Source organism: Ranitomeya imitator, chromosome 3 (genome assembly GCF_032444005.1).
Source record: "Ranitomeya imitator isolate aRanImi1 chromosome 3, aRanImi1.pri, whole genome shotgun sequence".
Taxonomy (NCBI): domain Eukaryota; kingdom Metazoa; phylum Chordata; class Amphibia; order Anura; family Dendrobatidae; genus Ranitomeya; species Ranitomeya imitator.
The window spans coordinates 241751627-241823715 of NC_091284.1; the positions used below are offsets into that span (position 1 = coordinate 241751627).

Genomic DNA, 72089 nt, shown 5'->3' on the forward strand with positions numbered 1-72089 from the left:
GTAAACCTGAGCCTATGCAGTGCGACAGGACTATGACTAAAGTAGAACGGCAAGAACACAGACGTCTGAACAGACTGTGTTTCTATTGTGGTGATTCTACTCATGCTATTTCTAATTGTCCTAAACGCACTAGGCGGTTCGATAGCTCTGCCGTTATTGGTACTGTACAGTCCAAATTCCTTTTGTCCATTACCTTAATGTGCTCTTTGTCATCGTATTCTGTCATGGCGTTTGTGGATTCAGGCGCTGCCCTGAATCTGATGGATTTGGATTATGCTAAACGTTGTGGATTTTTCTTGGAGCCTTTGCGGTGTCCTATTCCGTTGAGAGGAATTGATGCTACACCTTTGGCCAAGAATAAGCCTCAGTACTGGGCCCAGCTGACCATGTGCATGGCTCCTGCACATCAGGAAGTTATTCGCTTTCTGGTACTGCATAATTTGCATGATGTGGTCGTGTTGGGGTTGCCATGGCTACAAACCCATAATCCAGTATTGGATTGGAACTCTATGTCGGTAACCAGCTGGGGTTGTCAGGGAGTACATGGTGATGTTCCATTTTTGTCTATTTCGTCATCCATTCCTTCTGACATCCCAGAGTTCTTGTCGGACTTTCAGGATGTATTTGAAGAGTCCAAGTCTGATGCCCTACCTCCGCATAGGAATTGTGATTGTGCTATCGATTTGATTCCTGGTAGTAAATTCCCTAAGGGTCGTTTATTTAATTTGTCCGTACCTGAACACACCGCTATGCGCAGTTATGTGAAGGAGTCCCTGGAGAAGGGACATATTCGCCCATCGTCGTCACCATTGGGAGCAGGGTTCTTTTTTGTAGCCAAGAAGGATGGTTCGCTAAGACCGTGTATTGATTACCGCCTTCTTAATAAGATCACTGTTAAGTTTCAGTATCCCTTGCCATTGATTTCTGACTTGTTTGCTCGGATTAAGGGGGCTAGTTGGTTTACTAAGATTGATCTTCGTGGTGCGTATAATCTGGTGAGAATCAGGCAGGGAGATGAATGGAAAACGGCATTTAATACGCCCGAGGGTCATTTTGAGTATCTGGTGATGCCGTTCGGACTTGCCAATGCTCCATCTGTTTTTCAGTCTTTTATGCATGACATTTTCCGTGAGTATCTGGATAAATTCTTGATTGTTTACTTGGATGACATTTTGATCTTCTCAGATGATTGGGAGTCTCATGTGAAGCAAGTCAGAATGGTTTTCCAGGTACTGCGTGCTAATTCCTTGTTCGTGAAGGGATCAAAGTGTCTCTTCGGTGTGCAGAAAGTTTCATTTTTGGGGTTCATCTTTTCCCCTTCTACTATCGAGATGGATCCGGTTAAGGTTCAGGCCATCCAGGATTGGACTCAGCCGACATCTCTAAAAAGTCTGCAGAAATTCCTGGGCTTTGCTAATTTTTATCGTCGCTTCATCTGTAATTTTTCTAGCATTGCCAGACCATTGACCGATTTGACCAAGAAGGGTGCTGATTTGGTTAATTGGTCTTCTGCTGCCGTGGAAGCTTTTCAGGAGTTGAAGCGTCGTTTTTGCTGTGCCCCTGTGTTGTGTCAACCTGATGTTTCTCTTCCGTTCCAGGTCGAGGTTGATGCTTCTGAGATTGGTGCAGGGGCGGTTTTGTCACAGAGAGGTTCTGGTTGCTCAGTGTTCAAACCATGTGCTTTCTTTTCCAGGAAATTTTCTGCTGCTGAGCGTAATTATGATGTGGGCAACCGAGAGTTGCTGGCCATGAAGTGGGCATTCGAGGAGTGGCGTCATTGGCTTGAGGGTGCTAAGCATCGCGTGGTGGTTTTGACTGATCATAAGAACCTTACTTATCTTGAGTCTGCCAAGCGCTTGAATCCTAGACAGGCCCGTTGGTCGTTATTTTTTGCTCGTTTTGATTTTGTGATTTCATACCTTCCGGGCTCGAAAAATGTGAAGGCGGATGCTCTGTCTAAGAGTTTTGTGCCCGACTCTCCGGGGTTATCTGAGCCGGCGAGTATCCTCAAGGAAGGAGTCATTGTGTCTGCCATCTCCCCTGATTTGCGGAGAGTGTTGCAGAAATTTCAGGCTAATAAACCTGATCGTTGTCCGGCCGAGAAACTGTTCGTCCCTGATAGGTGGACTAGTAAAGTTATCTCTGAACTTCATTGTTCGGTGCTGGCCGGTCATCCAGGAATCTTTGGTACCAGGGAGTTGGTTGCTAGATCCTTCTGGTGGCCATCTCTGTCACGGGATGTGCGTGCTTCTGTGCAGTCCTGTGGAATTTGTGCTAGGGCTAAGCCCTGCTGTTCACGTGCCAGTGGGTTGCTTTTGCCCTTGCCGGTCCCGAAGAGGCCTTGGACACATATTTCGATGGATTTCATTTCTGACCTTCCCGTTTCTCAAAAAATGTCGGTCATTTGGGTGGTCTGTGATCGCTTTTCTAAAATGGTCCATCTGGTGCCCTTGGTTAAATTGCCTTCCTCCTCTGATTTGGTGCCTTTGTTCTTCCAGCATGTGGTTCGTTTACATGGCATTCCTGAGAATATTGTTTCTGACAGAGGTTCCCAGTTTGTCTCGAGGTTCTGGCGAGCCTTTTGTGGTAGGATGGGCATTGACCTATCTTTCTCCTCGGCCTTCCATCCTCAGACTAATGGCCAGACCGAACGAACCAATCAGACCTTGGAAACATATCTGAGATGTTTTGTTTCCGCTGACCAGGATGATTGGGTGTCATTTTTGCCGTTGGCTGAGTTCGCCCTTAATAATCGGGCCAGCACGGCTACCTTGGTCTCTCCATTTTTCTGCAATTCTGGGTTCCATCCTCGTTTCTCTTCAGGACAGGTTGAGTCTTCGGACTGTCCTGGTGTGGATTCTGTGGTGGACAGGTTGCAGCAGATCTGGACTCAGGTAGTGGACAATTTGACCTTGTCCCAGGAGAAGGCTCAGCTTTTCGCTAATCGCAGACGCCGTGTGGGACCCCGACTTCGTGTTGGGGATCTGGTTTGGTTATCTTCTCGTCATATTCCTATGAAGGTTTCCTCTCCTAAATTTAAACCTCGTTTTATTGGTCCGTATAGGATTTCTGAGATTCTCAATCCGGTGTCTTTTCGTCTGACCCTCCCAGACTCCTTTTCCATACATAATGTATTCCATAGGTCGTTGTTGAGGAGATACGTGGCACCTATGGTTCCATCTGTGGAGCCTCCTGCCCCTGTTTTGGTGGAGGGGGAATTGGAGTATATTGTGGAGAAGATTTTGGATTCTCGTGTCTCTAGACGGAAACTCCAGTATCTGGTCAAATGGAAGGGTTATGCTCAGGAAGATAATTCCTGGGTTTTTGCCTCTGATGTCCATGCCCCAGATCTTGTTCGTGCCTTTCATGTGGCTCATCCTGGTCGGCCTGGGGGTTCTGGTGAGGGTTCGGTGACCCCTCCTCAAGGGGGGGGTACTGTTGTGAATTCTGTGGCTGAGTTCACTTCTGTGGTCACAAGTGGTATTGCAGTCTCTGGGCTTCCTCCCTCAGGTGTTTTGGTGAGCTCGTTGGCTGCCTTGCTATTTAGCTCCACCTGAGTCTGTCTTCCTTGCTCCTTGTCAATTTTCCAGTGTTGGATCTGAGCTACTGCATCTTTCCTTGGGCCTGCTGCTCTGCTAGATAAGTGCTTCTAGTTTGTTTTCTGTTTTTTCTGTCCAGCTTGCTATTAACTTTTGCTGGAAGCTCTGAGAAGCAAAGGGGTGCACCGCCGTGCTGTTAGTTCGGCACGGTGGGTCTTTTTGCCCCTTTGCGTGGTTTTCGTTTTAGGGTTTTTTGTAGACTGCATAGTTCTCTTTGCTATCCTCGCTCTGTCTAGAATATCGGGCCTCACTTTGCTGAATCTATTTCATTCCTACGTTTGTCTTTTCATCTTGCTAACAGTCATTATATGTGGGGGGCTGCCTATTCCTTTGGGGTATTTCTCTGAGGTAAGTCAGGCTTGTATTTCTATCTTCAGGCTAGTCAGTTCCTCAGGCAGTGCCGAGTTGCATAGGTAGTGATAGGCGCAATCCACTGCTGCTTATAGTTGTGTGAGGATAGATCAGGTACTGCAGTCTACAGAGATTCCACGTCTCAGAGCTCGTCCTATTGTTTTTGGTTATTGCCAGATCTCTGTATGTGCGCTGATTACTGCACGCTGTGTTGCCTGATTGCCAGCCATAACAGGTACCCCACTGGTCACAGTGACCCAGTTAGAGACTATACCATTTATAACCACCCTCTGCTTTCTATCACTAAGCCAGTTACTAACCCATTTACACACATTTTCCCCCAGACAAACATTCTCACTTTGTGTACCAACCTCTTGTGCGGCACGGTGTCAAACGCTTTGGAAAAATCGAGATATACCACGTCCAATGACTCACCGTGGTCCAGCCTATAGCTTACCTCTTCATAAAAACTGATTAGATTGGTTTGACAGGAGCGATTTCTCATAAACCCATGCTGATATGGAGTTAAACAGTTATTCTCATTGAGATAATCCAGAATAACATCCCTCAGAAACCCTTCAAATATTTTACCAACAATAGAGGTTAGACTTACTGGCCTATAATTTCCAGGTTCACTTTTAGAGCCCTTTTTGAATATTGGCACCACATTTGCTATGCGCCAGTCCTGCGGAACAGACCCTGTCGCTATAGAGTCCCTAAAAATAAGAAATAATGGTTTATCTATTACATTACTTAGTTCTCTTATTACTCGTGGGTGTATGCCATCCGGACCCGGAGATTTATCTATTTTAATCTTATTTAGCCGATTTCGCACCTCTTCTTGGGTTAGATTGGTGACCCTTAATATAGGGTTTTCATTGTTTCTTGGGATTTTACCTAGCATTTCATTTTCCACCGTGAATACCGTGGAGAAGAAGGTGTTTAATATGTTAGCTTTTTCCTCGTCATCTACAACCATTCTTTCCTCACTATTTTTTAACGGGCCTACATTTTCAGTTTTTATTCTTTTACTATTGATATAGTTGAAGAACAGTTTGGGATTAGTTTTACTCTCCTTAGCAATGTGCTTCTCTGTTTCCTTTTTGGCAGCTTTAATTAGTTTTTTAGATAAAGTATTTTTCTCCCTATAGTTTTTTAGAGCTTCAATGGTGCCATCCTGCTTTAGTAGTGCAAATGCTTTCTTTTTACTGTTAATTGCCTGTCTTACTTCTTTGTTTAGCCACATTGGGTTTTTCCTATTTCTAGTCCTTTTATTCCCACAAGGTATAAACCGCTTACACTGCCTATTTAGGATGTTCTTAAACATTTCCCATTTATTATCTGTATTCTTATTTCTGAGGATATTGTCCCAGTCTACCAGATTAAGGGCATCTCTAAGCTGGTCAAACTTTGCCTTCCTAAAGTTCAGTGTTTTTGTGACTCCCTGGCAAGTCCCCCTAGTGAAAGACAGGTGAAACTGCACAATATTGTGGTCGCTATTTCCTAGATGCCCAACCACCTGCAGATTTGTTATTCTGTCAGGTCTATTAGATAGTATTAGGTCTAAAAGTGCTGCTCCTCTGGTTGGATTCTGCACCAATTGTGAAAAATAATTTTTCTTGGTTATTAGCAGAAACCTGTTGCCTTTATGGGTTTCACAGGTTTCTGTTTCCCAGTTAATATCCGGGTAGTTAAAGTCCCCCATAACCAGGACCTCATTATGGGTTGCAGCTTCATCTATCTGCTTTAGAAGTAGACTTTCCATGGTTTCTGTTATATTTGGGGGTTTGTAACAGACCCCAATGAGAATTTTGTTACCATTTTTCCCTCCATGAATTTCGACCCATATGGACTCGACATCCTCATTTGCTTCGCTAATATCCTCCCTTAAAGTGGACTTTAGACAAGACTTTACATAGAGACAAACCCCTCCTCCTCTCCTATTTTAACGATCCTTTCTAAACAGACTGTAACCCTGTAAGTTAACTGCCCAGTCATAGCTTTCATCTAACCATGTCTCGGTTATTCCCACTATGTCAAAGTTACCTGTAGATATTTCTGCTTCTAGTTCTTCCATCTTGTTTGTCAGGCTTCTGGCGTTTGCGAGCATGCAGTTTAGAGGATTTTGTTTTGTTCCAATCTCCTCGCTGTGGATTGTTTTAGAAATGTTCTTACCTCCCTTCTGAGTATGTTTTCCTGGGTCTTCTTTGTTCAAGTCTAATGTTTTTCTTCCCGTCCCCTCTTCTTCTAGTTTAAAATTGTCACTACACCTGAAGATAAATTCACAAAGAGGTATCATTTTCAAAATGGGGTCACTTAAGGGTGGATTCTGCTCTTGTAGAACTTAGTGGCTCTGTTTATGGAGTAGGAAAACTACTCTAGGAAAATCTGTGCTTCAGGAGGAAGTTAGTGCTCAGTCCTGGAGGAGTCTCCCTGTATGGCTAATCAGTATTGCACAGCTACATATGGGCTATATTAGTGCCATTTCTGCTCATTTTTCAGTGTGAAAATGTAAAATCTGAGGCAAAATTAAATTTTGTTTTAAAAAAAACTTGTAATTATGTTTTTTCTTCAAAGCCCAATGTTATAAAATTCTATAACCCACCTGTGGTGTCAATATGGTATCTGCACCCCTAAATTAATTCATTGAAAGGTGTACTTTGTAAAATGGACTCTTTTATGGGTGGTACTGCTGTTCTGGCACTTTAGGGGCTTTGTCAATGTGACATGGTCCCTCAAACCAGTTTAGCAAAATGTGAACTCCGATATGGAGCTTCTTCACTTCTGAGCTTTGCACTGTGCCTTAAAAGTACTTTTTGACCACATATGGGGTATCGTTGTGCTCAGGAGAAATTGCACTATAAGTTTGAGGGTTCATTTTTTCCTGTTATTCTTAAGAAACTGGAAACATTTAGATCTAAAACAACATTTTTGGGTGATAATATATATATTTCATTTTCACAGATTAATTTTGTAAAATTATGTGAATCACCTGTGGGTTAAAGGTGCTTATCATACATCTATTTAAATTATTTGAGGTATCTAGTTTCCAAAATGGGGTCACTTGTGGGGTTTTCCATTGTTTAGGCACATCACGGGGTATCAAAATGCGACATGACACTGGCAGAGTGTTCCATCAAAGTAAGCATTCCAAAAACATCACTCCTTTTCTGAACTCTGTCATTTACCCAAACAGTAGCTTACCACCCTTATTGTGTATTGGGTTTCATTTTTTCCAGTTATGTTTTTGAATTAAATATTGGAAGCCAAAATAAAAATTTAGGTTGAAAAATTTAAAAACTTCTGTTGGACGCCGGGGGTTTGAAGGTGCTCACCACACATCTAGGTACATTCCTTGAGGGTCTAGTTTCCAAAATGGGGTCATTTGTGAGAGTTTCCACTGTGTAGGCTCAACAGGAGCTCTGTAATCACGACATGGTGTCCGCTAATTATTCCAACAAATTTTGCATTTAAAAAGTCAAATGGCACTCCTTTCCTTCCAAGCCCTGCTGTGCACCCAATATGTATTTTCCACAACATATTGGGTACTGGCATACTCAGGAGAAATTGCACAGCAAATTGTATAGTGCAATTTCTCCTGTTACCCTTGTGAAAATGCAAAATTTGGGGTAAATTTACATTTTTGTGGAAAGTGTTTTTGTTTTATTTTCACAGCTCAATGTTATAAAGTTCTGAGAAGCACCTGGGAGTCCAATGTTCTCACCACATATCTAGAAAAATTCTCTGAGGGGTGTAGTTTTTAGATTAGTGTACCATTTGGGTATTTTATGTCATAAAGAAAGTCACTTCAAATGTAATGTGGTCCCTAAAAAATGGTTTTAGAAAATTATTGTTGGAAAAAAAATAAGTGTCATTATAATGTTCCTGAATAAAAATAATCACCCATCCTGTGCCCTAAATAAGCCCTATGCTGTGCCCCTAAATAAATAATTGGCCTTACTATGATTGTTTTCCATATGGTGCTTCCCCCCATGTTCTTCATACTTTGCTCCCCCTCATGTTCTTCATACCGTGTTTCCCCCCATGGTCTTCATACCATGCTTTACCCCTCATGTTCTCCATACCATGCTGCCTCTCACCATTTTTTACATACTATGCTTCCCCCAATGTTCTTCATACTATGCTCCCCCCTCATGTTCTCAATACAGAGTCCTCCACCTCATATTCTCCATACAGTGCTTCAACCCCACCAGGCTGCATCTTTAGCTCTGTGAGCGCTTACCACATACCTGTTCCAGCTTGTCTTCCTCCGCAGCACAGTGCATTGATGCCGGCAGTGTGATGACGTACCTCATCTCGCTGCCATGACATCAGCAGCATGCGCATGTCACAGCCACACGTTCACTGACCCAAAAGTGCCGACACTAGCTAAAGATAAATATAAATGAATGCGGTGCACTCCCTCCTCCAGAAAGACACCAAATTTCTTAAAGAGTGTCTGGTGGAGGGAGATTTAAAAAATATTTTTTTTTGTTTTAAATCTCGACCCCAACGCCGCCCCCTGCAACCTGCCACCCTAGGCACCTTCGGAGCCTAGTAGAAAAAAGGGGCCTGCACTGCAGCATTCACTTTTAATACAGTATAGTCTCAGAAAAACTCTCACAGTGCTAGTAGGGATGTCACGGCAGTTCAGCCTGGCTGGTAATGGAGCCTCAGTGTCCGGAGGTAAACTTGATGATGTCACTGCCAGTCACTGAGGCTGCTCTTGAAGCAGTTCAATCACCAGTGGTTCTCAGCCTGGATGGTCGCATTTTGGCACTGTCCAGGTTGAAAACTGCTTTTCCCTCAGACATGGATTATGGCGTTGGACAGAACGACGGAGAGGTAAGAGATATTGTTTGTTTTTTATTTTAGTTTTTTAACAGGAGAACAAGGGCTTCGGTGGAATAGGTGTTTGGTTTGTATAACTGTGTTTGTTATTTTTAAATGAGAAATGAAAATTGTGTTTTGTTTTATTTCTAATAAAGGATTTTATTCTGGCTGTGTATTTACAATACAACTGCAGGATTAGTAATTGATAGGTGTCTTACAGACACCTCTTCATCACTAAGCCGTGGGTTTGATGTCACCTGACAATATAAAGGCAACATTAACCCCATTTGCCACTGATACAGGGCAAGTAGGAAGAACTGGGCAAAGCACCAGAATTGGTGCATCTAACAGATGTGCCTTTTCTGGGCAGCTGCGGACTGCTATTTTTAGGCTGCGGGGCAGTATCCATGGCCTCTTTCCAGCCTGAGAATACCAGCCCTCAGCTGTCTGCTTTAGCAAGGCTGGTTGTCAAAAAATGTGGGGGACCCCATGCTGTTTTTTTAAATTATTTATTTAAATAATAAAAAAATACAGTGTGGGTACCCCTCTATTCTTGATAACTAGCCTTTCTGAAGCTGACAGCTGAGGGTTGCATCCCCCAGCTGTGAATTTTGCCTGTCTGGTTAACAAAAATATAGGGGAAGCCGTGCCATTTTATTTTAATTATTTATTTACAGCGCAGGAGCTGGCTAGCGAATACTCTCATCAGCCACTCGTGTTCTCGTTATTAGCAGCAGCAGGTGTCAGATGATGGGAGCAGTAGTCCCATCAGCTGATACCAGTAACCGGAGATAAACTTTATACCTCCAATCACAGCTGAGCGCTCACGCTGTCCTTTGACAGCGTGGGAACTGCGGCTCTCTGACCGGTGGGATGATTTCATCAGAAGCATTGTTTGCTGCACTTGTCATGCACATGACAGCATGACAAACACCCAGTGTTTGGGCAGCTGAACCTGAAAGGTAACACAGACTTCCTGGTGAACTGTGCCCAAACACAACGTGTTTGGTACGGACAACAAACTTTTTTGTTTGGGTTCGTCCATCTCTAGTTGTGATTGCACAAGACTTTATCTGACCACCCAGACATTAACACTTTTCCAAGAGTAGAGATAAAAAATGGGAACTCTAGTCCTTTACATGCAATTTGCACCCAAAACGTAGGTCCTATACAGTACAGAACAAGTGAAAAGATTGAAATTTAAAAATGTGAAGCCGACAAAGCCTCCTTCTGGACACCTCCTTTCAGTAATGCACTGGGAGAGATAGCGGACAGCAACAGCGGCAGCTGGAAGAGTGACCAGCATTGCGGGAGCAGTTGAGGACCATAGATAGCTGACCTACTACAAGTAAGTATCACTGTCAGCCATGTCACATAAGACAAGTAAAGCCGTGACCACGATGTCAAAGTTTTGACCTTCTCCATAAGTGTTTCTTTTTGGTCAGAACTGTGGGTGTTTCCTTTTTCTCTCTATGATGCTGCTTTTTTATGATTAATATAATAAAACCATCCCACAATGGCCAGCAGAGTACTTGGTCTTATACACATCCTATTAGTACTGTGTTAAAGCAACAAGACCAAGATAAGCATATAATATAGGACACTCCAAAACTACATAGAGACACTAAAGAACATACGGAGTCTAAGTCCCATTAATCCAAAATATAAGTACAAATCTTTATTAGTAAAACCGTAAATTACATAACAAAATACATGAAGACATAAATAAATTGTAAATTGTAACAGACATATAATATTCGAACAAGGAACCAAAAAGTAGCACTGAAAAGAGTCCCTGCTAGGCGGCAACCCCTATAAATCCCTGTCAATTGTAAATTCATAAAGTGCCAGTAGTGCATCAAGTCAGGGTGAAAGACACCACATGAACCCATAAGACTAGTACTCCATCCGTTAGCCTCCCCTCATGGGAACCTACGTGCCAGGTGCGGCAATTGTCATCTTGAGTCAGGCTCAGTGTCTCTTACCCATGGGACAGGAGTATACGGGTCACCGCCGCGGCCCCAACGCGCGTTTCGCGTCGGCTTCGTCAGGGGGCAGTGCAGTGCGTTGTTTGAAGCTCAGTTATATAGTGCCCAGAGTCCAGAATCAGGTGTCCCTAATGGCGGCGCATGTGCTCCGTCAGTCCTGCCGGGAGCTGCATCACGCGCGGCATCCAAAAACATGGCGCCGCGGTTCACAGTCGCGTATGTGACGCCACTGGACCGCACGTGTCATAATAGGGCGCCGCCCACAATGCCCCAAGCAGAGACCACGGAGGACATGCGCACTAGAGAACATCGAGGACATAGGGTAAATGCGTAGACGCGTTGCTCTGATCGCCATGGAGATTTTCAGCATACCGTGAGTGCGCACAGTCTAAAAGACTATACTATTATAGAGGGAGACCGAACAGTGCGCAGTGTTTACTAACGCCACAGTGAGCGTGATATAAAGACTGGGAGAGAGAGGGAAAAAGACTAAAAAACAAAAAAGGAAAATACATACATAAATCCCGGCCACAATATAATCATATTTAATACCCTAACTCCTACGGGTCATAGAAAATCACTCAACAGTGTCAATATATGATCATAATCTACCATATATCATATAAATATAAATATAACCCCACTAATCCCTGGCACAAAGAGGGTCACTACCCAAGAATATTCAGTGACACATACAAAATAAAAGTACAATATCACAGTACCATATAGATATACTTGTAGAAATATACGTGAAGACAAACAGTGAAATAATGACATAATACATGTCTACAGATTCGCGCATCCAACACGGTATCAGTCATTGGCGTGATCATGATGACAATACATGATGGTACTGCTTCAATCATCCATTGCGTCATTTTGATTTGGATATCCTCAGGACTCGGCACATAAGCATATATGTGATGGAAGGAACGATAAATAATAAATACTAAAAATGGACAAACATAAAAAATAATTATTATTAAGTAAAAATACAACACACAAACACAAAACGTAAAACACAAATTAACTACATCAGGAGATAAGTCATAAAAAGGAGCTGAAACTCAAATGTTCATTAAGCCCGAATCTGTCGACATGTATTATGTCATTATTTCGTGGACCCTGCGGAGAAGGTAGAACGTGGGTATAACTGGATGAGGAGGCAGCAACCCCCCCAACATCTTTTTAGTAATTATCCCCCTTTCGAATGCTTCCTCCAAAATACCTTGGAGTTCGCTCTGAAATTTTGGGAGGGGGTTGTGTGCCAGCTGGGTATATGTTTCCTTGTTTTTTAGTTGTCTAAAGGCCTCCTTTTCGTACCTCTCCACAGGCCAGATGACCACATTTCCCCCCTTGTCCGCAGGCTTAATTATCACATCATCCCACATTTTGATTTCGGTTAAAGCCTGCCTCTGCTCTTTATTGAGGTTGTCTCTTTTTTATAGTTATTGATCTTTTTGAAATCCTCCATTACTAATTTTGTGAAGATCTCCACCTGAGGGCATAGGGACAAGGGGGGAAAAGTAGTACATCTGGCTGCGATATTAGGTGGAGAGGTACTCACCCCAGACTGGTAAGACTCATATTCCAATTCTTGAAGGTTCTGCAATGCCTCCAGTTCAATTGGGTCACTTATTTCCGAGGAAAGTGTCGACCGTAGATGCAGTTTCTTAAGGATAATCTTCCGTGCAAAGAGCTGTAAGTCTTTTAGGGCTATAAAAAAGTCAAAGTTGTTAGTAGGGGAGAATGACAAACCAAGTTCCAAAATTTCTCGTTGTGGTTTAGAGAGATCATGTGAGGACAGGTTAATTACCTCTAAGTTACTGGTTTTAGATTTTTTCTCCATTTGCGGGGAGGTGGTCATCTTTCGCTTATTATTAGATCTTCCACTCTTCCAATCATTATTTCTCACATGATCTCTCTTGTTCCAATAGGATTTGGAGGTATCAATACTGGGTGTCCTGTCCTCAGCTGAGGATACTGATGACACTGATGTAGATCGGCCCCTTGTGAATTTTTTATTATATAGGGTTCGTTTGTGCCATCTGTATACCCGATCTTGTTGTGCCAAATAAGGGAACATATCACATGTAGCTCCACTTATGTGGTATACTACGCTGTGTGCACATGTAACAAGATTTATGTGGGATTAACCTCCCGCGAACTTCGGGTGCGTGTCCGCGAGCATGTGCGTGACATCATGGGTGCCCGTGACGTGGACGATGTGGATAGTTTGAAACCAATACCTAGGCACTTCCGCCTACACCATCAATGTAATCCGAAACATCTTAAAATATGGGAGATTGATAGGGTACGTGCTGGCATTAGAGGAGGTGATTTAAAGCGCAGATTGGCACAATGTGAATGCCGATGGATTACTTTATTAAACACGATTTCCCCACGAGGGCTTAATGAACATTTGAGTTTCAGCTCCTTTTTATGACTTATCTCCTGATGTAGTTAATTTGTGTTTTACGTTTTGTGTTTGTGTGTTGTATTTTTACTTAACCCTGCTGTTCTGTTCGGTCTGGGGAGACCTATTTTGAACTTTGGTATTTTTTGGGGTGTTCAAGATGCGGTTCTGAAACTTGTGGTTGATTGACTTAAATGAGGATGGGTCGGTCGGCCACGGGTTTCAGAGCCGCATCTTGAATATTTTAAAGAATATTGAAGTTCAAAGTCGGTCATTTTTGACCAACAGAACAGCAGGGTTTTTAATAATAATTCTTTTTTATGTTTGTCCATTTTTAGTATTTATTATTTATCGTTCCTTTCATCACATATATGCTTATGTGCCGAGTCCTGAGGATATCCAAATCAAAATGACGCAATGGATGATTGAAGCAGTACCATCATGTATTGTCATCATGATCACGCCAATGATTGATACCGTGTTGGATGCGCGAATCTGTAGACATGTATTATGTCATTATTTCACTGTTTGTCTTCACGTATATTTCTACAAGTATATCTATATGGTACTGTGATATTGTACTTTTATTTTGTATGTGTCACTGAATATTCTTGGGTAGTGACCCTCTTTGTGCCAGGGATTAGTGGGGTTATATTTATATTTATATGATATATGGTAGATTATGATCATATATTGACACTGTTGAGTGATTTTCTATGACCCGTAGGAGTTAGGGTATTAAATATGATTATATTGTGGCCGGGATTTATGTATGTATTTTCCTTTTTTGTTTTTTAGTCTTTTTCCCTCTCTCTCCCAGTCTTTATATCACGCTCACTGTGGCGTTAGTAAACACTGCGCACTGTTCGGTCTCCCTCTATAATAGTATAGTCTTTTAGATTGTGCGCACTCACGGTATGCTGAAAATCTCCATGGCGATCAGAGCAACGCGTCTACGGCCGCATTTACCCTATGTCCTCGATGTTCTCTAGTGCGCATGTCCTCCGTGGTCTCTGCTTGGGGCATTGTGGGCGGCGCCCTATTATGACGCGTGCGGTGCAGTGGCATCACATACAGTGGCGACTGTGAACCGCGGCGCCATGTTTTTGGATGCCGCGCGTGATGCAGCTCCCGGCGGGACTGATGGAGCACATGCGCCGCCATTAGGGACACCTGATTCTGGACTCTGGGCACTATATAACTGAGCTTCAAACAATGCACTGCACTGCCCCCTGACGAAGCCGACGCAAAACGCGCGTTGGGGCCGCGGCGGTGACCCGTATACTCCTGTCCCATGGGTAAGAGACACTGAGCCTGACTCAAGATGACAATTGCCGCACCTGGCATGTAGTTTCCCATGAGGGGAGGCTAACGGATGGAGTACTAGTCTTATGGGTTCATGTGGTGTCTTTCACCCTGACTTGATGCACTACTGGCACTTTATGAATTTACAATTGACAGGGATTTATAGGGGTTGCCGCCTAGCAGGGACTCTTTTCAGTGCTACTTTTTGGTTCTTTGTTCGAATATTATATGTCTGTTACAATTTACAATTTATTTATGTCTTCATGTATTTTGTTATGTAATTTACGGTTTTACTAATAAAGATTTGTACTTATATTTTGGATTAATGGGACTTAGACTCCGCATGTTCTTTTTTATGATTGTACAGCGTGATAGCATGTTGAAAGTACAAGCCCTCAGAGCTGAACAAAATGAAACACCCAGTTGAATGAGAAAATTAGCATATTTGGCTCCAGTAATTTTGTGCCCTGCATCTTTATAATAAAGTGGAGAAAAAAAAAAAAAAGAAATCCAGTGTTACCTACATTTTTGCTACTATGTACAAGAGAATTTGTTAGGTCGCAATTTGTCAAAATCCTCTTTAAGTGAACCCATAGGCTTTAGTGATTGGTAAGATTCTGCAAATCTGACATTACGCAAGTAGAAAGTAATTTTACAAAAGCCTTGCATCTCCTTAGGGTACATGAGAACATGAGATGATTATTAGAGTAAATGAGTGCTGGGTGGATCTCTGACCTCTAAATGTATTCTGTTCACTCTTGCTCTAAAGCTAATCACAATAGACAAGTATAATGTGCATAATGACCAAAAATTTGGCCTAAAGCAAAAAAAAATACAGTGCGGGTTTGGGAAAGAGTTAACCAGTGGACTCTATTATTACAGATAAAAAATTATGGGAGCCTAGGGCTGTGGCTTGATCATAGACATCTCAAGCATGTTGCATCCTGTGTGCATTCCTGAGCTAGAAGCAAGCCTGTACAACATAGAGAAAATTCCAACATCAGTACATCCCCAGGAGGCAGTGTGCAGACACATAGCAGATTTGAAGGTGCTCGTTCAGGTATCCATCATGCTGTGAGTTCATAGGGCCTCCCTACAAAAATGAATACGGTATAGTGACTGTTCGCACTCTGACGTTGAAGAGGTTACAATGTTGAACATTACACAATATTGCAATATTCATTTGTAAGGCATTTTCAACTGTCTTGCTCAAATATTTAAAAGTGATTTTTTTTTTAATAATATTTTTATATGTACATTTTATTTGTACAGTGTGCTTGAGTAGTGTAAAGAAATACATTGCTCTCAAAATTAACATTTTCATCTATCATAGTTTAAGTATTTCTATTGCAGAATGCCAGTCTTGGCTGGTAGCCCGTGTGCAATAGTAAAACACTGTGCGACAGCAGGAGCTTCAACACTCTGTCTGTCATATTACAAAGCATGACTTGGCCTCCATATAACTACACAAACGGATAATTTTATTTGACTGTACTTGGAAAATTCTTAAATATGCCCTTGCCAAATGGCACTTAATTCTACTATATGGATTAGGAAATGCTCAGAAGCCTGCCATATTGCTGCTGAGAAGATGGAAAACCTGCAAGGCAGGACATTATATTAGCACTTTCAACATGTGCCAAATTGACATATTGTGCATGCAAATTTAGAACCTGGGGTCTACATCTGAAATGTCAGGCATTTTGCAAAGGGTGTTTCATGCACGTTGCATCAGAAATGGTAAAACCTTTTGCTACATCCATCTGCTCAGATAGGGTAGAAAGAGAATTAGCTAGTATTCACAGGTTTGTTCTTATCTGTCTTACACAGGATTCTCAGGATCTGTATTATACTAATTATTTTAAATTACAGCTGTTCACTATTGGACAGTCCACTATTAACACTCAAGGTGCAGCATATATTGCCTCCCAGACTGACACCATTCCTCCAATCTCAGCTGTGTCTCTGGGTGTTCACCTGATAAAATGCTTCACAATTGTATAACATTTCCATATATATTTATTCTTTTTTTTTTACATACTAAATCATTTTCTCATCTTTTGAAAACTAATGAGAAGTATCTGTTGCGTGGATACTGCGACAGAGGGGCCAGAAGGCCGCTTTTTATGGTTTCTCACACACCTGCATTGGATAGAAGTACTTCAACATCGAATTTAACAGTGCAGGTTCTTTCCTCATTAGCAGTGTAAAAGTTAATCTGTTGAGTTGAAGCTTCTGGAGCTTTCCAACTCAGATTGTCTCAACTGTTCAGTGTTGGCCACTTGCTTCTGGCACTTATGGATTGCCATTGTTAGTTTTTACTGCCTGGTTTGGAGTTGGAGGTGAAGTTTATGTTTGGAGGTGACGTATGGAAATTTTTCAGGAGATTGTTGCTTGGAGTTTTGTCTGTGTGCACATCCTCTTCCTCTCCTATTTGTTTCTCCTACCTTTAACTCCCCTGTGTCCCATTCAGTTGTTTGGTGTGCATATTTTGTATGGTTGGTATTTTCATTAATCCCTGTTTGTATTCCCTTGTTTGTCTGGTTAGTGTGTTCCTATACACTTCAGCTTCTCACTACCCTGAATGGTTGATGGGACAGATCAGGCTAGATATAGGAGCATAGCAAGGCATGACAACCTGCTGTCTCCACCTTCAGGAGTAGTCCGGGGAACAGGAATAGACCTGGGCCCCCCTAGCTCTAGGGACCTGGTAAGCGCCCAAAGTCCCAACACGTGCATAACAGTGCCTATATGTTTCTGAATGCAAAACTAGGGATGCTACCATAATTCAGAAGTAGAGATTATTATATAAATCTATAGTGTTGGTGATTAGAAAATTATAAGAAAACTAGATGGTGGCCCGATTCTAACGCATCGGGTATTCTAGAATATGCATGTCCACGTAGTATATTGCACAGCCCACATAGTATATTGCCTAGCCACGTAGTATATTGCCCAGCCAAGTAGTATATTGCCCAGCCACGTAGTATATTGCACAGCCACATAGTATATTGCCCAGTTACGTAGTATATTGCCCAGCCACGTAGTATATTGCCCAGCCACATGGTATATTGCCCAGCCACGTAGTATATTGCCCAGCCACGTAGTATATTGCCCAGCCATGTAGTATATTGCCCAGCCACGTAGTATATTGCCCAGCGACGTAGTATATTGCCCAGTGACATAGTATATTGTCCAGCCACGTAGTATATTGCCCAGACACGTAGTATATTGCCCAGAGATATAGTATATTGCCCAGTGACATAGTATATTGCCCAGTGACGTAGTATATTGCCCAGCCACGTAGTATATTGCCCAGCCATATAGTATATTGCCCAGCCACGTAGTAAATTGCCCAGACACGTAGTATATTGCCCAGTCACATAGTACATTGCCTAGTGACGTAGTATATTGCGCAGCTACATAGTATATTGCCCAGTTACGTAGTATATTGCCCAGCCACGTATTATACTGCCCAGCCACGTAGTATATTGCCCAGCCATGTAGTATATTGCCCAGCCACGTAGTATATTGCCCAGCGACGTAGTATATTGCCCAGTGACATAGTATATTGCCCAGTGACGTAGTATATTGTCCAGCCACGTAGTTTATTGCCCAGACACGTAGTATATTGCCCAGTGACGTAGTACATTGCCCAGTGACATAGTATATTGCCCAGTGACATAGTATATTGCCCAGCCACGTAGTATATTGCCCAGCCACGTAGTATATTGCCCAGCCACGTAGTATATTGCCCAGTCACATAGTATATTGCCCAGTGACGTAGTATATTGCGCAGCCATGTAGTATATTGGACAGTTACGTAGTATATTGCCCAGTCACATAGTATATTGCCTAGTGACGTAGTATATTGCGCAGCTACGTAGTATATTGGCCAGTTACGTAGTATATTGCCCAGTCACATAGTATATTGTGCAGCCACGTAGTATATTGCCCAGTTACGTAGTATATTGCCCAGTGACGTAGTATACAGCACAGAGCCACGTAGTATATTGGCCAGTAACGTAGTATATTGCCCAGTGACATAGTATATTGCTGAGTGACCTAGTATACAGCACAAAGCCACGTAGTATATTGCACAGTAAAGTAGTATACAGCACAGAGCCACGTAGTATATTGGCTAGTCACGTAGTATATTGCCCAGCTACGTAGTATATTGCCCAGCCAGGTTTATCACAGGTGAAAAAATAAAAAATAAACATATACTCACCTTTTCGAAGGCCCCTTGTAGTCCACGGCAGCTTCCGGTCCCAGAGTTGGTATAGGCGCAGGACCTGTGATGACTTCGCGGTCACATGACCGTGACGTCATGGCAGGTCTTTCTAGCGCAGGCGCACAGGGCCTGTGATGACGTCACGGTCACATGACCGTGATGTCATGGCAGGTCCCCTTGCCATACCATCTTTGCCACCGGAAAGTGCAGCGGAAGATGGCGCCCGGCGGGAGCGGCTCAGCGGACTACGGAGGGTGAGTATAGCAGGTTTATTTTTTTTTATTTTTTTTTTAACATTACATTTTTTACTATTGATGCCGCATAGGCAGCGTCAATAGTAAAAAGTTTGGGACACACAGGGTTAATAGTGGCGGTAACGGAGTGCGTTACCCGCGGCATAACGCGGTCCGTTACCGTCAGCATTAACCCTGTTTTAGCGGTGACCGAAGGGGACTATGTGAGCGGCAGTCACTGACTGCAGGGAGTAAGGAGCGGCCATTTTCTTCCGGACTGTGCCCGTCGCTGATTGGTCCCGGCAGCCATGACAGGCAGCTGGCGAGACCAATCAGCGAATGAATAACCGTGACAGAAGGACAGACAGAAAGACGGAAGTGACCCTCAGACAATTATATAGTAGATTTGTAATATATAACCAGAGAAAAAGGTTTCTTTCTCCACTTCTGCTCTTCTTTTTACCTCCTGAATTCATTATTCACTGTGAAGTACAGCTCAATTCCATCTTGTTTAAGCCAAGAAGGACAGCCATCTCACTGAGAGATCAGATTACAGCTGCTTATTGAAGTTTATATAGGAGTAAGGAGGGGCAGAGTAAGAGAAGCAGAAAGACAGAGTGTACTGTTACTTTCAAGCATATGCTGTCTCAACCTAGAGATAGATTCACAGCTACAATGCTGCTTAGTACAGCTACAATGTGCCCTCCATACTGCTTCTTCCTACTGTGTTCTAATTTTCATAGAAAGGACAGCAAGAATCATAAGTTTCTCAGTATACTGAGTACAGCAGACATCATAACTTCTAGCTTCCAGTCATCAGCTTGATTCTAACTGAAATTATATCCATCAGGAGTCAAAGGTTTTAAGAAATGAAGGGTGCAAGGTTGTATACATATATATACAAGCATAAAATAAAAGAAAACTAATACCTGACTGTTCACTTATCCAGCCACCCCTTCTATACACTACCTGCCGTCTGGTTCTTTCCACTGTCGCAATCCGCATCTCCAGCTTCTTCACTCTAGTCAGGGACTTCTGGTTGTAACTCTGCTGACACAGTGAACATGAAATATATATATATATATATATATATATATATATATATATATATATATATATATGTATTATACCAGTAATAGAGATACTTTTCATGTTCTAGACTACTGACAGCTTACAAAAAGCCTCCAGAAATGACAGCTATACTTTACGGTATCAAATATGATGGTGCGTTACTGCCTTCTGTTTATTTGTGTTCTTTATTCTATAACACACGACATGAAGGAGCGAAGCTTTTGGCATTTTTTTTGCTATTATATAGTAATTATTACTTCATATGCATTTTAATAGTTACCTGCTCATTCTTCCAGGTAATATCCTCTACAAATGTCATCTTTTCTTCTTAATAAAAAAAAGAAAATCAACAAACCTAGTGCTCTCTCTTCTGGATGAGATGAAGCACTGATGCGTATCCTTTAGTATTTTATCCGAAAAAGGTTTGTTGGAAGTGTAAATTGAATGGGATCAGAGTAGATTGGATTGCAGACCGGATGCAGCACAAGTCATTCAGAGATGGTTTTATAAAGAAAGGATTAAAGACAAAATTGCACCAGGCAGCAAAGATATTGAAATGAACAGCGTTGGGAACAATATCTACTTTCTCTTTTGTTGTGGCAACGGCCTACAGCACATATCTCAAAGTAATGGCCAGTCCTATGTCTGTAGATATTAGCAGGAAGAAGTTTTCTATCACAATCACTGAATAACAGACGGACTACAGCCATTAGCTCTATCAAGCAGATCAGAAGCATACTAGATTCTACTGCCTTTATGATTGTACAGGATATAATGCAACAACAGATTTATTGAAGTACGATATCAAGATTGAAGCCGTGCAATAAAGGAACAAAACTGCCTTAGAATAGACAGAGATCAGTAAAATTGTTTTTATATATATAAAATCAATCATGTAGGGGTTAGTCCTACTGGCAGAAGAAAAATTCTATTTAATTCTATATAGCCAAGCACTGAAGAAAGTGTCTGCAATATAATAACACATTGGGGTAAGTAGTCTTATCAACTGAAAATCGTGTATTTAAAAAGCAAGGTTACAGTTAAAGGTTTCTCTTTAAAGACACTTTTGTAGAGAAAGTTGTTTAAACAAAAAGATTTTACTTTATTTTCTTTAAAGAACAATGCTGTCATGAGGTGAATGACTTTAGCTCATAATTTTGAGTACAGAAACCTGATGACTACAATACATGATGGGCTAGCACCGTTACACTTGGTTTTGGTTCCTACTAAACTTACATAAATTAAATAAACCATTCTCCTCTTCTCAAGGTCGACAACAGGAACTGAACTCATAACCTTTATTTTTGCATGCAGTAGCTACAGTAATGCTATGAGGCATAGCTTACATTGAACAGTGTACAAGAATTTTGTATACTTGAAGCTGCATTACAGGCAGTGAATATAGAAACAGATTACACTGGTACATAGGGCTACATATGTATTTAGCAGTGTATTTCTATGAATCTGTATTCTAGAGGTAAAGAAAAAGTCTTTTTTTTTCTCAGAAAACTGCTAAAAAATAAAGAAAAAAATTATAATTTCTTATTTACGAGGCTCCCTGGGAATTGAATCCACAACCTAAATCACTGCAGGCAGCAGCTAAAGATAGTCTCCTATGACATCAGTGGGAGAATTGTGAATAATTGAAGCTGTAGTGCAGCCTCTGAACTCACAAACAGATCTTATTGGAACACTAAGTTAAAACTATTAAATTGGAGATATATCTGTATATAGTAGTACTAGCTATTGAACCCGTTCTACGCCCGGGTGGCGAGCATTTATATTGGTATATGGTCTCCATCCTGGTATGTGCTGCTCAATCCTGCGCCCCCATCCTGTCATGTGCTGCTCCATCCTGCGTCCCCATCCTGTCATGTGCTGCTCCCATCCTGCGTCCCCATCCTGTCATGTGCTGCTCCCATCCTGCGTCCCCATCCTGTCATGCGCTGCTCCCATCCTGCATCCCCATCCTGTCATGTGCTGCACCCATCCTGCGTCCCCATCCTGTCATGTGCTGCTCCCATCCTGCATCCCCATCCTGTCATGTGCTGCTCCCATCCTGCGTCCCCATGCTGTCATGTGCTGCTCCCATCCTGCGTCCCCATCCTGTCATGCGCTGCTCCCATCCTGCGTCCCCATCCTGTCATGTGCTGCTCCATCCTGCGTCCCCATGCTGTCATGCGCTGCTCCCATCCTGTGTCCCCATCCTGTCATGTGCTGCTCCATCCTGCGGCCCCATCCTGTCATGTGCTGCTCCCATCCTGCGTCCCCATCCTGTCATGTGCTGCTGCCATCCTGCGTCCCCATCCTGTCATGTGCTGCTCCCATCCTGCGTCCCCATCCTGTCATGCGCTGCTCCCATCCTGCGTCCCCATCCTGCCATGTGCTGCTCCATCCTGCGTCCCCATCCTGTCATGCGCTGCTCCCATCCTGCATCCCCATCCTGTCATGCGCTGCTCCATCCTGCGTCCCCATCCTGTCATGTGCTGCTCCCATCCTGCGTCCCCATCCTGTCATGTGCTGCTCCCATCCTGCGTCCCCATCCTGTCATGTGCTGCTCCCATCCTGCCTCCCCATCCTGTCATGTGCTGCTCCATCCTGCGTCCCCATCCTGTCATGCGCTGCTCCCATCCTGCCTCCCCATCCTGTCATGTGCTGCTCCCATCCTGCGCCCCCATTCTGACATGGGCTGCTCCCATCCTGCCACACTCAGCTCTGCTACATCTGCCACATTCTGCTCTGCTACATCTGCCACACTCTGCTCTGCTACGTTTGCCACACTCTGCTCTGCTACATCTGCCACACTCTGCTCTGCTACATCTGCCACACTCTGCTATGCTACATCTGCCACAGTCTGCTCTGCTACATCTGCCACACTCTGCTCTGACCCGCTCGGCCCCACTGCCTCTGACCCGCTCGGCCCCGCTGCCTCTGACCTGCTCGGCCCCGCTGCCTCTGACCCGCCCGGCGCCGAGTGCTGGGGGGCCTGAGCAGGCAGAGACACCGGCGCGCTGTGGGGGTCAGGTGCCGGTATCGCCGCCAGCTCAGGCCCCCCAGCACTTACTATATTCACCTGTCCTCCGTTCCACCGCTGCGCGCCGCCATCTTACCGGTCCTCTGGCTGTGACTGGTCAGTCAGAGGGCGGCGCCGGCGCGCATTTAGCACGTCATCGCACCCTCTGAACTGAAGGTCACAGGCCGAGGATCGGGAAGATGGCGGCGCGCAGCGGTGGAACGGGACAGGTGAATATAGCTCATACTTACCCTCCTGGCGGTCCCTGACTCTCCGGTGGAGATCGCGGTGTGCGTTCAGTGCTTACACATACCGCGATCTCCCGGGAGCGTCACTCTGTGAGGCCCAAACTGCGCCGGCACTTGCGCTTGCGCAGTCTTTAAAGGCTTCGGACAGAGTGACGCTCCCAGCGTTATATTATAGATATTTCAATGTCCCTGGATTCTAGAGGGAAAATAAAAGAAAGACTTTTTCTCCTATAAAATTACTAAAAAACAATGGAAAGCAATTGTAACAATGTAATTTTTAATACGTTTTTTTTAAATAACTAACATCACAAACAATCAAATAACAGACATATTTGGTGTCCCTGTCACTGTAGTGACCCACAGAACACAGCCATCAGATTATTTATAGCAGAGGTCCCCAACGTTTCTGACCTTGAGAGCCACATTCAGCTCTGAGAGAGGGTCGCGAGCCACATCCAGACTTGAGAAAGGGTCGTGAGCCACATTCAGCTCCCGCCCCCTCACAATAATGGTAACCAAAGCTTTTCCACAAAAATCAATCACCCCAAAGCAGTATACAAAGATCCAAGGGTTCCCACAATACCCCCATTCAGTATTCTCCTATAAAGCACTCCCAAGACACTGTCACATCCAGCTTCAAACACTTCCTCTGACAGGTGGTGTCATCTTGTCTCCAGCGTACCATACTTAAATCATCTCAAAACCCCTAAGACCAGTATATGTGCATCCAGATCTGCTCTTCTGTGCAGGGCTGCTCACAAAATTCACCATATTCAGATGTGCTCTTCATAACTGTTTGTTACAACTGGAGCTAATGCACCAAGCATACAGACAGCCGCGAGCCACAGTTCATGGGACCGCGAGCCACATGTGCCTCCCGAGCTACAGGTTGGGGACTCCTGATTTATAGTGATAGGTAAATAGAGTAAAAATATGGCGATTGATTGTTTTTCTCTGTTAAACCCATAAAGAAATGTAATAAACATGTAATGCTGAGGCCATGTTTACACTGCGTTTTTTCTACTGCTTTTTTTGCCGTTTTTCTGCAGGTGTCTGCACCACACAATGCTATAACAGTCTCTAATTATTGTGTGTTCGCTATATTTATTTCAATCATTTCCCCCTTATTTGATGTTTTTTATTCTGTGCTTAAAAATGCAACTATGCTTTTTTTTACATGTGCTTTTTCAAGCAACACATAGAAGCCTATATAGAAAAAAAACATCAAGACTGCAAGGTACAAAAGCGTGTTTAGACACATCAAGTGCAGGAGATTTAATGAAATCACATCCACTTTACCTTGGAGATGCAGGAAGGTAAGAGATTCGCTGTCCTCCTATCCAGCCGCCAGGTATTACTGGTCTGGAAGCTGGACTACAGTGGCGTGATTCAATCTGCTCATCTCTAGTTCTATACATCCTGTATGCAGCCGGACAGCCCCAGATTTCTGTCTATGCCTTGCAGTTTTGACAATCTTCCAATTGCCCCTCACTGCCTACCAGGGTAGAAAGAAATGGTAAATTGGTGGGGCTTGGAATGTGGCTATTGAAGCTACCAAAATATACCACAGTACGCTACATGCACCACATGATCTACCTCTCTTTCTATTCTTCAAAAGTCGGAGGTATGTTGTGGCACAGACCACTTGAAGATTCAGTTAAGTTTACCTTACATCAGGCAAATGTTGACTTTATTGAAGCCTCCAGGACAGTGTTACCTTCATACGACTTTCACTCACTAACCCTAACAACTTAAGGGGAGCTTCCTTTACTCACCTTTTTGCAATTTAACAGGATGAGCACTTCTCCACCAGGCATTAAGCCCAACTGGCTTTCCTTAATCGATCCCTCCTTATTATGCAGTTGGCTTCTTAACAGTACTGGGCAATTTAGGGTAGCTTATCTTGTACTACACGCAAGTCATAAAGGTCTCCCAACTTGGCCTCTTAAAGAAGAACCCTCAGCTAGAGTTGTATTCCATTACAATCTCTTCTAATGTAAGTGCATGAAAATGCATACCAAATATAATAGGTGAGATTGAATTATAATAGGGGAGATCTCTAATTAGAGATGAGCATATTTATTCAAGTGGAATTAAATTCTAATTGAAAATACAAAAAAACTGCTGCACAGTCAACATTTTGCTGAAGAGTAAATGTCTGGTAAAAGTTTAGAAAGTAAAAAAAAACGTGTTCTTACCTCACCGGTCTGGCCCCTTGCGGCTTGTTGCCCATCTTCAGAGCCACCTCTTCATTCCCTTATCATGAGCTTAATTTCTCAGCCTATTTTCTCTAGGCTCTAGGCCAAATTAACCCTTGTCCATATTAAACCCAGGTATAGTTTGGCCCTGGCCTGAGTATACCCATGAGATAAACTGTCCTAGGCCAAACTATACTCGGGGGTGTAAAATAGTCTAGGCCAAACTATACCCCTCCAAGCTACAATCTACCCCTCTATTTTAAGAACCCTTGTAAATTAGATAGATTTCATATGCTACGTTTTAATAATTAAAACTGACTTACACATAGTGGGAACATATTTGTGTTGTTAATCACAGTATGAAGATTTATCTTACAATACAATGTGACTGGTAACGGACAATAGTAATTACATCTGAGATCTGTGCATTAAGATAAGTATTTTTATCTTAGGATGCAAATGCAACTTGATCTTATTACTTCACTACTTTTCCAAACCTGTCTCTAATTGGTTGAAAGGTGTGTAGATCTCTTTCTATCATACTCAGACACACAGCTGCTTTAATGTGTAACTACAGAGAAGTGCAGTAGGTTTCTTTACCTCATAAAATTTTAGTTGTAGTCTAATATTTTTACTGATTGCAGTTTTTCTAGTTCAAGTAATAAAAGTCTATGTGTTCAGAACTTTAATTTTTACGTCAGATATCTTCTCACATAACTTACCTGACAAACCTGAACCCCCAATAACATGTAAAAAATTAAGTCATTCTTGTGTATATCACTCAATGCTGCTGATGTCAAGTCGGTTATAATCTGGCATGAGGGGGTATGAAATGGCATAGGCCAATTTTTTCCCTCAGTATAAATTGGCCTAGACCATAATAAACCCTTGGTATAATCAAGCTTAGGCTGCTATAACCCTGGGTATAGTCTGCACTCAGGGCATACCATGGCATGTTTCACCGGCACTTCTGACCATGAAAAAGCCTCTGAGGTTACTGCATGCCCTATTTCCTGAAATCATGGATGTGCAATATGGAATGACTTCTATGACCTACTCGCAGTCAGAATATCCTGCCTATAGTGAACAAAGTCAAACATGCGACAGCTGAAAGCATAGAACCAGATGTTGGATACAGCTATTCACTTCCCACCATCAGGTTATCAGGACCTTTCTTACTACCATCATAGCTCAAGCCTGTTCATTTGTGACCAGGGCTAGGAGTCTAGACCAGCGCTTAGAGGTCACTGCACGATGCACATCTGTGATGTCACTACATGCAACACCCAGTGATATCTGAGGCCTCTTCACAACCAGAGTTCCCGGCCTAGAGCAAACAGGCCATAATTAAAAATGGCTCTGAGGACTGAATGACAGGCAGGTAGAAGCAGTGGAGAAGGACAGAAGAATATTAAAGTGAGCATATACTGTATTTTGTTGTTGTTTCTTACATCTCTTGTTTAAAATTCTCTGGGGTCTGGTGATACCCAATCAATTCACCGAGAATAACTTTACTGTAAGCCGAATTTCCAGTGAAAATACGCACAATTTTGTGAATTCTTATTTTGGTTGATCTGCTCATCTCTAATAGAGATGAGCAAACTTTTCAAGGTTTGGTCCGGTTCAAAATCGGCGAGTGGACCAATGTTCACCAAACAGGTCGTTGAACATATCCGATCCTCATTGAATTCAATAAGAGGCAAAATCAAACACATAGATACATAGACAACACCTTTGGGGGGGGAGCTCAAATTAGGGACAGACATCATGAAAGTGGCATCAATTGACCGAAAGTAGAAATTTTTAAATGAAGTCAGGCATGGGACATGCATGAGACAGGGTCTGAGCCAGCATTCAAAGCTTGGAATTTAAGTTTTAATGAAGACCAGATGGTTAAGGGAGTGGTGTAAGCCTTCTTGGCTGGGAGACCTGATACCTCATGCAACACCTTCATTTTTTTATTTCAGCCACACTCAGATGGTACAAACATCAGTTTTATAGACTACAGGTAGAAACAAGTAAGGAAAGTAGCACAAGTTGTTGACTGATCAATTGACCCACAAGAGATCCTTTTATAATGGCACTGAGGCAGGTAGCCATGGCCCATGCATGAGAAATCAAGGTCTGGCCCAGCATTTACAGTTTGAAATTGAGGTTTTAATGAGGACCTGGTAGTTAAGGGAGCAGTGTATGACTTCTCAGCTAAGAGACCTGATACCTCATGCAACACCTCTAATTTCTACATTTTTTTTAATTTTTATTCCAGCCACACTCAGATGGCACAAATAGCAATTTCGTACAGTACTAGTGGTAGACAAATGTTAGGAAAGTAACAGGTAGTCGACTGAAAGTGAGTGAAGGCTTGCCTGTGTGGGAGCCCTACATACACAGACAACCAACCAGATGGAGACCCAACTAGGAGTCTCCACATTTAAAAAAGAATAATTGTCACACACCACTAAAATAGCTTCAATTTCCACAGAGTAGAAACAGTATAATAGGCCTCTGACACACCTTTCTACTACAGGCAACCAACCAAATGGAAAATCAACTTGGAGACTCCACATTTCAAAAAAAGTTTGTAACATCAGCAACAGTAGCAATAGCAGGCACATAAGAAACAACAATGATGGCACAGACTGCAATAATGTGAGATCAATATATGACACTAAAAAATACATTATCTAGTCTTCCCAATCTGTGACTGGGAGGCAAAAGTCATTGGAGATCCATGACTTATTCATTTTGATGAAAGTTAGGCATTCTACACTTCCAAGGGAGAGCCAAATGCTCTTATCTATCTGAGAGAACGCTTGCTGCCGGGCATGACAAAACCTCCAAAACATGATAGATGAGTTCAGGCCTCTCTTCTATTTTTTGAAGACCAAAATGCAAAAGGGTCCAAACCCCTTGAATGCATTGATATTGAGCTCCAGATACTCCAGCACCAACCTCTCCAAGTCATTCACAACGTGTTAGACTTTGTACTCTGTTCTTCTGGGGCACTGGCTGGTCTAAAAAATGTGTTACATGCCTCACAGAAATGATTAAGTGATGATGCCTTAATGTTCCTGGGGTTGGACATCTAGAACTGAGATGCACACTGTTAGGGTTGGCGGAACGCACCAAATATATAGTTTATTAGATGGAATTGGTGCGTTCGCAACCCGGGATCCACCGTGCAGGAAAGTACCTGCTGCTAAGTAAGACGGACTATATGGCGGTACTATAAGTATACATACAAGGGTTAACTTCACCCTGCGTGAAGGAAGCGATCCTGTTGCGTCACAGGACCGCGGTACCGCACATAGAGCGCGAGCAATAAGTCAGCGAACACAACCCCATCTAGGATTGAAGTCCGATTAGACCACTGCTGGCACAACACCGCAACTGGGTGTGTAAGGAAACTATCGAAATAGTAAATAAAGGCACGAGAGTGCGTGCGGTGCCGCACAAACGGACGCCGCTAACCACCCAGGCTTGGGTAAGGAAAGCGCACGGCGCCGTACAGGCGGTCACAGCAACTAGACGCTGTTATGTGTGTTTTGTGCTGATGGCTAGTCGGGCGCTAGATAGCTACCATCATCCGCAAACAGTCAACAACACTAGTGAGGGATATTTAGGAGCTTTCATCCTTCGACATACATCCATCTACACACACACATATTTTCAAGACAATACTAGCGCATGGCCGTGCGGTCATGCGCAGTTTATATAGTTGCAGCACAGGAAGCTGCTACTGAAGTTTTTGCCCTTTCAGGACCTTCCAGAAGGACCAATGGAAAGTGCTGCAGTACCTGAGCATGTTTTGCCCTTTCAGGACCTTCCAGGAGGACCAATGGAATGGACTGCAGCACCTGAGCATGTGAGCGAACATGTGACCCTCGACCTCCAATGGGAGACCCTGCCCTGGGCATGCTCAGTGTGAGTAAACAAGGACTTAGTCCCAGAGAGGCTCGCTCGCCGCAGATCAGTGCAGGTTACCATAGGAAAGCCAGAAAAGGCAGTAGTGACCCTATGCACCGAATCAGCCTCAGCGAGACGCTGGGAGCGACGTCTCCGCTGAGCAGAGCCCACTGCGGCCGATACCGAATGGGAGACCACAGCAGACACGGATCGAGATTCCCCCTGTGCAGCAGAGGAAACTCGACTCCTAACACACACTGTGTGCCTCACTGCTGTCTTGGGGAAACCCACTCTTAAGATTCTCTACAAGGGTGTTTCGATATTCCAGCATGCTCACATCCCTTTCTGAGGGTGAAGCATCTGGCTAAATGTACTCTTGTACCATGGATCTAACAGAGTGGCAACCTGGTAGTCAGCACTATTTCAAACCCTGAGAATACGGGCATCGTGTTGAGTATAGTGTAGCCTGAAGGCGTTGATGTGTAGGGCGCTTCCATGAGTTCCAAGTCCATGGTGTTTTGGTAGCGGGTTAACAATGAATCATCCTCTGGGACTATCACCTCCTCACGAAGACTATTCAAAGTGTGCTCCACCATGTAGATGACTGGAATAGTTATGCTGATGACACCATCATTAGCGCTAAGCCGCTAACCATCTTAGTAGCCATTTCAAAACTTTGCAGAAGGCTGTAGAGGTCCTTCACCTGTGCCCACTCCCCAAGCATGATTTTCACCACATCTAGAACGCATTGGCCCAGGCGATACAAAAAGACATACTACACCAGGGCTCGTTGCTGCTGCCACATCCGCTGCAACATGTGCAGAGTGAAAATTCACCATGTCGGAACATCGCTACTGGTTATTAGCCAGCAATTAAAGTTGATGATCTGCAGGGTGCGATCATCAGAAGTGAGCACACAGCAACTATGCTTTCTGCAGCAGCATATCCAGGTGGGAAAGTGGCAGAGAAATTTCTGTACCACCAGGTTGAGGACATGAGCCATGCAAGGCACGTGTGTGAGTTTGCCATCATGGCGTAGGGCTGCCACCAGGTTTGTGCCATTATCACAAACAGTCCTCCCTCCAGGTTTAGTGGAGAAAGCCATTTCTCTAAGGCTGCCGTCACACTAGCAGTATTTGGTCAGTATTTTACATCAGTATTTGTAAGCCAAAAACAGGAGTGGGTGATAAATGCACAAGTGGTGCATATGTTTCTAATACACTTTTCCTCTATTTGTTTCACTCCTGGTTTTGGCTTACAAATACTGATGTAAAATAACAAAAGCACAAGAAACAAGAGCCATCAAAATATCTGCACACCACCAAAGTTATGATAAAAATAATATAAGCTTTATTGGGAACATAATTAAAAACATCTAAAATCACACATAACCTCCGTGCAGACGCCCCTGTGAACACTGTATGCCAAAATATACATAGATATATAAACGTATGAAATCTTCCAGACGTGTCCCTGCCCTCTGCACTTAATATTATTAATGTAACTATATATAGTCAAAATTTGAAATGAACACGCTGTATACAACCATATAACAACAATTATGCACACAGTCAAGTATAATACAAGCCACACAGCATGCAAATAGCATGCAACACCCCACCACAATATGCAGCTTCCAGCAAAAAACCCCTATGGACCCAGAGGAGCAGATAAAATAAACTGCCCTAGATATCCAAAGAAAGGGACAGGGGAAGATGTCCAAATATAAACACTGAAATACCCTGCATAGTCTGATCCTAGGAGTGGTCAAAAGGTGAAAATAGTGCTGGAGAAAGCACCATAGGATAAATCCTGCTGCAGGAGGCTGTGAGGCTGAATAGTCACAGGGCAAATGCGACCGGAGGAGAAGCCCAACGCGTGTCGCTGTTCTAGGACAGCTTCGTCAGGGGAAGTAGTGCAAATACCCCCAATAGCGCTTAAATACCTTATAATCAATTGTGTGGTCAGGTCTGGTGTGTGGCTGGCAGAGCATGGGGGCCGGAAAACCGGAAGTGACTCACCAGGAAGAAGGGAAAATGAAAGTGTCCTGAATAACACACTGCACATGTGCCAATGGAAGGTCAAAACAGCTGAATGGATACAGGCAAAAAGCCTGAAGAAACGTAAGTGTTTATGACAGCGCAGCTCCCGGGAGCAGATGTGGTGACAGTCCTGCGATGCATGACTGTCAGCACATCTATGGGCACAAGAGAGGAAGCATACTTGTACAGTCCATAGAGAGAGGCAGCAAGTACACAGCAAGGAAGAGAAAGCAGAACAAATCCTATAAGATTAATATAGAACCAGAAGATTAAATCCTGAAAAAAGATTTTATGATTATGTACATATATATACCAATAAATAAGCACATATATAGATCATAGTGTTATAACATGAAATAAATATATATATATATGTATTCCGGTGTGCAGACTTCATTAGAACATACAGTACATTGAAGACAGAATTAAATACTATCAAACTATGCTGAATCAGATTATTTCATCAATATATATACAGCATCCTCACAATATATATGGATAACACTTCCATGATATGATATTACACAGGATTACAGGCGGATACTTCAATTGTCCTGTTATGTAGTATATGGTCCAATGGGGAGGAGAAGAATTGGATCCCTCTCCCTTTCCCCCATATAATGTTCCATTTAGGTCCAGAGTCTTTTCCTCTTCTCCGAAGTTTTGTAAAAAAAAAAAAAAAAAAAAAAAACATATAAATTCTTCTCCAGACTTCCATATCACAACCAGAGGGAGTCGATGCCACTCAATATGCTGTTCGGGAAATGCATAACTCTATTCCAAACGTCCACCACCACCGCAGAAATCCTGAAGAAGAATAGCCGAGTTATCCCAAAAAACCTGTAAAAAGGAGGTCCTCGTTAATTCCATGGGGCGCCATAGAGTGGAGCTGGTAGATCCAACGGGATTCTACCTGTAGCAATTTCTTATGCAATGTGCCACCCCTATCGGAGGTCCTCAGATGTTCCAAACCAATAACTCTAGTATTGGTATAACTCCCAGCATGATGCGTCAAGTAATGAGCCGCCACCGTAGTAAGGGTCTTACCTTTGCGTCTATCAGCCACCGCTGTATTGATCGTGGAAAAATGTCCCTGAATCCTCCGGCGCAGCTCCTGTGTGGTCTGGCCTACATAGACACGAGGGCAAGTACATATGATGGCATAGATAACATTAGATGTTTTGCAATTAATGTAGGACTTTAATTTATGTGGCGTCTGATCTGTTGGGTTAATAAAGGAATCTCGCGTGGGGTGCATATATGTACATACCGTGCAATTCCCGCACGGAAAAGAACCTTTCAGGACAATACCACGATTCAATTTATGAGTGGGCCTAGAATAATGGCTCCTCGTAAGTATGTCCCTAAAATTGGGAGCCCTTTTTGCGGTCACTAAGGGTCGTGGGCTGATCACCTGTGCTGTTTGCGTGTCAGCAGTCAGGATTCTCCAGTGATTGTTCAGGATGTCCCTTACCTGGTTCCACTGAGTATGGTATCCGGTAATGAAGCGCACAAATTTGTCCGTTTCCTTCTTTGTAGGGACCAGTAAGGTGTCCTGTGTCTGTATTTTTGCTTTCTGATAGGCCTGAGAGAAACATTTCTTGGGGTAATTCCTCCTCCTAAATCTCTCTGTAAGATCATGGGCTTCCCTACGAAAATCCTCGTCATCGGTACAGTTTCGTCGTGCCCTGAGGAATTGTCCCCTCGGAATGCCATCCCTCGTATGTTTTGGATGGAAGCTACGATACTCCAACAGACTATTAACCGCTGTGGGCTTGCGATAAAGACAAGTAGATAATTTGCCATTCTGTGTGAGAAGGCGTGTATTTACATTGATTTTTTTCTACAGCCATTTGTGCCTAAATTGCCTTCTCACACTAGGGACTCCTCACACTTTATCAGCATATACAAAGGGTTGGATTTATCATCAGGGGAGATTATGGTTACCTGTGACGTGGAATCCCTTTATTCGAATATCAGTCACGATGATGGCCTACAGGCAATCATGTTTTTCCTCGATCAACAAACCAATTCTGACAGAATGCATGACTCCTTCATTATTGATTTATTAGACTTTGTTTTGAGACACAATTTTTTCTTATTTGACAGAACCTTCTATATTCAAACATCAGGCGTGGCAATGGGGGCGCGCTGCGCCCCAGCTTTTGCAAACCTTTTTTTAGGGTGGTGGGAGCACACTGTCGTCTATGTCTCCAATTTCTTCATCAATAAGGTACGGCATTGGTCGCGATTCATAGACGACATTTTCTTTATTTGGTCAGGCTCTATTGAGGAATGTCTGGAATTTCTGGACGTCCTCAATCATAATCCTTTTAATATTTTTTTGACTCACCAGTTTTCTTCTGTTGCAGTGCAATTTCTGGATCTTGAGGTTAAATGTCAGAATGGCAAATTATCTACTTGTCTTTATCGCAAGCCCACAGCGGTTAATAGTCTGTTGGAGTATCGTAGCTTCCATCCAAAACATACGAGGGATGGCATTCCGAGGGGACAATTCCTCAGGGCACGACGAAACTGTACCGATGACGAGGATTTTCGTAGGGAAGCCCATGATCTTACAGAGAGATTTAGGAGGAGGAATTACCCCAAGAAATGTATCTCTCAGGCCTATCAGAAAGCAAAAATACAGACACAGGACACCTTACTGGTCCCTACAAAGAAGGAAACGGACAAATTTGTGCGCTTCATTACCGGATACCATACTCAGTGGAACCAGGTAAGGGACATCCTGAACAATCACTGGAGAATCCTGACTGCTGACACGCAAACAGCACAGGTGATCAGCCCACGACCCTTAGTGACCGCAAAAAGGGCTCCCAATTTTAGGGACATACTTACGAGGAGCCATTATTCTAGGCCCACTCATAAATTGAATCGTGGTATTGTCCTGAAAGGTTCTTTTCCGTGCGGGAATTGCACGGTATGTACATATATGCACCCCACGCGAGATTCCTTTATTAACCCAACAGATCAGACGCCACATAAATTAAAGTCCTACATTAATTGCAAAACATCTAATGTTATCTATGCCATCATATGTACTTGCCCTCGTGTCTATGTAGGCCAGACCACACAGGAGCTGCGCCGGAGGATTCAGGGACATTTTTCCACGATCAATACAGCGGTGGCTGATAGACGCAAAGGTAAGACCCTTACTACGGTGGCGGCTCATTACTTGACGCATCATGCTGGGAGTTATACCAATACTAGAGTTATTGGTTTGGAACATCTGAGGACCTCCGATAGGGGTGGCACATTGCATAAGAAATTGCTACAGGTAGAATCCCGTTGGATCTACCAGCTCCACTCTATGGCGCCCCATGGAATTAACGAGGACCTCCTTTTTACAGGTTTTTTGGGATAACTCGGCTATTCTTCTTCAGGATTTCTGCGGTGGTGGTGGACGTTTGGAATAGAGTTATGCATTTCCCGAACAGCATATTGAGTGGCATCGACTCCCTCTGGTTGTGATATGGAAGTCTGGAGAAGAATTTATATGTTTTTTTTTTTTTTTTTTTTTTTTTACAAAACTTCGGAGAAGAGGAAAAGACTCTGGACCTAAATGGAACATTATATGGGGGAAAGGGAGAGGGATCCAATTCTTCTCCTCCCCATTGGACCATATACTACATAACAGGACAATTGAAGTATCCGCCTGTAATCCTGTGTAATATCATATCATGGAAGTGTTATCCATATATATTGTGAGGATGCTGTATATATATTGATGAAATAATCTGATTCAGCATAGTTTGATAGTATTTAATTCTGTCTTCAATGTACTGTATGTTCTAATGAAGTCTGCACACCGGAATACATATATATATATATTTATTTCATGTTATAACACTATGATCTATATATGTGCTTATTTATTGGTATATATATGTACATAATCATAAAATCTTTTTTCAGGATTTAATCTTCTGGTTCTATATTAATCTTATAGGATTTGTTCTGCTTTCTCTTCCTTGCTGTGTACTTGCTGCCTCTCTCTATGGACTGTACAAGTATGCTTCCTCTCTTGTGCCCATAGATGTGCTGACAGTCATGCATCGCAGGACTGTCACCACATCTGCTCCCGGGAGCTGCGCTGTCATAAACACTTACGTTTCTTCAGGCTTTTTGCCTGTATCCATTCAGCTGTTTTGACCTTCCATTGGCACATGTGCAGTGTGTTATTCAGGACACTTTCATTTTCCCTTCTTCCTGGTGAGTCACTTCCGGTTTTCCGGCCCCCATGCTCTGCCAGCCACACACCAGACCTGACCACACAATTGATTATAAGGTATTTAAGCGCTATTGGGGGTATTTGCACTACTTCCCCTGACGAAGCTGTCCTAGAACAGCGACACGCGTTGGGCTTCTCCTCCGGTCGCATTTGCCCTGTGACTATTCAGCCTCACAGCCTCCTGCAGCAGGATTTATCCTATGGTGCTTTCTCCAGCACTATTTTCACCTTTTGACCACTCCTAGGATCAGACTATGCAGGGTATTTCAGTGTTTATATTTGGACATCTTCCCCTGTCCCTTTCTTTGGATATCTAGGGCAGTTTATTTTATCTGCTCCTCTGGGTCCATAGGGGTTTTTTGCTGGAAGCTGCATATTGTGGTGGGGTGTTGCATGCTATTTGCATGCTGTGTGGCTTGTATTATACTTGACTGTGTGCATAATTGTTGTTATATGGTTGTATACAGCGTGTTCATTTCAAATTTTGACTATATATAGTTACATTAATAATATTAAGTGCAGAGGGCAGGGACACGTCTGGAAGATTTCATACGTTTATATATCTATGTATATTTTGGCATACAGTGTTCACAGGGGCGTCTGCACGGAGGTTATGTGTGATTTTAGATGTTTTTAATTATGTTCCCAATAAAGCTTATATTATTTTTATCATAACTTTGGTGGTGTGCAGATATTTTGATGGCTCTTGTTTCTTGTGCTTTTGTTAGTTTGCATTATTAGCCATCAGTCTTGCACCCCCTTTATATATTATATCTGCATATTGCAGTGGTGCGTCAGCTATCCCATATGTTACAGGTTTTTTAAACACCCAGTGGTGTTTTTTTCTTTTGCTTGGCAGCACACGGCTTACTGTAGCTTATTTCCTCATATTTGTGAGGATCTATTGATATAAAATATATATTGTGTGGTTATTTGGTCCCTTGTGGGTGGTATGGATTGGGAGGCGAGGGAAGCGGCGTGGAAGGCCTCAGCCTCTGCGGCATTTGTGGACACTGTTGGTAACTGTCCAGATTCTAATTTTGCGCGTTTATCTATGGATCTTATGGCAGCACAAAAACATGGAATTAGATTATTATGGAACATTCGGTGTTTGGAGGAATACTTGAAATTGAATTTAGTACCTAGAGGTTTGAGGATACCTATTTTTCCAGCATGGGAACCCTCGGTGGCTTTTCGCACTACATGGGAGGAGGGGTTACTCCGCTGTTCACAAATTCTAATTAACATGCTTATTGCACATGATAGGGAACTCTTGGTGCAGGTAAAGACAGAAATCAGGGATTTGGAAAATGGCCTCAGTAAATTTGATGAGGTCTCACAAATCCAGCCCTTTAAAATCAAACTTAAAGAGGGATTGGACAAGTATGACAAGGAGATTATGGATAAAAAAAGAGCAAAATTTTTGAGGGATAAATTGGACTTCGATCAACATATGGCCTATAAGTGGGGACATCAAGGCAATCAACGTCGAGGTCTTAAAACCAGACAAGGTCCAACAAATTCCTCCCGTAACATCACAACCACTGAGGGTCCGTCTTCGAGTGATTTTTTGTCCTCGGCGGAAAGCGACACAGAACCAGGACCAGGACTAGGCGTGGGCATAGGAGACGTAGACCTAACCACTCGGATCACCAGGAACAGGGGATACAGACCTCCATATCACAACAAACGGATGAAACAACGCAAGTGATCCCGTCATCAACCAACAGTGATGGTGAGTCTGATGTTCGGGTTAAACATGATTCATTGCAGATTGTCAACTTGTCTCAACACCAACTAACACCTATTGAAACTGCAGTATTAAGCAGGGGTCTGACTTTCTCACCAGCACAACGGGCTGATAATTTCACTTTGATCAAGGATCTTTTTTTATTCTGTAGGAAAATCGTCCTCCAGGTTTTGCACATACAACCACAGGCGATTTCCTCTCTTGATCAGACTGAACATGGAGTTTTTCAAGATCTGATGGAGCTCCTACAAGAGGGTGAATCTAACACAGGTAGGCGTAATTTTCCTCACAAGAACAAATCCACTGTGTGTCCACCCCTGTCCACTATACCAGCTGTCAAAATCTTCTTCGAGATGGTCAAACAGGATATTGAAGCACTCCCCCCTAGGATAGGCCTCATGCCTAATTTGACTACTCAGGAACGACGGGCTCTATCTGACCTACGGTCAAATAAAGAATTCTTGATCAGGGAGGCGGACAAGGGGGGTAATGTTGTCCTGTGGCCCCATAGCTTGTATCTCGAGGAAGCAATTAGACAACTTGGTAACCAGCATTTTTATCGAAGACTCCCCTCCAATCCTACGGGGGTATTCTCTACGAAATTGAGAGCTCTCTTGGATAGGGCTTTTGAACTGGGGGTTATCAGTGTTCAGGAACGGGACTTTATTTGGGTAGAGGAACCAACTACATCTACGTTCTATATGCTACCCAAGGTTCACAAAGATTTGAATAAACCCCCAGGCCGACCTATCGTGTCTAGTATTGGGAGTCTGTGTGAGAAGGCGTGTATTTACATTGATTTTTTTCTACAGCCATTTGTGCCTAAATTGCCTTCTCACACTAGGGACTCCTCACACTTTATCAGCATATACAAAGGGTTGGATTTATCATCAGGGGAGATTATGGTTACCTGTGACGTGGAATCCCTTTATTCGAATATCAGTCACGATGATGGCCTACAGGCAATCATGTTTTTCCTCGATCAACAAACCAATTCTGACAGAATGCATGACTCCTTCATTATTGATTTATTAGACTTTGTTTTGAGACACAATTTTTTCTTATTTGACAGAACCTTCTATATTCAAACATCAGGCGTGGCAATGGGGGCGCGCTGCGCCCCAGCTTTTGCAAACCTTTTTTTAGGGTGGTGGGAGCACACTGTCGTCTATGTCTCCAATTTCTTCATCAATAAGGTACGGCATTGGTCGCGATTCATAGACGACATTTTCTTTATTTGGTCAGGCTCTATTGAGGAATGTCTGGAATTTCTGGACGTCCTCAATCATAATCCTTTTAATATTTTTTTGACTCACCAGTTTTCTTCTGTTGCAGTGCAATTTCTGGATCTTGAGGTTAAATGTCAGAATGGCAAATTATCTACTTGTCTTTATCGCAAGCCCACAGCGGTTAATAGTCTGTTGGAGTATCGTAGCTTCCATCCAAAACATACGAGGGATGGCATTCCGAGGGGACAATTCCTCAGGGCACGACGAAACTGTACCGATGACGAGGATTTTCGTAGGGAAGCCCATGATCTTACAGAGAGATTTAGGAGGAGGAATTACCCCAAGAAATGTATCTCTCAGGCCTATCAGAAAGCAAAAATACAGACACAGGACACCTTACTGGTCCCTACAAAGAAGGAAACGGACAAATTTGTGCGCTTCATTACCGGATACCATACTCAGTGGAACCAGGTAAGGGACATCCTGAACAATCACTGGAGAATCCTGACTGCTGACACGCAAACAGCACAGGTGATCAGCCCACGACCCTTAGTGACCGCAAAAAGGGCTCCCAATTTTAGGGACATACTTACGAGGAGCCATTATTCTAGGCCCACTCATAAATTGAATCGTGGTATTGTCCTGAAAGGTTCTTTTCCGTGCGGGAATTGCACGGTATGTACATATATGCACCCCACGCGAGATTCCTTTATTAACCCAACAGATCAGACGCCACATAAATTAAAGTCCTACATTAATTGCAAAACATCTAATGTTATCTATGCCATCATATGTACTTGCCCTCGTGTCTATGTAGGCCAGACCACACAGGAGCTGCGCCGGAGGATTCAGGGACATTTTTCCACGATCAATACAGCGGTGGCTGATAGACGCAAAGGTAAGACCCTTACTACGGTGGCGGCTCATTACTTGACGCATCATGCTGGGAGTTATACCAATACTAGAGTTATTGGTTTGGAACATCTGAGGACCTCCGATAGGGGTGGCACATTGCATAAGAAATTGCTACAGGTAGAATCCCGTTGGATCTACCAGCTCCACTCTATGGCGCCCCATGGAATTAACGAGGACCTCCTTTTTACAGGTTTTTTGGGATAACTCGGCTATTCTTCTTCAGGATTTCTGCGGTGGTGGTGGACGTTTGGAATAGAGTTATGCATTTCCCGAACAGCATATTGAGTGGCATCGACTCCCTCTGGTTGTGATATGGAAGTCTGGAGAAGAATTTATATGTTTTTTTTTTTTTTTTTTTTTACAAAACTTCGGAGAAGAGGAAAAGACTCTGGACCTAAATGGAACATTATATGGGGGAAAGGGAGAGGGATCCAATTCTTCTCCTCCCCATTGGACCATATACTACATAACAGGACAATTGAAGTATCCGCCTGTAATCCTGTGTAATATCATATCATGGAAGTGTTATCCATATATATTGTGAGGATGCTGTATATATATTGATGAAATAATCTGATTCAGCATAGTTTGATAGTATTTAATTCTGTCTTCAATGTACTGTATGTTCTAATGAAGTCTGCACACCGGAATACATATATATATATATTTATTTCATGTTATAACACTATGATCTATATATGTGCTTATTTATTGGTATATATATGTACATAATCATAAAATCTTTTTTCAGGATTTAATCTTCTGGTTCTATATTAATCTTATAGGATTTGTTCTGCTTTCTCTTCCTTGCTGTGTACTTGCTGCCTCTCTCTATGGACTGTACAAGTATGCTTCCTCTCTTGTGCCCATAGATGTGCTGACAGTCATGCATCGCAGGACTGTCACCACATCTGCTCCCGGGAGCTGCGCTGTCATAAACACTTACGTTTCTTCAGGCTTTTTGCCTGTATCCATTCAGCTGTTTTGACCTTCCATTGGCACATGTGCAGTGTGTTATTCAGGACACTTTCATTTTCCCTTCTTCCTGGTGAGTCACTTCCGGTTTTCCGGCCCCCATGCTCTGCCAGCCACACACCAGACCTGACCACACAATTGATTATAAGGTATTTAAGCGCTATTGGGGGTATTTGCACTACTTCCCCTGACGAAGCTGTCCTAGAACAGCGACACGCGTTGGGCTTCTCCTCCGGTCGCATTTGCCCTGTGACTATTCAGCCTCACAGCCTCCTGCAGCAGGATTTATCCTATGGTGCTTTCTCCAGCACTATTTTCACCTTTTGACCACTCCTAGGATCAGACTATGCAGGGTATTTCAGTGTTTATATTTGGACATCTTCCCCTGTCCCTTTCTTTGGATATCTAGGGCAGTTTATTTTATCTGCTCCTCTGGGTCCATAGGGGTTTTTTGCTGGAAGCTGCATATTGTGGTGGGGTGTTGCATGCTATTTGCATGCTGTGTGGCTTGTATTATACTTGACTGTGTGCATAATTGTTGTTATATGGTTGTATACAGCGTGTTCATTTCAAATTTTGACTATATATAGTTACATTAATAATATTAAGTGCAGAGGGCAGGGACACGTCTGGAAGATTTCATACGTTTATATATCTATGTATATTTTGGCATACAGTGTTCACAGGGGCGTCTGCACGGAGGTTATGTGTGATTTTAGATGTTTTTAATTATGTTCCCAATAAAGCTTATATTATTTTTATCATAACTTTGGTGGTGTGCAGATATTTTGATGGCTCTTGTTTCTTGTGCTTTTGTTAGTTTGCATTATTAGCCATCAGTCTTGCACCCCCTTTATATATTATATCTGCATATTGCAGTGGTGCGTCAGCTATCCCATATGTTACTGATGTAAAATACTGACCAAATACTGCTAGTGTGACGGCAGCCTAACTTGGCCTTGAACTGTGTGACTATGATCTCCAAGGCATCATTTTTTAAACACTTCCTGACTGCAGCGAGCCATGGCTGCCAGCATGGAGGCAGAGGAGATTCTATCTGCACTGTTGGAAAGTGTCTGATTAAGGGAGAGGTTGAGGGAACAGGTGAAGACCCTTGAGGATGTAGAGGAGGCATAAGTAGTGGAGGAACTGTTAGATAAAGAGTTTTTTCCCACAAGCCTTAGTGATTCCAAGACTTGTGGAGCAGCAAGAAGATTGCCTGCCCACACAGCTGCCATAGTCACCCAGTGCCCAGTCAGCGAGATGTAACGCCCCTGCCCATATTTGCTCATCCAGGTATCAGGGGTGAAATGCACCATGGCAGACAAAGATTTTTTTCAAGGAACGGATGTTGTTGGTAACATGCTGGGGTAACTCACACACAGCTTTCTTAGAGAAGTAATGCAAACTGTGCAAATGGGGGACTTCGATGGCCATCAACTTTCTGAAATTGTCTATATCCACCTGGTGGAAAAGCAGCATTTCCGTGGCCAACAAATTGGCATGGTTAAGTTCAAGCTGTTAGCTTTTCCATGTGTAGAAGGAAACATCCTTTTACGTGACACAACTGGGTGACAAAGTACTGGCTGCAGTGCTGATAGAGGGCAGAGTACGGAGAATAGGACAAACTGCTGGACTGTGAGTGAGGTGCAGGCAGAGATGTTATGGTGGATTGAGAAAGATTTGTTGTGCTAGGTGACACAAAAGCAGCAGTCATGTCTACTTCCATAACAGCTGACCAGCTCTCAATCAACTTGAACTGTGCTGGGTAAACAATTGTAGTTTCTTTGGACAGAGGCCTGTGTGAGAAGACTTGTAATGGTGAAGGAGAAGGAAGAAGCAGCAGATGGGGTTGAAAGGAAGGCTGGTGGTTGGCAAATCCTGCTAGTCCACATTTTAGCATAGTGAGATTCCCACACTAAGGCATGTTGATCGCGCATGTGCTGGTTCATGCATGTAGTTGTCAAATTATTGCAATTTTTGCCTCAACTGAGTTGTTTTTTGCATATTTGACAGATAATGCGTGTTGGGTCATCCTTTGCTGCCTCAAAAAATTCCCAGGATGCATTGCTTCTCGTGGTTCATCATATCATGTCTATGTGGGAAGTTGCAATGCAACCTCCTCATTTTCCTCCTCCTCCACCTCTTATTCTGAGCTACTTAGCTGCGTTCCACTGGGTTCACTCCAAGTGGGATCCATAACCTCATCTTCATCGTCTCTGTTCGCACACTCCTCACCCTGAGAGTCACCCTCCTTCTCTTCCTGCCATGACACCGCAGTACAGGTGGCATGAGCCTCTCGTATCTGAGGCTCATCAGGATCATCTCTACGCTTAGTCGTTAATTTCTGGTGACAAAGGTCTAGATTCTGCTTGGACCCTACATCATCTAGCCCTGGTACCTATACATCATGGTCAGTACGGGGTTTCTGACCAATGACATATAGGTACATCATGGCAATTGTTCATGGCAAAGGAGCTATACACGTGTGATCGCCACCAGGATTTTGGCTTAAGCAATAGCAGAGCTCCAGTTGTCACAGCCAGAAGAGGTGCTTGCACTACCATAGGCCGTTTAACCCCCACCTTACATATATTTATATGTTTTTTTGCACGTATATTTTTTGCAGGGTGCAGCTGGGCCCGAATTGTTCTGTACACTGTGGCCTCTGTTCGCACAGGATGCTTTTTAGCACTGGGCAGCCCGCCATAGGGCGTTATTAATAGGCTGTAGCCAGATGCTTTGTATTCCTTGTGTGAACACGCCACATACAGAGTATTTTATCTTAGTGCATTGGTGTACCACAAGGCCAAACCCTTATTGAAGGCTGGCTGTTTCATTAGGTATTGCACCTGTGCATTTGCTATTTTGTTTGGGTCCGCTGCACCCTGCTTGTGCATTTGTATTGAGGCCTGTTTAGACAGGTAAGCATCTTTGCCTGTTTTTGGTGTTTTTTCTTGAATGTGTCCTTTTTTGGTGTTTTTCATGTTAGAGTAGGACTGGCAATACGTAAGGACCCTTGGCGTGGGTTGCCAGCTTCCATATTATGGCCCTAATATCAACTAAGACCTTACATATATTTATATGTTTTTTTGCACGTATATTTTTTGCAGGGTGCAGCTGGGCCCGAATTGTTCTGTACACTGTGGCCTCTGTTCGCACAGGATGCTTTTTAGCACTGGGCAGCCCGCCATAGGGCGTTATTAATAGGCTGTAGCCAGATGCTTTGTATTCCTTGTGTGAACACGCCACATACAGAGTATTTTATCTTAGTGCATTGGTGTACCACAAGGCCAAACCCTTATTGAAGGCTGGCTATTTCATTAGGTATTGCACCTGTGCATTTGCTATTTTGTTTGGGTCCGCTGCACCCTGCTTGTGCATTTGTATTGAGGCCTGTTTAGACAGGTAAGCATCTTTGCCTGTTTTTGGTGTTTTTTCTTGAATGTGTCCTTTTTTGGTGTTTTTCTATGTGGGAAGTTGCAATGCAACCTCCTTATTTTCCTCCTCCTCCACCTCTTATTCTGAGCTACTTAGCTGCGTTCCACTGGGTTCACTCCAAGTGGGATCCATAACCTCATCTTCATCGTCTCTGTTCGCACACTCCTCACCCTGAGAGTCACCCTCCTTCTCTTCCTGCCATGACACCGCAGTACAGGTGGCATGAGCCTCTGGTATCTGAGGCTCATCAGGATCATCTCTACGCTTAGTCGTTAATTTCTGGTGACAAAGGTCTAGATTCTGCTTGGACCCTACATCATCTAGCCCTGGTACCTATACATCATGGTCAGTACGGGGTTTCTGACCAATGACATATAGGTACATCATGGCAATTGTTCATGGCAAAGGAGCTATACACGTGTGATCGCCACCAGGATTTTGGCTTAAGCAATAGCAGAGCTCCAGTTGTCACAGCCAGAAGAGGTGCTTGCACTACCATAGGCCGTTCAACCCCCAAATGACTCAATCGACATCAATCGCAACATTTATGAGGCTAGGAGAGGAAGGGTGATGCCTTTCCATTCCAGTCATGATGACCTCCAGGTCTGACATCTGTGGTAGCCTGTTTAGATCATTCCATGAGCATGTCCACATTGGAAATGACCCAAACTATAAACTGTCACGCTATTTAACCCCATCAGTGAACACTGTAAAAATAAAATAAATAAAAATGTGGCAAAAAACTATGCTTTTTCATCATACTGCAAGTGGAATAAAATGCATCAAAATCTCAGATATAAATACAAATGCCATCGCTGAAAACATCACATTATTCCACAAAAAGATGAGCCAACATACATCTCCATGAGCAGAGAAATTTAAAGTTAAAACTCTCAGAATACAAGAATGCAAAAACATCCTTTTTTCTAAAACATAGATTGTATTAAGTGCCAAAATACAAAAAAAATATACATGTGATATCACTGTACCAGTACTGACCCGAAGAATAAAGCTACCACTGAACAGAGGCCAGATGGAGTCCAGAGAAACTCTGATGCCTCATTATAGTAAATGGATCCCCTATTGGTTTCAACCAAATCATTTCATTCAGAGTTTTAGATGTAAACCCAATGTAAGTGCTCAGCGTAGAGCTGTGGTCCAAAATGTTATTTAAAAGGAACCTGTCACCCCCAAAATGGAAGTTGAGCTAGGCCCACCAGCATCAGGGTTTTATCTACAGCATTGTGTAATGCTGTAGATAAGCCCCCGATGTAACCTGAAAGATGAGAAAAAGAGGTTAGATTATAGTCACCTGGGCGGGCGGTCCGATCCGATGAGCGTCGTGGTCCGGGGCCTCCCATCTTATTACGATGACGTCCTCTTATTGTCTTCACGCTGTGGCTCCGGCGCAGGCATACTTTGTCTGCCCTGTTGAGAGCAGAGCAAAGTACTGCAGTGCACAGGCACCAGGAAAGGTCGGAGAGGCCCGGCACCTGTGCAATGCAGTACTTTGCTCTGCCCTCAACAAGGCAGACAAAGTACGTCTGCGCCGGAGCCACAGCGTGAAGACAAGAAGAGGACGTCATCTGATGAAGATAGGACTGGGACCACCCCTGGGTGAGTATAATATAACCTCTTTTTCTCATCTTTTAGGATACATTGGGGGCTTATCTACAGCATTCCAGAATGCTGTAGATAAGCCCCTGATGCTGGTGGGCTTAGCTCACCTTCGATTTTGGGGCTGACAGGTTCCCTTTAAAATGTTCACAACTCAATCCACAAAAAGGCAAGTCCAAATTAATCTATTAAAATTAGTTCTCCAAGTGTGACATAGCTCTCCTTCCCTCCCAAGTCTTGCCAAGTTGCTAAGCAGTACTGTACAGTAACGTATGGGCTATAGGTAATCTGTGAGGTAATTTTTTCCTATTAACCCTTAAAAAATTAAAAATTTGCATCTAAAACAATACTTTAGTGGTCAAAATTAACTTTTTTTTTCATTGCCCAATGGTATAAAATGATGTGTGGTATGTGTGGTATCAATAACCTAATTGCACCTATTGATTAATTATTTGGAGATTGTTTTATGTAAAATAGATCCCTTATGAAATGTTCCTGCTGTTCTGGCACTTCAGGGGCTCTGCCAATGTGACATGGAGCCCTAAAGTATTTCCTGGAAAATCTGAAAGCCAATATAGTGCTCCTTTCGAGTTGAGCTATGCACTGTTCCTCAAAAGCAGTTTTTTTTTTTTTTTTGAAATTCTTTATTTAAGTTTTCAATTAACAGTAATAAAACAGTTAACATTTGCTCTCATGTCAAGAAATACGGGTATTTGTCATATTATAATATGTCTAAGGATATTCATGGCAGATGGATTAAACGTATACATTCCCTAGAAAGTGAAGACAGTTGAGCTTACAGAACTTAGAACAAAATTTCAGGACTGCAAAGAACTAGCCCTAGAAACAGTACGAGTTATGATAAAAAATTTGTAAGGCTAGAGGGTGAGACGGAAGGACTAATTTACCGTGGATATAATTGAATTCAGATGAGGTGAAGGAGGAGTGGACGGCAAAGAAAATGGCTGGAACATGCAAAAAATAGAGTCAGGACGGTCATCGCGTCTTGCTAAAGAAAAGATAAGTAGGAAGGGCTAAACAGAACTCTTGGTAGGGGACTAGTAGATGAATTCCTCAAGGGGGATCCTCCGCCCCAAGTCCAAGAGTAGGGGACAAAAACACCTCCCACGGAAGCCAAGAATCCTTGAATTTCTCGTGAGAGCGTGCCTCCCAGCTAGATAATTCTTCCAAACGATATAAGTCTTGGACTTTGAGGATCCATTCTTCCAGCGTTGGGGGAGATGTTTTTCTCCAGTGTATTGAGATTAAGTGTTTTGCGGCCGCTAATAAAATGGGTAGTAAGTCGTGTTTCTTTGGGTTAAAAGAGGAAGAAGGAAGAGAGAGCAACACCTCCTGGGGAGTTAGATCCCGATCCATCAGGCCCATATCTTGTAAAGATATATTTACATCTGCCCAAAATTGTTTCAATTCCGGACAGAGCCAGAAAATATGCGCTAAGGACCCCACACATCGAGAACATCTCCAACACAGCGGGGAATCCACCAATCCCAAATGAAACAGTCTTTCTGGGGTATGATACCACCTGGAAAGGATCTTAAATGCATTTTCCTGCAATAGGATGCATCTGGAGAACCCATGGGAATTGGCTAGTACCCGCTGAGTTTCATGAGGGGAAAGCGTCAGACCCAACTCCATCTCCCAGGAAGAAAGATATAAGGGTTTAAATTGAGTTGAACTTTTAAGGAGGTTCACGTATAGTTTAGAAACCAGTTTAGTGATTGGAGTTTTCAACCTCACTAGCAAGTCAAGCCAGAGCCAATCCGTAGATTGGTTTATCTTAGTTCTAAACGCGGTCATTATACGGTGTATATGATATTTCTGGAGAAAATTAGTAGGTTGTTTTATGGCACTGATCGGCCAATTATCAATGCAAGGTATTCGGTTTGAAAGGAACTGAGAAATTGGGGCGTCTGGTAGTGATGTCCAGAGTCCATAAATGTCTTGATAGGTAGGGTCCACCAACCATGGGATGATCTTAATTGGAATATTGTCTAGAAAATGGCAATACGGAAGCTGGTTTGGTATAAGGGAACGTTTTATGGATAGGGTGTTAGATAGGATCTCATTAGATTTTATGCGTGTGCAATTAAAAGACGACCAAAGATAGAGATCAGCTTCATCCCCTAGTCTCAAAAGCAGTTTTTGACTGGATATGGTGCATTGGCGCATTCAGGAGAAATTGATTAACATTGCCCCATTCATTTTCTCCTTTCATTCCTTTTGAAAATTAAAAACTTGGAGCCAAAGCAACATTTTAGTGGAAATTGTCTCAGTCAAATGTTATACAATTCTGTGAATTGCCTGAGAGTTAAAAATGCCCATTACACCCCTAGATGAACTCATTGAGAGTTGTAGTTTGGTAAAAAATGGGTTCCCTTGTGGGTGTTTCTGCTGTTGTTTAACAAATCGTATGGTCCATATTCTCAGGATACTCTTGTGGAAAAAAAAATTGTTGCCAAAGCAATATTTGTGCTGGAAAAATATTTTTCATTTTCACACCTCAACGTTATAAAATTTAATGAAGCACCTGTGGGTTCAAGGTGCTCACCACACATCTAAATAAATTCCTTTAGGGGTAAGTTTTCCAGAATGGGGTCACGTGTGTTGTTTCCATTGTTTAGGCACATCAGGGGCTCTGCAAGCGAGACATGGCATCTTCTATCTAATCCAGCAATTTTGCACTCCCAATGTCAAATGGTGCCAGTTCCCTTTCCTTTCCTTTCTGAGCCCTGCCATGCACCCAAATAGTAGTTTTCCACCACATATAGGGTATTGTTGTACTTAAGAGAAATTGCACAACAAATTGTATGGTCAATTTTCTCCTGATACCCTTATGAAAATTTAAAAAATTGAAGCTAAAGCAACATTTTTGTGAGATAAATGTATTTTTCACAGCTCAAAATGATAAAATTCTGGGTTCAAGGTGCTTACCACACATCTAGATAGTATATTACTCATTTAATAACATAAAAATAGAAGTAAAACTTGAAAGTAATCATCACCTGTCCATCGGGAATCCATAATAAGGAGGTCTCTCAGTGATCCCCGACTCTGTTATATCCAGATGCTGTGGTCAGCGGTTACCATTTTACAGCATGAAAGATCAAGTGCCCATTGACTTACTGTATATGGGGTTCCTGTCTGGGGTCAGGTTTGAGTCAAGTTCTGCTACCCGAACCAAACTTTTTTCTCAAGTTCGTCCAAACTCACTAGACCCAAACTTCCACATGTCCGCTCCTCCCTAATTAGAATCACTGGGATATGTTGTAGTGCTCCAATGTTATTACCTTATAAAGTGATGCTGGTTTAAATTGTAAAACTGTGCCTGTTCATTAAGGTAAAAACAGGCTCATGAGTGACGGAGTTTAAGAATTAAAATATATCTGGGAGTTCTACATACTACCCAGTCTAGCCTACCAGAATTATTAACTTCCACAACCCAGATCACTTTGGCTATGTTGCAAGTTGACTTACCTCTCACAGACCCAACAAAGACTTTAGACACGACTCTTTGTCAGATTGATAGTGAGCTCACCCCCCAAGTCTCAGCAGAGCTTTACTAGTAGCCTTTCAATGAGACTAGCCTCTTCCAGCCACCACATACCCTTAAATGGTAAACATTTATTTAGCTAACTCACCGTCTGTTGCAGTTGCTTTCTCCAACATTTGCTAGGTGATGTTTTTATGGTTACTCTCACTTATTGGCCCCAACAATGCACAGTAAGTGATATACATTGTGCAGTGTCCCGAAAGGATTCTAAGTTGCTAACTCTTGTTTCCATTCCACCACCTTTGTCTTGCAGTGAATAAGCCAGTCTGGTTTCCAGCCTATTGACACTTCTTGATTAAAAATATGATCTGTTTTTCAACTGACCGATGCACTACCAATGAATAAGTCAAGGCTCAAGTACCAGATAGCTCAATTTCAGTTATTTTGGGTATCACACGTAGTCAATCTTTGTTGATGCCACCCATCTGCTGGTTATTATTAACTCATCTTTCTGCCATCACAATGCATGCTCTGTCTTCAATGCTGAGCATTTATTTAGTCAATGTTCACATATGCATTTTATCCTGCATCTTAGTGCAACATCAAACCTGTTAACAACCACTATACAGATCATGGTGCCACCACTGTGTGCAACAACCAACAGTACTATGAAACTGTGAGCAGTACATCAATGCCCAGGACAATACAGCCTAGAGATCAAATTAGTGGAGTTTTCACATGAACTCCAAATATGATCGGTAGTATTCGGCGAGTATTCCAAAAACAATATTCAGTGCTGATTATAACTGGAACCAAATTTTGAAAAAAGCGCTCAACTCTATTTATGACGAACCTTACAATTGTACGTCACTGCTTACATTTCTAATAACATTTTTGCATTGTATACCAAAAGAGAAGAAATTGAATTGTAGCTGGTTATGTGTGAATATTCCTTTTACTATCATCGTCCAGACAAGTTTGATTTTTTAAAATAGGGATCAGCTTATGGATGCATTTTTAAGATGCGGAATCCTTGTGGATCACATTTTATAGTTGGTGAACTAACTAAGTCATACATGACACCATATGATGACGAAGATGTGCCAATCGTGTAACATAACGTTGTTGAGTCTCTGATAGAGAACTGTTCTTTGTTAGAGGATCATAAAAATGGATTGCTACCTGATATCATCTTTCTGATGTCTAATAGTATCAGTCTTTGGATGTACTCATGGTAGTGTTCTTGTTTTCCCAAGGATTTGTCTATTGGAAAAAATCCAAATGTCAGCGAACATTGTCTAGATGCACAAAAACATTGTCTAATTGACTTCTATTACACACAGAAGCCGCAACACAGATGTGAACAGATTTTATTGAAGAAACCTCCCAATGATAACAGTATAATCTCCAAAATGAATAAAAACTCAAAAGGCACTGTTCCAAATTATTAGGCACAGTAGAATTTCTAAACATTTGATATGTTTTAAAGAACTGAAAATGCTCATTTGTGGAATTTTCAGCATTAGGAGGTCACATTCACTGAACAAAAAAGCTATTTAACTCCAAAAAATCCTAACAGGCAAAGTTATATGTTAACATAAGACCCCGTCTTTGATATCACCTTCACAATTCTTGCATCCATTGAACTTGTGAGTTTTTGGAGAGTTTCTGCTTGTATTTATTTGCATGAAGTCAGAATAGCCGCCCAGAGCTGCTGTTTTGATGTGAACTGCCTCCCACCCTCTTAGATCTGTTGCTTGATGATACTTCAAAGGTTCTCTATAGGGTTGAGGTCAGGGGAAGATGGTGGCCACACCATGAGTTTATCTCCTTTGATGCCCATACCAGTCAATGACTCAGAGGTATTCTTTGCAGCATGAGATGGTGCATTGTCATGCGTGAAGATGATTTTGCTCCTGAAGGCATGTTTCTGCTCTTTATACCATGGAAGAAAGTTGTCAGTCAGAAATTCTATATACTTAGCAGAAGGGTTGAGCGAAACGGATCGTTCATTTTCAAAAGTCGCCGACTTTTGGCAAAGTCGGGTTTCATGAAACCCGACCCCTGTGTGGGGTCGGCCATGCGGTACGCGACTTTCGCGCCAAAGTCGCGTTTCAATTACGCTAAAAGCGTCATTTCTCAGCCAATGAAGGTGGACGCAGAGTGTGGGCAGCGTGATGACATAGGTCCTGGTCCCCACCATCTTAGAGAAGGGCATTGCAGTGATTGGCTTGCTGTCTGCGGCATCACAGGGGCTATAGAGAGGCGTTCCCGCTGACCGCCATCTTACTGCTGCTGATCTGAGCCTAGGGAGAGGTTGCTGCCGCTTCGTCAGAAGCAGGGATAGCGTTAGGCAGGGTCCATTAACCACCAAACCGCTTGTGCTGTAGCGATTTCCACTGTCCAACACCACCTTTTGTTTGCAGGGACAGTGGAAGCTACATTTTTTTTCCTCAGCGCTGTAGCTCATTGGGCTGCCCTAGAAGGCTCCCTGATAGCTGCATTGCTGTGTGTACGCCGCTGTGCAAACCAACTGCTTTTTTCAAAGCACAAATCCTGTTGTTCCTTCCTTTCTGCACAGCCATCTTTTTTGTTTGTCCACACTTTTTATTTAATTTGTGCATCAGTCCACTTCTTATTGCTGCCTGCCATACCTGGCTGAGATTACTGCAGGGAAATAGTAATTGTAGGACAGTCCCTTTTTTTTTTTTTTTTTTTTAATTCTCCCTAAAAAAATAAGTTGTGGGAGATTAAGATTGGCATTTCTGCTAGAGTGCCATCCCTGTGCGTGCCATCTCTCTCACATAGTGGGCCATAGAAAGCCTTTTTCTTTTTCTGTTTTTTTTTTTGGGGGGGGTTATAAATTCTCCCTGAAAAAAAAAACTGTGGGAGATTAAAATTGGCCTTTGGGCTTGTGTGCCAGTCCTGAGTGTGCCATCTCTCTCTCAAATAGTGGGCCATAGAAAGCCTATTTATTTATTTATTTTTTTTTATTTGGTTTCTAAATTCTCCCTGAAAAAATAACAAAAAAAGTGGGAGATTAATATTGGCCTTTCTGCTTGTGTGCCAGTCCTGACTCCTGGGTGTGCCATCTCTCTCTCTCAAACAGTGGGCCATAGAAAGCCTATTTTTTTTTTTTTTTTTTGTTTCTAAATTCTCCCTGAAAAAATCAATTTTTTTTATTTGGTTTCTAAATTCTCCCTGAAAAAATAAAAAAAAAACAGTGGGAGATTAATATTGGCCTTTCTGCTTGTGTGCCAGTCCTGACTCCTGGGTGTGCCATCTCTCTCTCTCAAATAGTGGGCCATAGAAAGCCTATTTTTTTTTATTTGGTTTCTAAATTCTCCCTGAAAAAATCAATTTTTTTAATTTGGTTTCTAAATTCTCCCTGAAAAAAAAAAAAAAAAAACAGTGGGAGATTAATATTGGCCTTTCTGCTTGTGTGCCAGTCCTGACTCCTGGGTGTGCCATCTCTCTCTCTCTCAAATAGTGGGCCATAGAAAGCCTATTTTTTTTTTTATTTGGTTTCTAAATTCTCTCTGAAAAAATCAATTTTTTTTATTTGGTTTCTAAATTCTCCCTGAAAAAAAAAAAAAACAGTGGGAGATTAATATTGACATTTGTGCTTGAGTGACAGTCCTGCGTGTGTGGCATCTCTCTCATTTGGTGCCACCGAAAACAGAGTGTGTAACATTGTGCCTGATTTTCCTTGTGGTCTCACCCACCTGTAAAGGGATATCTAAATCATACTGAAGTTATAGCTCACCGTGTAAGTTGTTTGACAGCAACAAATACTTTGGTTACGTTTTTAAAACAATGAGGAAGTCTGGTGGAAGAGGTCGTGGCCGTGGGCGTTCATTGTCAGCTGGTAATGATGGTAGTGGTAGTGGAGCATCACGTGGTCGTGGGAAAAAAAATATTGCACCTAAGTCTGGAGCCTTGGAGCCAGGTTCGTCGTCTGGCTACACAAGGCCTCGAACGCTCCCTTTTCTGGGAGTAGGAAAACCGCTTTTAAAGCCGGAGCAGCAAGAGCAAGTTTTGGCTTACCTTGCTGACTCTCTTTTGCCTCCTCTTTTGAAACTGGTAAATGTAAAAGCAGCGCGTCGTTAGTGGATGTTCACGGTCAGGGACAAGTCGCTTCCTTGACCTCTTCAGCAAAAACAACAACAGAGAAGGATGCAGCAGGCGACACAACGGGTTACTCCATGGAGCTCTTTACACATACCGTCCCTGGCTTAGAAAGTGAAACAGTTAACAGGCCATGCCCATTACAAGTTGAATCTGACATGGAGTGCACTGATGCACAGCCACAGCCAGACTACTATGCTGGTCCTTTGACTCAGACCACAACATTGCCCTCGCAGGGTACTGATCCAGAATCAGACCCTGATGAGACTATGTTGCCCCGTCACGAACGCTATACCACCGACTTACACGGTGACACAGACGAAGTTGCACACGAGCTAGAAGAGGAGGTTATAGATGACCCAGTTGTTGACCCCGATTGGCAGCCATTGGGGGAACAGGGTGCAGGCGGCAGTAGTTCTGAAGCGGAGGAGGAGGGGCCGCAGCAGGCATCAACATCGCAACAGGTTCCATCTGCCGGGCCCGTAGATGGGACAAAACGCGTGGCAAAGACAAAACCTGTTGGAGGACAGCGTGGCCATCCGGTTAAAGCTCAGTCTGCAATGCCTGAAAAGGGATCCGATGCTCGAAAGAGTGCAGTCTGGCATTTTTTTAAACAACATCCAATTGATCAGCGCAAAGTCATCTGTCAAAAATGTTCAACTACTTTAAGCAGAGGTCAGAATCTGAAAAGTCTCAATACAAGTTGCATGCATAGACATTTAACCACCATGCATTTGCAAGCCTAGACTAACTACCAAACGTCCCTTAAGGTTGTAGCACCCTCGGCCAATGAAGCTAGTCAGCAACGCTACATCCCTTCCGTCACTGTAAGGCCACCATTTTCCGCACCACCTGCAGTATCTGTGCAGGTTTCTTTGCCAGGCCAAAGCAGTCAGGGTCAGGGAATCACCAGTTTCGTAGTAGGAAACACTGCATCTAGGGCACCGGCGGAAACAATACCGTCTCCAACCGTCTCTCAGTCTGCCATGTCCACCGGCACACCCGCTAGTTCCACGATCTCCAGCTCTCCAGTCCAGCTCATCCTACATGAGACTCTGGTTGGAAAAAGGAAGTACTTATCCTCGCATCCGCGTACACAGGGTTTGAACGCCCACATAGCTAGACTAATCTCGTTATAGATGATGCCCTACCGGTTAGTTGAAAGTGAAGCTTTCAAATCCCTGATGGACTACGCTGAACCACGCTACGAGCTACCCAGTCGACACTTCTTTTCGAGAAAAGCCATCCCAGCCCTCCACCAGCATGTTAAAGAGCGCATCGTCCATGCACTCAGACAGTCTGTGAGTACAAAGGTGCACTTGACAACAGATGCATGGACCCGTAGGCATGGCCAGGGACGTTACGTGTCCATCACGGCACACTGAGTGAATGTGGTGGATGCAGGGTCCACAGGGGACATCAATTTCGGGACATTTCTGCCTAGCCCACGGTCTAGGAAACAGTTGGCTGTAGGCGTTCGCACCCCCTCCTCCTCCTCCTCGTCCTCATGCAGAAGCGAGAGCTCGTCCACAGACCGCAGTCGCCCAACCACTCCATCCGCAGCTGCCACTGTTGCACACCAGTTGTCCCATTATGGGGCAGCTACTGGAAAGCGCCAGCAGGCTGTATTGGCTATGAAGTGTTTGGGCGACAACAGACACACCGCGGAAGTTCTGTCCGAGTTCTTGCAGAAAGAAACGCACTCGTGGCTAGGCACAGTAGATCTTGAGGCAGGCAAGGTAGTGAGTGATAACGGAAGGAATTTCATGGCTGCCATCTCCCTTTCACAACTGAAACACATTCCTTGCCTGGCTCACACCTTAAACCTGGTGGTGCAGTGCTTCCTGAAAAGTTATCCGGGGTTATCCGACCTGCTCCTCAAAGTGCGCAGACTTTGCTCACATATCCGCCGTTCGCCCGTACACTCCAGCCGTATGCAGACCTATCAGCAGTCTTTGAACCTTCTCCAGTATCGCCTAATCATAGACGTTGCAACAAGGTGGAACTCAACACTGCACATGCTTCAGAGACTGTGCGAACAGAGGCGGGCTGTTATGTTTTTGTGGGAGGATACACATACACGGGCAGGCAGTAGGATGGTAGACATGGAGTTGTCAGGTGTGCAGTGGTCGAAGATACAAGACATGTGTCAAGTCCTTCAGTGTTTTGAGGAATGCACATGGCTGGTTAGTGCAGACAACGCCATAATAAGCATGAGCATCCCCCTAATGCGTCTGCTGATGCAAAGTTTGACGCACATAAAGGATCAGGCGTCTGCAGCAGAGGAAGAGGAAAGCATTGATGACAGCCAGCCATTGTCTGGTCAGGGCAGTGTACAGGACGAGGTAGCGGGCGAAGAGGAGGTGGAGGACGAGGAGGATGATGGGGATGAGTATATTTTTAATGAGGAAGCTTTCCCGGGGCCACTGGAAATTGGTGGCGTGGCAAGGCCGGGTTCTGGTTTTTTGAGGGACACAAGTGACGTAGATTTGCCTGAAACTGCCCCTCAACCAAGCACAACCGCAGATTTGACAACTGGAACTTTGGCCCACATGGCGGATTATGCCTTACGTATCCTCAAAAGGGACACACGCATTACTAAAATGATGAACGATGACGATTATGGTTGGCCTGAATCCTTGATCCTCGCTATAAAGGCAAATTGCAAAATATTATGCCACATGAGAACTTGGAACTAATCTTAGCAACCAAACAATCAACTCTTGTTGACCGTTTGCTTCAGGCATTCCCAGCACACAGCGCCCGTGATCGTTCTCACACGAGCTGCAGGGGGCATCAGACCAGAAGTGTTAGAGGTGCAGAAATCAGAAGTGGCGTTGGACAGAGGGGTTTTCTGACCAGGTTGTGGAGTGATTTTGCTATGACCGCAGACAGGACAGGTACTGCTGCATCAATTCAAAGTGACAGGAGACATTTGTCCAGTATGGTTACTAACTATTTTTCATACCTTATTGATGTTCTACCTCAACCGTCATTCCCATTTGATTACTGGGCATCCAAATTAGACACCTGGCCAGAATTGGCAGAATATGCATTGCAGGAGCTTGCTTGCCCGGCAGCTAGTGTCCTATCAAAAAGAGTATTCAGTGCTGCAGGTTCAATATTAACTGAAAAAAGGACTCGTCTGGCTACCCAAAATGTTGATGATCTAACCTTCATTAAAATGAACCACAACTGGATTTCGAATTCTTTTGCCCCACCTTGCCCGGCCGACACCTAGCTTTCCTATGAAAAGCTTTTGCCTGTGGACTACTCTGAATGACTTTACCAATCTCATAATTTGCAGCAGCTGATTGTCCAGCATACGACATGTTTACACCTCCCTAAATGGCCAAAATCCCCACACGGGGCCATGGTATCGCCACTTGGCGCAAGCACCCGTGAGAGTGCTGTTTGTCTGAAGAGGTGGGTGTGCCCGCTTTTGGTCGACGGCACTGCCACTGGGTCCCTCATAGTACAATAAAGTGTATCTGGCGGTGGTGGTGCGCACCCAACGTCAGACACACTGTTGTAACATGAGGGGCCCTGGGACTGTACCGCCGGCCACAAGAGAGTTCCCCTACCCCCAGCTCAAACATTGCTCTACCACTTGCACAATTTTCTCTCACAGTTCCACCTATGTTTAGTCTATGCGCTGACATCCTTAAATTCCTGCCACTGACAATACCATTGTGTTGACATGTATGATGGTACTTAACATAGTCAGGGGCAGTGTCCTATATTTACCCAAGTAAATGCTTTGCGCCAAATTACTAGGTCTGAAACTACGCAGAGGAGCCCACCCCTGTACCTAATGATTGCACCCTTTTGTGTTTTCGTTTTGTTGTAATGCGAGACATTAACATGTATTTATTGTTTGGGACTACTAACTGGCAGACATTCATTACAATCGGTCTCCGCTGACAACACCAATGCTGCCTGTGTACCCCTGCAAGAGAATTCCAAGTGTCTACAGCCAAATTTTATTATGTTAGGCCTACTACGCCTGTCTGCGGTCCCTCCTTCCACTAGTCCTCCAGTGACCTGTCTAATGCTGCCCGTGTACCCCTGGAACCAATTTTAAAGTGCCTACAGCCATATTTTATTATGTTAGGCCTTCGAAGCCTGTCTGCGGTCCCTCCTTCCACTAGGCCTCCACTGACCTGTCTACTGCTGCCCGTGTACCCCTGGAACCAATTTTAAAGTGCCTACAGCCATATTTTATTATGTTAGGCCTTCGAAGCCTGTCTGCAGTCCCTCCTTCCACTAGGCCTCCATTGACCTGTCTACTGCTGCCCGTGTACCCCTGGAACCAATTTTAAAGTGCCTACAGCCCAATTTTATTATGTTAGGCCTTCGAAGCCTGCCTGCGGTCCCTCCTTCCTCTAGGCCTCCACTGACCAGACCACTGCTGCCCGTGTACCCCTGGAACCAATTTTAAAGTGCCTACAGCCATATTTTATTATGTTAGGCCTTCGAAGCCTGTCTGCGGTCCCTCCTTCCACTAGGCCTCCACTGACCTGTCTACTGCTGCCCGTGTACCCCTGGAACCAATTTTAAAGTGCCTACAGTCCAATTTTATTATGTTAGGCCTTCGAAGCCTGTCTGCGGTCCCTTCTTCCACTAGTCCTCCAGTGACCTGTCTACTGCTGCCCGTGTACCCCTGGAACCAATTTTAACCCCTTAATGACCGCCAATACTTCTTTAGCTGACCTGAGATATAAGAGAATAGCCTCCCCATACAGATGACAATCCAGCATCTGTCGGTTGTACACTATAGCTGACAACTTGCTGTACCAGCCACGATCAGTAATTGCACCTTCTAAATCTGTTTAACCCCTTAGATGCTGCTGTCAATAGTGACTACATCATAATAAATGGTTAACAGAGTGTGGGGGCTTCTTCTTTATCCCAATTGGTGCCCTCAGATCATGATTTTGTTGTCCTGATGTTTGCCATGGCAATTCATGACCAAATAGCGGCCTTAGAGTCTGTCGGCTGTTGTAATCTGTTCAGAGGTTAGAGGCATTTAGGTGGTAAAAATACACATTTTCATTTCTGTCATGCCACTTTGCATTAATTCCTGTAAAGCACCTGAAGGGTTAATAAACTACCTGACAGCAGTTTTCAATATGTTAAGGGGTGCTGTTTTTAAAATGGTATCACGTTTGGGGGTTTCCTAATATATGGGACCCCTAAAGTCACTTCAAACATGGATAAGTCCCTAAAAAAATAAATTTAGTAAATTTCTTTGAAAAAATGAAAAATTGCTGCTACACTTTTAAGACTCCTAAAATGCTAACAAAATAAAATAACATTTTACAAATGGTCCTGATGTAAAGCAGACATGTGGGAAATGTTATTTATTAATGGTTTGCTGTTGTATGACTATCTGGATTAAAGGGATAATCATTCAAATTTAGAAAATTGCTAATTTTTTAACATTTTTCTCAAATTTTTGATATTTTTTATAAATAAACACAAAAAATGTTGAACTAAATTTACCATTATCATAAAGTATAATGTGTCATGAAAAAACAATCTCAAAATCACTGGGATTTGTTGAAGCGTTGCAGAGTTATTACCACATAAAGTGACACTGGTCAGATTTCAAAAATTTGGCTCGGTCACTAAGGGGTTAAAGTGCCTACAGCCATATTTTATTATGTTAGGCTTTCGAAGCCTGTCTGCAGTCCCTCCTTCCACTAGTCCCTCCAGTGACCTGTCTACTGCTGCCCGTGTACCCCTGGAACCAATTTTAAAGTGCCTACAGCCCAATTTTATTATGTTAGGCCTTCGAAGCCTGTCTGCGGTCCCTCCTTCCACTAGACCTCCACTGACCAGACCACTGCTGCCCGTGTACCCCTGGAACCAATTTTAAAGTGCCTGCAGCCATATTTTATTATGTTAGGTCTTCGAAGCCTGTCTGCGGTCCCTCCTTCCACTAGGCCTCCACTGACCTGTCTACTGCTGCCCGTGTACCCCTGGAACCAATTTTAAAGTGCCTACAGCCATATTTTATTATGTTAGGCCTTCGAAGCCTGTCTGCGGTCCCTCCTTCCACTAGGCCTCCACTGACCTGTCTACTGCTGCCTGTGTACCCCTGGAACCAATTTTAAAGTGCCTACAGCCATATTTTATTATGTTAGGCCTTCGAAGCCTGTCTGCGGTCCCTCCTTCCACTAGTCCTCCAGTGACCTGTCTACTGCTGCCCGTGTACCCCTGGAACCAATTTTAAAGTGCCTACAGCCCAATTTTATTATGTTAGGCCTTCGAAGCCTGTCTGCTGTCCCTCCTTCCACTAGGCCTCCACTGACCAGACCACTGCTGCCCGTGTACCCCTGGAACCAATTTTAAAGTGCCTACAGCCATATTTTATTATGTTAGGTCTTCGAAGCCTGTCTGCGGTCCCTCCTTCCACTAGTCCTCCAGTGACCTGTCTACTGCTACCCGTGTACCCCTGGAACCAATTTTAAAGTGCCTACAGCCCAATTTTATTATGTTAGGCCTTCGAAGCCTGTCTGCTGTCCCTCCTTCCACTAGGCCTCCACTGACCAGACCACTGCTGCCCGTGTACCCCTGGAACCAATTTTAAAGTGCCTACAGCCATATTTTATTATGTTAGGTCTTCGAAGCCTGTCTGCGGTCCCTCCTTCCACTAGTCCTCCAGTGACCTGTCTACTGCTACCCGTGTACCCCTGGAACCAATTTTAAAGTGCCTACAGCCATAATTTATTATGTTAGGCCTTTGAAGCCTGTCTGCGGTCCCTCCTTCCACTAGGCCTCCACTGACCTGTCTACTGCTGCGCGTGTACCCCTGGAACCAATTTTAAAGTGCCTACAGCCATATTTTATTATGTTAGGCCTTCGAAGCCTGTCTGCGGTCCCTCCTTCCACTAGTCCTCCAGTGACCTGTCTACTGCTACCCGTGTACCCCTGGAACCAATTTTAAAGTGCCTACAGCCATATTTTATTATGTTAGACCTTCGAAGCCTGTCTGCGGTCCCTCCTTCCACTAGTCCTCCAGTGACCTGTCTACTGCTGCCCGTGTACCCCTGGAACCAATTTTAAAGTGCCTACAGACCAATTTTATTATGTTAAGCCTTCGAAGCCTGTCTGCGGTCCCTCCTTCCACTAGGCCTCCACTGACCAGACCACTGCAGCCCGTGTACCGCTGGAACCAATTATAAAGTGCCTACAGCACAATTTTATTATGTTAGGCCTTCTAAGCCTGTCTGCGGTCCCTCCTTCCAATAGTTCTCCACTGACCAGACCAATGCTGGCCGTGTACCCCTGGAACCCAGCTGAAAGTGCATGGAGCCTACTTTTTTTCTTTGTTTTATATTTATAAAGCCCAGATGATCTACGCTGTACCACGGTTCAAGCTACCCAGTCGACACTTCTTTTGCGAGAAAAGCCATCCCAGCCCTCCACCGGCATGAAAAAGTTTGCATTGTCATAGCACTCAGGCAATCAAACAGTAGAAAGGTGCACCTGACAAGAGACGCATGGACCAGTAGGCATGTCCACAAAAAGTTACGTGTCCATTACGGCGCACTGGGTTAATGTGTTGGATGCATGGTCCACAGGGGACAGCCTACAAAGTCTGTCTGCAGTCCCTAATTCAAATTGTCCTCCGCTGACCACACCACTGCTGCCCGTGTACCCCTGGAACCAATTTTAAAGTGCCTACAGCCTAATTTTGCTATGTTAGGCCTACTACGCCTGTCTGCGGTCCCTCCTTCCAATACTCCTCCACTGACCACACCACTGCTGCCTGTGGACCCCTGGAACCTATTTTTAATTGCATAGAGCATCCTTTTTTTAATTGTAGGCGTACAAAGTCTGTCTGCGGTCCATAATTGAAATTGTCCTCCACTGACCAGACCAATGCTGCCTGTGTACCCCTGTAACCTTTTTTAAACTGCATTGAGCCACATTTTTGGTTTAAGGCCTGCTACCTGTGTCTGTCTGCGCCACTCAATACAGCTGTCCTCCTTTGAAAAAAGCTGAGCGTCAATAGTCTTGTTTTCAGCCTCTAGGAATTTGAAAACTGCATTGGGGCTACTACTTTGGTAGGGCCTACTAACGGTGTCTGCCGATCCAAGGTGTTCCCCAGGTTTCCTCGCATTGCTTCGATCTTCTGACTCTCGTTAAGTAGTTGTTGAAAACTACACTACATTAGACCTACAAATTGGGTATGGGGTGTAGAGACGGTGTGTTCCACTCCAAGGTGTTCCCCAGGTTTCCTCTCCATTGCTTCGATCTTCCGACTCTCGATTAGTAGTTGTTGAAAACTACACTGCATTAGGCCCACAAATTGGGTATGGGGTGTAGAGACGGTGTGTTCCACTCCAAGGTGTTCCCCAGGTTTCCTCTCCATTGCTTCGATCTTCTGGCTCTCGTTTAGTAGTTGTTGAAAACTACACTGCATTAGGCCTACAAATTGGGTATGGGGTGTAGAGACGGTGTGCTCCACTTCAAGGTGTTCCCCAGGTTTCCTCTCCATTGCGTCAATCTTAAAGCTCTTGTTTAGTAGTTGTTGAAAACAACACTGAATTCGACCTACAAGTTGGGTCTGGGGTGCAGAGACGGTGTCTTCCGCTCCAAGGTGTTCCCCAGGTTGCCTTTCCATTGCTTCAATCTTAAAGCTCTTCTTAAGTAGTTGTTGAAAACAACACTGCATTCGGCTTACAAGTTGGGTCTGGGGTGTAGAGACGGTGTCTTCCACTCCAAGGGGTTCCCCAGGTTTCCTCTCCATTGCTTCGATCTTCTGGCTCTCAATTAGTAGTTGTTGAAAACTACACTGCATTAGGCCTACAAATTGGGTATGGGGTGTAGAGACGGTGTGTTCCATTCCAAGGTGTTCCCCAGGTTTCCTCTCCATTGCTTCAATCTTAAAGCTCTTGTTTAGTAGTTGTTGAAAACAACACTGCATGCGGCCTACAAGTTGGGTCTGGGGTGTAGAGACGGTGTGTTCCACTCCAAGGTGTTCCCCAGGTTGCCTCTCCATTGCTTCAATCTTAAAGCTCTTCTTAAGTAGTTGTTGAAAACAACACTGCATTCGGCCTACAAGTTGGGTGTGGGGTGTAGAGAAGGTGTCTTCCACTCCAAGGTGTTCCCCAGGTTTCCTCTCCATTGCTTCGATCTTCTGGCTCTCGTTTAGTAGTTGTTGAAATCTACACTGCATTAGGCCTACAAATTGGGTATGGGGTGTAGAGACGGTGTGTTCCACTCCAAGGTGTTCCCCAGGTTTCCTCTACATTGCTTCGATCTTCCGACTCTCGTTTAGTAGTTGTTAAAAACTATACTGCATTAGGCCTACAAATTGGGTATGGGGTGTAGAGACGGTGTGTTCCACTCCAAGGTGTTCCCCAGGTTTCCTCTCCATTGCTTCGATCTTCTGGCTCTCGTTTAGTAGTTGTTGAAAACTACACTGCATTAGGCCTACAAATTGGGTATGGGGTGTAGAGACGGTGTGCTCCACTTCAAGGTGTTCCCCAGGTTTCCTCTCCATTGCTTCAATCTTAAAGCTCTTGTTTAGTAGTTGTTGAAAACAACACTGAATTCGACCTACAAGTTGGGTCTGGGGTGTAGAGACGGTGTCTTCCGCTCCAAGGTGTTCCCCAGGTTTCCTCTCCATTGCTTCGATCTTCTGGCTCTCGTTTAGTAGTTGTTGAAAACTACACTGCATTAGGCCTACAAATTGAATATGGGGTGTAGAGACGGTGTGTTCCATTCCAAGGTGTTCCCCAGGTTTCCTCTCCATTGCTTCAATCTTAAAGCTCTTGTTTAGTAGTTGTTGAAAACAACACTGCATGCGGCCTACAAGTTGGGTCTGGGGTGTAGAGACGGTGTCTTCCGCTCCAAGGTGTTCCCCAGGTTTCCTCTCCATTGCTTCGATCTTAAAGTTCTTGTTTAGTAGTTGTTGAAAACAACACTGCATTCGACCTACAAGTTGGGTCTGGGGTGTAGAGACGGTGTCTTCCGCTCCAAGGTGTTCCCCAGGTTTCCTCTCCATTGCTTCGATCTTCTGGCTCTCGTTTAGTAGTTGTTGAAAACTTCACTGCATTAGGCCTACAAATTGGGTATGGGGTGTAGAGACGGTGTGTTCCACTCCAAGGTGTTCCCCAGGTTTCCTCTCCATTGCTTCAATCTTAAAGCTCTTGTTTAGTAGTTGTTGAAAACAACACTTCATTCGGCCTACAAGTTGGGTCTGGGGTGTAGAGACGGTGTCTTCCACTCCAAGGTGTTCCCCAGGTTGCCTCTCCATTGCTTCAATCTTAAAGCTCTTCTTAAGTAGTTGTTGAAAACAACACTGCATTCGGCCTACAAGTTGGGTCTGGGGTGTAGAGAAGGTGTCTTCCACTCCAAGGTGTTCCCCAGGTTTCCTCTCCATTGCTTCGATCTTCTGGCTCTCGTTTAGTAGTTGTTGAAAACTACACTGCATTAGGCCTACAAATTGGGTATGGGGTGTAGAGACGGTGTGTTCCACTCCAAGGTGTTCCCCAGGTTGCCTCTCCATTGCTTCAATCTTAAAGCTCTTCTTAAGTAGTTGTTGAAAACAACACTGCATTCGGCCTACAAGTTGGGTCTGGGGTGTAGAGAAGGTGTCTTCCACTCCAAGGTGTTCCCCAGGTTTCCTCTCCATTGCTTCGATCTTCTGGCTCTCGTTTAGTAGTTGTTGAAATCTACACTGCATTAGGCCTACAAATTGGGCATGGGGTGTAGAGACGGTGTGTTCCATTCCAAGGTGTTCCCCAGGTTTCCTCTCCATTGCTTCGATCTTCCGACTCTCGTTTAGTAGTTGTTAAAAACTATACTGCATTAGGCCTACAAATTGGGTATGGGGTGTAGAGACGGTGTGTTCCACTCCAAGGTGTTCCCCAGGTTTCATCTCCATTGCTTCGATCTTCTGGCTCTCGTTTAGTAGTTGTTGAAAACTACACTGCATTAGGCCTACAAATTGGGTATGGGGTGTAGAGACGGTGTGCTCCACTTCAAGGTGTTCCCCAGGTTTCCTCTCCATTGCTTCAATCTTAAAGCTCTTGTTTAGCAGTTGTTGAAAACAACACTGAATTCGACCTACAAGTTGGGTCTGGGGTGCAGAGACGGTGTCTTCCGCTCCAAGGTGTTCCCCATGTTGCCTCTCCATTACTTCAATCTTAAAGCTCTTAAGTATTTGTTGAAAACAACACTGCATTCAGCCTACAAGTTGGGTCTGGGGTGTAGAGACGGTGTCTTCAGCTCCAAGGTGTTCCCCAGGTTGCCTCTCCATTGCTTCAATCTTAAAGCTCTTCTTAAGTAGTTTTTGAAAACAACACTGCATTCGGCCTACAAGTTGGGTCTGGGTTGTAGAGACGGTGTCTTCCGCTCCAAGGTGTTCCCCAGGTTTCCTCTCCATTGCTTCGATCTTCTGGCTCTCGTTTAGTAGTTGTTGAAAACTACACTGCATTAGGCCTACAAATTGGGTATGGGGTGTAGAGACGGTGTGTTCCATTCCAAGGTGTTCCCCAGGTTTCCTCTCCATTGCTTCAATCTTAAAGCTCTTGTTTAGTAGTTGTTGAAAACAACACTGCATGCGGCCTACAAGTTGGGTCTGGGGTGTAGAGACGGTGTCATCCGCTCCAAGGTGTTCCCCAGGTTTCCTCTCCATTGCTTCGATCTTAAAGCTCTTGTTTAGTAGTTGTTGAAAACAACACTGCAATCGACCTACAAGTTGGGTCTGGGGTGTAGAGACGGTGTCTTCTGCTCCAAGGTGCTCCCCAGGTTGCCTCTCCATTGCTTTAATCTTAAAGCTCTTCTTAAGTAGTTGTTGAAAACAACACTGCATTCGGCCTACAAGTTGGGTCTGGGGTGTAGAGACGGTGTCTTCCACTCCAAGGTGTTCCCCAGGTTTCCTCTCCATTGCTTCGATCTTCTGGCTCTCGTTTAGTAGTTGTTGAAATCTTCACTGCATTAGGCCTACAAATTGGATATGGGGTGTAGAGACGGTGTGTTCCACTCCAAGGTGTTCCCCAGGTTTCCTCTCCATTGCTTCAATCTTAAAGCTCTTGTTTAGTAGTTGTTGAAAACAACACTGCATTCGGCCTACAAGTTGGGTCTGGGGTGTAGAGACGGTGTGTTCCACTCCAAGGTGTTCCCCAGGTTGCCTCTCCATTGCTTCAATCTTAAAGCTCTTCTTAAGTAGTTGTTGAAAACAACACTGCATTCGGCCTACAAGTTGGGTCTGGGGTGTAGAGAAGGTGTCTTCCACTCCAAGGTGTTCCCCAGGTTTCCTCTCCATTGCTTCGATCTTCTGGCTCTCGTTTAGTAGTTGTTGAAAACTACACTGCATTAGGCCTACAAATTGGGTATGGGGTGTAGAGACGGTGTGTTCCACTCCAAGGTGTTCCCCAGGTTGCCTCTCCATTGCTTCAATCTTAAAGCTCTTCTTAAGTAGTTGTTGAAAACAACACTGCATTCGGCCTACAAGTTGGGTGTGGGGTGTAGAGAAGGTGTCTTCCACTCCAAGGTGTTCCCCAGGTTTCCTCTCCATTGCTTCGATCTTCTGGCTCTCGTTTAGTAGTTGTTGAAAACTACACTGCATTAGGCGTACAAATTGGGTATGGGGTGTAGAGACGGTGTGTTCCACTCCAAGGTGTTCCCCAGGTTGCCTCTCCATTCCTTCAATCTTAAAGCTCTTCTTAAGTAGTTGTTGAAAACAACACTGCACTCGGCCTACAAGTTGGGTCTGGGGTGTAGAGACGGTGTCTTCTGCTCCAAGGTGTTCCCCAGGTTGCCTCTCCATTGCTTCAATCTTAAAGCTCTTCTTAAGTAGTTTTTGAAAACAACACTGCATTCGCCCTACAAGTTGGGTCTGGGGTGTAGAGACGGTGTCTTCCGCTCCAAGGTGTTCCCCAGGTTGCCTCTCAATTGCTTCTATCTTAAAGCTCTTCTTAAGTAGTTGTTGAAAACAACACTGCATTCGGCCTACAAGTTGGGTCTGGGGTGTAGAGACGGTGTCTTCCACTCCAAGGTGTTCCCCAAGTTTCCTCTCCATTGCTTCGATCTTCTGGCTCTCGTTTAGTAGTTGTTGAAAACTACACTGCATTAGGCCTACAAATTCGGTATGGGGTGTAGAGACGGTGTGTTCCACTCCAAGGTGTTCCCCAGGTTTCCTCTCCATTGCTTCAATCTTAAAGCTCTTGTTTAGTAGTTGTTGAAAACAACACTGCATTCGGCCTACAAGTTGGGTCTGGGGTGTAGAGTTGGTGTCTTCCGCTCCAAGGTGTTCCCCAGGTTGCCTCTCCATTGCTTCAATCTTAAAGCTCTTCTGAAGTAGTTGTTGAAAACAACACTGCATTCGGCCTACAAGTTGGGTCTGGGGTGTAGAGATGGTGTCTTCCACTCCAAGGTGTTCCCCAGGTTTCCTCTCCATTGCTTCGATCTTCTGGCTCTCGTTTAGTAGTTGTTGAAAACAACACTGCATTAGGCCTACTAGTTGGGTTGGGGCCTTCTATCTGTGTCTGCCGCTCCTTGCTGTTCTCCTACAGTGAACAAAGCTGTGCCGCCGGTTTACTACTGTTGCCAATTTTGAACTGCATTTAGAATACTTACTGATTTGGGCCTACTCTCTGTGTCAGCCTCTCTTTCCAGTTGTCCTCCACTGAACAAAGCAATGCCCCCTGGTTAGTTCTGTTACCAATTTTGAACTGCATTTAGCCCACTTTATTCTTTGGGCCCATATCTGTTTCCCCCTCATCCTGCCCATTGCCCAGCCAGTGATAGATGAGTCTGCTGGTACATTGACCCATAACGCAACATTCCCCGTGCACGCTATACTGCAAGATTGTGACCCTGCTGAAAGTCTGGTCCCCCTTCCCGCATACCATACCACATTACACGGGGACAAAGAGGAAGGTGCAGATGAAGGTGCAGGTTCCTTCATCAGGTGGGGGGAGGAATACTCGTTGGCGACGTCACTGGCACAGGGCCTCTCATAGTACGCAAAAGTGTTGCTGCCGGTGGGAGGCGCCCCCGCCGTGCAAACACACCGCTGTACTTTGAGGGGCCCAGTGCCAGTGCCAATGCCAACGAGTGGGCCCCCCCTGCTTGCTCAGGATCACAGCACTTGCAAAGTTGAAATACTTACCTCTCCCTGCTCCGCTGCCGTGACGTGGTCCTGATGTCCTTTGCCCACTAATTGCTTGAACCAGCCCTACCCCCCACAACTTTAGCCAAATGACCCCCAATTTCAAATGCCTTACAATTATTATAAGCTAAATTACGATTGACAAGCTTCAGTAGCAAGAATGGATGTTTTTGCCAATATAATGGGCTCTGTACATGTTTTCCTGGCCTCTACTCACTGCCGACTATGCTCCCCCATTGACTTGCATTGGGTTTCGTGTTTCGGTCGATCCCTGACTTTTCGCGATAATCGGCCGATTCCACTCGACTCGACTTTTGAGATAGTCGGGTTTCGCAAAACCCGGCTCGACTCTAAAAAGGTCAAGGTCGCTCAACTCTACTTAGCTGATGTCATTTTCACACATTCAGGAACCTTAAAGGGCCCTACTAGCTTTTTCCCCATGATTCCAGCCCAAAACATGACTCCTCCACCTCCTTGCTGACGTCGCAGCCTTGTTGGGACATGGTGGCCATCCACCAACCATCCACTGCTCCATCCATCTGGACCATCCAGGGTTGATCGACACTAATCAGTAATTTGTAACATGGTGCATAAAGCATGACCGCGTATCGCCAAGACTGGGTCTTCTCCGTACCCGATCTTCCTAACCCCATACCCTGCCCCCATTTACTACTCCGCCTGCCAACTACTAAAATTAAAACGAAACACATAATTTCTTTGGATAAGTTGGCCACAGCGGCCATTTTATTAAACACACAATTACATGAATAACAACATGTATACCATTGCATATGTAAAACCTTGAGGGGAGGGTTCTTGGAGCTAAGAAATCTGGCCCAAAAATAGCCTGAAAGCCACCACAATAATTTAAAACCAAACACTTCTTTACCCTCAGCCGTGACCACCAGCTCGAGGGTACCATGTAACCCATTTCAGGCAAACCAAACCCCAAAGCTCCCGAGATAAACTCCCCATCCAGAGCTCATAAACAAAAGCCAGATCAACCCCATAAAACGTCATCATCAACTCCAAGAACCCCACCCCCCGCCACACATGAACAGCCCTGACCACCTCAGGCTCGTGAGTGCCCCACCACCGCCAAAGCTCTTTCTACTCCATCCTGTAGACCGAGAGCCCATAAATCCATACCTATATCATTGAGATGCACTCCATCATCCCTCCAAAAATTGCCGATCCCAGACTCCAGTTTAAAATGCCTCATGGCGATACCCCCGTTCCGAGACACAAAACTCGCCACCGCTCTATTCAGCTTCACCCTGGCCCTATTAATCCCTTTTTGAGAACGTGCATCCCGCCACTTCCGCCGTGGCACAATGTCTGACTAAACCGTCAAAACACCAGGAAAAGATACCCACAATCTCAAAAAATCGAAAAGGATATCCCGAATCAATTCCCTCCCTGGTCTTGTTCCCAAATCGTTTCCTCCGAGATGAACCACCACGATGTCCGGGGGTCGATCCAGACTAGCGGCGTTAGAAAATTCCGACAACAACCTCCCCCACAACAAACCCAACCATCTAATAACCACGGCATCCCTGCCGAAACCTAATTGCCTACCATTTGGCCTAGCATCCGCCTGAAGAGCACCCCAGTGAATGAATCAATGCCCGACAATCCAGGCCAGGAGGGAGGTTCAACCTGGAAAATATAACAACGATTAATACCACGCATAACTCGCCCCCAGTACCCTTGACTTAATGCCTAACATAAGACAGATAACGATTCGAACTCCATCTGTCTATTCTCTTGATCACATATGCGCCAAAGCCCAAACCATCGGCTTCGGATGCAGCGCCAATTCGAAACAAGTGCGACCCGAAATTCTTTGGGTTAACACCCAGCAATCCCAAGCCTCTTTTTAATATAGCCGTAAATTGAAAAAGCGACAAAAATTCCCCTTTCTGGTGTTGTAACAAAGGGCCTGCCCTCACCAGACACAGACTCCAGTAAGCTTCCAAACAATGTTGCGGGCACATCCCGCTACCGCCAACTCTTCCCAGCACCACTCGCTTACCCCTACCGAGCTGATTAGTCTTAGAACGCCTGATCCAAAAAACAATACCTCCCGCCCAAAAATCGACATCTTCCACTAAAAGACCACCTGCCTTATCTTTATTCGGGGAAATCAACTCCCCCAAGCGCAAAGCCCCAAAAAACGCTAAAGAAAAGGCCAACCGAAAAAGTAATACCTCGAACTGGGAACTACAAATAACACCCAAGACCTCACCCAACCACTCCAGCATCCCAAAAGAAATCGGCCTACGCTTATCAAAAGTCACATTGCCTTTTCGAAAACCCTTCAAAGCCTGCCTTATCACAAAATCCTTTGTCACATCAGCCGAACCTTGCAGACGAAAACCGAAAGCCAAACCCGCAATAAATTTATTTAACCTCGACACGGACCATCCCCATTTGGACGCCTTACCTATCAATGCCAACAACGCCATAGTCCTATCGCCGTCAGACTCAACTGAGCCGCATTGGACCAACCAACCTTCCCACATATCCCATGCCACTTCATAATCTGACCATGTCCGGCTTGAAACGGTGGCTTGGATCAACCAACCTCCCTGTCCGCAACAATCTGCCACAGATGCGAAGGACATCCCACTCCTGTAGGTTCCGAATCTGGTGCCAACTCCCGGAATCATTCCCACTGCAAACGAGACAAAGCATCGGCTGCAGAGTTTTGAACACCTGGCACATGCACAGCCGAAATCCAAGAATTCAATTCCAAGCACTTCATCACCAACTCCCTAACCAACCTGATCACCGGGGGGGAAGAAGATAGGCTGTTAATTACTGACACCACACTCAAGTTATCATAATGAAAGCATACACGTCGATCCTTAAAAATGTTGCCCCAAATAAACACTGACACCACGATTGGGAACAATTCCAACAACGCCAAATTCTTGGTAAGCCCGTTTTTTCGCCACTCTTCCGGCCACACCCCAACACTCCATTTACCTCCGCAATAGGCACCATAACCAATTCCTCCCGCTGCGTCTGTATAAATTTCGCAATCAAAGGCATTCAAGTCCTCCTGTTGAATCAATGCCCTGCCGTTATAATTTTCCAGGAAACGCTGCCAAAGAGGAAATCGTCCCTATGCTCTCTACTCAAGTGGATGAAATGATGAGCTGCACGAACTCCCGCCGTAGCTCTGGACAATCTACGGCAAAAAATCCTGCCCATAGGCATGATACGGCACGCAAAATTCTGTTTTTTCTTGCACCAAAGGGACGCCGAAATGCCCAGCCACCCATTCCATGGTGGCCAGTAAATTTCCACATACAGCAGAGTCCGGAGGACCCACAAACAAAAAATCATCCAAGTAATTAATGACTGAAGGAACATCAGAAACGTCTCTAACAACCCATTCAAGAAAAGTACTGAAAGTCTCGAACAACGAACAAGAAATCGAACAGCCCATAGGCAAACACCTGTCCAAATAAAAAACCCCTTTCCAACAGCAACCTAATAACGGAATGCTCTCCGGATGCACCGGCAGTAGCAGAAAGGCAGACTCAATATCTGTCTTTGCCAGCAAAGCCCCTGCCCAGTACACACGAACCCACTGCACCGCCACGTCAAATGACGTGTATACAACAGAGCATAATTCCTCCGCGATGCCATCGTTCACAGAGCAACCTTTAGGGTACGACAGATGCTGAATTAAACGAAACTTATTCGGCTCCTTCTTGGGTACCACTCCCAATGGAGAAACAATCACCCCTTCCATGGGCAACGAACTAAACGGCCCTGCCATTCTCCCCAGCTCCACCTCTTTCGCTAACTTAGCTGTAACAACATCCGCATGCAAACCTGCTGACCTCAAATTTTTTGTAGAAAAGGGGACCACATGAGTCGGGCGAGGAATCCTAAAACCTTCAGCAAAACCGTCCCTATTGACCACCGCCTTCAACCGGTCCGGATATCTACTTAGATAGGGGGCCATCTTTTAAAGCCTCACTGGCGTCACCCCCATGACCGCTACCCACTGATGGCTTGCCCCTTGCTTTTTTGAAACATTTTGAAGCCCCATGGGAGGCCCCGCTACAATGGGAGCATACGTGCTTGAACTTGCAGGTAGTGCCATACTTGCACTGGCCGTCATTAAATTGCCAACACGTACCTGTTTTTTCTTTAGCCAGCCCCCTGTGACACCTGTCCTCCTCCTCCCCCTTGTCCTGACTGCAGACTGATACCCCCCACCCCCCTGAAAGGACTGCCCATACCGCATCGGGGCCATCACCTTCAGCCACAATCAAATGTCCTTTTGATCCCATTTAATCTCGGGCCTAACCACCTTCCGCTGCCTAAATTGCTCATCGTAGCGCAGCCAAGCCTGGCCCACATACGTGCGATGTGCTTCCCCAATGGAATCAGGGTAACAAAAAAGACCCGAGCAATTTTCTGGGAATTTATCTCCTATCACACTGGCCAAGATAGCAAAAGCCTGTTGCCAATTTACGAACATCTGCGGAATCAGGCGCCAACGTCTCTTTTCCTCCTCTTCCTTTTTGCTATCATCCTTCTTCCCTTTGTCCAAGTTAAATTTTTCCAAAGGGAGGAGGGAGAAAATCTCCACGTATTCATCCATCCAAATCTTCTCCTTCACCTCTTTCTTTAAATGGGCACCGAGGGGACCCTCAAAACACACGTAAACCTCCACT

At 44.1% G+C, this 72089-nt stretch overlaps 3 long non-coding RNA genes across 5 annotated transcripts; 2 read left to right on the top strand and 1 right to left on the bottom strand.

Moving 5' to 3' along the window:
• Nucleotides 1-30748: 30748 nt before the first annotated feature.
• Nucleotides 30749-33011, bottom strand: LOC138669643 (uncharacterized). Its single transcript, XR_011319209.1, has 3 exons — nucleotides 32912-33011; nucleotides 32485-32565; nucleotides 30749-32277 (listed from the first exon to the last, which is right to left on the bottom strand). It is a non-coding gene; the product is annotated as an uncharacterized lncRNA (long non-coding RNA).
• Nucleotides 33012-33348: 337 nt separating this feature from the next.
• LOC138669644 (uncharacterized) lies at nucleotides 33349-36671 on the top strand. Its single transcript, XR_011319210.1, has 3 exons — nucleotides 33349-33670; nucleotides 33810-34601; nucleotides 34809-36671. It is a non-coding gene; the product is annotated as an uncharacterized lncRNA (long non-coding RNA).
• Nucleotides 36672-36720: 49 nt separating this feature from the next.
• LOC138669645 (uncharacterized) lies at nucleotides 36721-41440 on the top strand. Of its 3 annotated transcripts, XR_011319213.1 has the most exons (6): nucleotides 36721-37424; nucleotides 37591-37709; nucleotides 38512-38635; nucleotides 38775-39139; nucleotides 39486-39566; nucleotides 39774-41440. It is a non-coding gene; the product is annotated as an uncharacterized lncRNA (long non-coding RNA). The 3 variants fall into 3 exon arrangements; XR_011319212.1 differs by having other exon boundaries at nucleotides 38775-39566; XR_011319211.1 differs by having other exon boundaries at nucleotides 38775-41440.
• Nucleotides 41441-72089: the final 30649 nt, after the last annotated feature.